General features: G+C 42.3%; 2 protein-coding genes, 1 long non-coding RNA gene and 2 pseudogenes across 5 annotated transcripts in view; 3 read left to right on the forward strand and 2 right to left on the reverse strand.

The window, feature by feature from the left end:
* Positions 1-6310, forward strand: part of LOC124024475 — a 17945-nt pseudogene extending 11635 nt beyond the window's left edge.
* A 13667-nt stretch (positions 6311-19977) lies between these two features.
* LOC124024474 (excitatory amino acid transporter 2-like) lies at positions 19978-42376 on the forward strand. 2 transcript variants are annotated; one of them, XM_046338373.1, is made up of 10 exons: positions 19978-20337; positions 23155-23294; positions 25503-25655; positions 35246-35605; positions 35707-35833; positions 36067-36300; positions 38342-38536; positions 39455-39589; positions 39786-39996; positions 41188-42376. In XM_046338373.1, the coding sequence occupies exons 2-10, from the start codon at positions 23165-23167 to the stop codon at positions 41188-41190; spliced, it is 1548 nt and encodes a 515-aa protein (XP_046194329.1). In that variant the 5' UTR covers positions 19978-20337; positions 23155-23164; the 3' UTR covers positions 41191-42376. The 2 variants fall into 2 exon arrangements, with proteins under 2 accessions (XP_046194329.1, XP_046194328.1); XM_046338372.1 differs by having other exon boundaries at positions 41351-42376.
* Positions 42377-49791: 7415 nt separating this feature from the next.
* On the reverse strand, positions 49792-51736 carry LOC124024476. The gene is made up of 4 exons (XR_006836984.1): positions 50840-51736; positions 50617-50679; positions 50358-50436; positions 49792-50247 (listed from the first exon to the last, which is right to left on the reverse strand). It is a non-coding gene; the product is annotated as an uncharacterized LOC124024476 (long non-coding RNA).
* A 126-nt stretch (positions 51737-51862) lies between these two features.
* LOC124024472 (cell surface glycoprotein 1-like) lies at positions 51863-56680 on the reverse strand. The gene is made up of 2 exons (XM_046338371.1): positions 56497-56680; positions 51863-52572 (listed from the first exon to the last, which is right to left on the reverse strand). Exons 1-2 carry the CDS (start codon positions 56582-56584, stop codon positions 51863-51865), a joined length of 798 nt encoding a protein of 265 aa, XP_046194327.1. The 5' UTR covers positions 56585-56680.
* A 10213-nt stretch (positions 56681-66893) lies between these two features.
* LOC124024473 overlaps positions 66894-72089 on the forward strand; it is a 7992-nt pseudogene continuing 2796 nt past the window's right edge. The window contains exons 1-3 of the transcript XR_006836983.1: positions 66894-67586; positions 68013-68113; positions 68306-68354. The product of XR_006836983.1 is annotated as a methylthioribulose-1-phosphate dehydratase-like (transcript). The remainder of the gene's footprint in view (positions 67587-68012; positions 68114-68305; positions 68355-72089) is intronic.

A 72089-nucleotide genomic window follows, 5' to 3' on the forward strand; every position in this document is an offset into this window, starting at 1 on the left:
ATCCAGGTATGATCCGTACATCCGGGTATAACCCGAACATCCGGGTATGACCCATACATCCGGGTATGACTTGTACATCCAGGTTTGACCCGTACATTCAGGCATGACCCGTACACCCAGGTATGACCCGTACACCCAGCTATGACGCCGTACACCCATCTATGACGCCGTACATCCAGGTATGATCCGTACATCCGGGTATAACCCGAACATCCGGGTATGACCCGTACATCCGGGTATGACTCGTACATCCAGGTTTGACCCGTACATTCAGGCATGGTACACCCAGGTATGACCCGTACACCCAGCTATGACGCCGTACACCCAGGTATGACGCCGTACACCCAGGTATGACCCGTACACCCAGGTATGACGCCGTACACCCAGGTATGACCCGTACACCCAGGTATGACCCGTACACCCAGGTATGACCCGTACATCCAGGTATGACCCGTATATCCAGGTATGACCCGTACATCCAGGTATGACCCCTACACCCAGGTATGACCCGTACACCCATCTATGACGCTGTACATCCAGGTATGATCCGTACATCCGGGTATGACCCGTACATCCGGGTATGACCCGTACATCCGGGTATGACCCGTACACCCAGCTATGATGCCGTACACCCAGGTATGACGCCGTGCACCCAGGTATGACGCCGTGCACCCAGGTATGACCCGAACACCCAGGTATGACGCCGTACACCCAGGTATGACCCGTACACCCAGGTATGACCCGTACATCCAGGTATGACCCGTACATCCAGGTATGACCCGTATACCAGGTATGACCCGTACATCCAGGTATGACCCCTACACCCAGGTATGACCCGTACACCCATCTATGATGCTGTACATCCAGGTATGATCCGTACATCCGGGTATGACCCGTACATCCGGGTATGACCCGTACCTCCGGGTATGACCCGTACATCCGGGTATGACTCGTACATCCAGGTTTGACCCGTACATCCAGGTTTGACCCGTACATCCAGGTATGACCCGTACATCTAGGTATGACGCCGTACACCCAGGTATGACGCCGTACACCCAGGTATGACCCGTACACCCAGGTATGACGCCGTACACCCAGGTATGACCCGTACATCCAGGTATGACCCGTACACCCAGGTATGACCCGTACATCCAGGTATGACCCAGGTATGACCCCAGGTATGACCCGTACATCCAGGTATGACCCCTACACCCAGGTATGACCCGTACACCCATCTATGACGCTGTACATCCAGGTATGACGCCGTACATCCGGGTATGACCCGTACATCCGGGTATGACCCGTACATCCGGGAATGACTCGTACATCCAGGTTTGACCCGTACATCTAGGTATAACCCGTACACCCAGGTATGACCCGTACACCCAGCTATGATGCCGTACACCCAGGTATGACGCCGTGCACCCAGGTATGACCCGAACACCCAGGTATGACGCCGTACACCCAGGTATGACCCGTACACCCAGGTATGACCCGTACATCCAGGTATGACCCGTACATCCAGGTATGACCCGTATACCAGGTATGACCCGTACATCCAGGTATGACCCCTACACCCAGGTATGACCCGTATATCCAGGTATGACCCGTACATCCAGGTATGACCCGTACATCCAGGTATGACCCGTATATCCAGGTATGACCCGTACATCCAGGTATGACCCGTATATCCAGGTATGACCCGTACATCCAGGTATGACACCGTACATCCAGGTATGACCCATACATCCAGGTATGACCCCTACACCCAGGTATGACCCGTACACCCAGGTATGACGCCGTACACCCAGGTATGACCCGTACACCCAGGTATGACCCGTACATCCAAGTATGACCCGTACATCCAGGTATGACCCGTACATCCAGGTATGACCCGTACACCCAGGTATGACCCTTTATATCCAGGTATGATCCGTACATCTGGGTATGACCCGTACATCCGGGTATGACCCGTACATCCGGGTATGACCCGTACATCCAGGTTTGACCCGTACACCCAGGTATGACCCGTACACCCAGGTATGACGCCATACACCCAGGTATGACCCGTACACCCAGGTATGACACCATACACCCAGGTATGACCCGTACACCCAGGTATGACCCGTACATCCAGGTATGACCCGTACATCCAGGTATGACCCGTATATCCAGGTATGACCCGTACATCCAGGTATGACCCCTACACCCAGGTATGACCCGTACACCCATCTATGACGCCGTACATCCAGGTATGATCCGTACATCCGGGTATGACCTGTACATCCGGGTATGACCCGTACATCCGTGTATGACTCGTACATCCAGGTTTGACCCGTACATCTAGGTATGACCCGTACACCCAGCTATGACCCGTACACCCAGGTATGACGCCGTACACCCAGGTATGACGCCGTACACCCAGGTATGACGCCTTACACCCAGGTATGACCCGTACACCCAGGTATGACGCCGTTCACCCAGGTATGACCCGTACACCCAGGTATGACACCGTACACCCAGGTATGACGCCGTTCACCCAGGTATGACCCGTACACCCAGGTATGACACCATACACCCAGGTATGACCCGTATATCCAGGTATGACCCGTACACCCAGGTATGACCCGTACACCCAGGTATGACCCGTACACCCAGGTATGACCCGTATATCCAGGTATGACCCGTACACCCAGGTATGACCCGTACATCCAGGTATGATCCGTACATCCAGGTATGACCCGTACTAACACTACTATACGTGTCATTCTGACTGTCAATCTGTACAAAGCCGGCACCTTGATTGAATTTATACACTGCTTCTAGTTTTTGAGTGGATTAGGTTTTATTTTACAGCAGTGGTGTAAAACTCAGTCCACAGAGGGCCAAATGTCTACAGGTTTTAGTTTTTTCCCTTTCAATTAAGCTGTAGACAACCTGGTGAGGGGATATCCTTATTAATTAGTGACCTTAATTTATCAATCAAGTACAAGGGTGGAGCGAAAACCCACAGGCACTTTGCCCTCCTTGGAATGAGTTTGACACGTGTTTTACAGACAATAACTTCCCAGTAAACATTTATTCTACATCTCTTTTAAACATGCCCATTGTTAAGCTTTTCTCCTTGAACACAGACACCTTCTTTGTCCCCTACTACAGGAATAGTCCAGTCCACAGGCTTCACACCTCATCCACCCATACGGTCTATGACAGTCACCCCCCTGGCATGGACCCACCCTCCTCAGGGAACCTCCCCAACACCCAAGACCCTGTCCTGAGGGAATTACCCCGTGGTTTCCACCAGCTGTCCACTAGCATAGAGTATGAGTGTGCCTCCTCTCTCTACCAACACTACGGTAGCCCCGGCGCTCCTGTCTGAAGACTGGCAGGTGGAGCGGGCATCATGTCTCCTGCTCGCCAGGTGAGGGCAGCGCTGACTTAAAGAACAGATGCAGAGAAAGGGAGATGTACTCAAACTTTATCTTGAGGGAATGAACACGTTTGGTTTTACAAATATGGTGCCACTTTATTTGATCCATTTATTTTACCTTTATTTAACTAGGCAAGTCAGTTAAGAACAAATTCTTATTTTCAATGACGGCCTAGGAACAGTGGGTTAACTGCCTGTTCAGGGGCAGAACGACAGATTTGTACTTTGTCAGCTCGGGGATATGAACTTGCAACCTTTCGGTTACTAGCCCAACGCTCTAACCACCCCAATACAATGCAGTACACATTAATGATACATTTTAAATCACTGTTCAAGTGTCCCTAATGCATTTACGTCACTTTGCAGATGCTCCAGTTAAGTGCTTTGCTCAAGGGCACATTTGACAGATTTCTTAGCTAGTTGGCTCGGGATTTGAACCAGCGACCTTTCGGTTACTGACCAAACACTCTTAACCGCTAGGTTACCTGCCTCCACAGGTGTACATGGTAGTTAGAAATATAGTCAGAAACAACCCATTTCCTCTCCCATCTCTGACACCTACTCCTCTCTCTTTCTGTAACAGTGTGTGGTCAACTCCCAGCAGGCTTCAGCCCTCAGAACCTCACTGAGATTGGATGGCCCTGGCATGCAGCCATCTACCTCCGCTCCCACATCATCCGCAGAGCTGGCTCTGGCCTACAGACGGCACCAGAGGAGGCCTCCTCTCCCTGGCAGCTGGCGTGCAGTGGAGCACTAGTCACCCAGCTCAGTGTGCTGGTGGCAGCTCACTGCCTGGTGGTGGCAGGAGTGGGCAAGCCGCAGTGGGTAGATCCAGCCAACATTAAAGTGGTGATGGGAATGCACAGCCCGGGCCAGATGAGGACACTGAAACAACTGCAGGTGGGTGTGAGTGATGCTAAGCTAAGGGGATGCTCTATCTACACAGGGGGTAAAATAGTCTCTTGAAGTCTGTGAATACAGTTGTGAAGCTGTTATAATACTGTCTTGACAACGTCTACAAGGTCCAATCTGCAGTTGAAACAATAACAAAGCTGACACACCACCAGTGTTTTTGGTAAAAAGCTGTGGAATGTGGCTGGAGAAATGTCACCACTCTCAAAGTCTTAGACACAGCTATGGATTGCAAGGACTGACCATGGATTGCAAGGACTGACCATGGATTGCAAGGACTGACCATGGATTGTAAGGACTGACCATGGATTGCAAGGACTGACCATCCATAATGATATAGAACATTATATTGTAACCGTATTTTGAGGCTATACAGTGTTTGTTTACATTTACGTTGTTTACAAACATTGGAGCAAAAGAAGCTTATATGTTGAGTTCAGATGGGGTACGACAATTGAACTAAGTTATATTCTAAAAGAATGTATATAAGAATGGGTACCAATGGGTATATATCATTCATTCATAAGTGGATGAAAGAAGTGTAGATTGCTCCTTTAATGCCTACCAAAACATGCCAAGGTGATTTATGATAGGTCCATTTTAAAGGTGCAGTCTAATTGTCTTGATTTCCATATCAGATTATTCCTCTAATACTTGTTGTGGTTTAACTGTAAAGAAAACATTAAAAGATCCTGTGTCCTCCACATAACAATTTCCAACAAATTATAATATTTGGATATCATCAGTAAATACATATGATATTACATATCATATGTAATATTTGGATATGATCAGATTTCACTGAAACACATTTCTGTCAGCATTGTAAAATCATTAGGTAAATGGAGCCTCAAGTAGGCCCATAAGGTGCTAAAATGTTGGGCAATATAGTCACTTCAAATCCTGAACTGAGAAACACCTACAGGTGTAGGATCTTAATTTGAGCCAGTTTGCTACAGCAGGAAAATAATCTTGCACCACCAGGAAATGTGAATTATTATATGGATTATAATTCATGGACATGTTTGTTGGGGTTGATACATTTTGCATAAGGCTAATCAAGTCTGGCATTTTAAAGTGTAAATTACAAACTTCAGAAGCCTTTCTAAACCTCAAATACACTACAGGTTTTACATTTCCATCACTGTTCTTATGCAACAGGGTGATCAAATTAAGATCCTACATCTGTATGACATATATTGTCATGTCAATGGGAGATGTAGGAAACTAAGGTTGGGGGTTTGTCCTAAACAATTAGACCTCCTTGCGTTATGCACAAACACTTCCCTCCGGAGAACAGATTGGAAGACTATTGTTGCCAACCTCACCGACCAAATCTCAATGCACATGGCAAGTCAGTAAGCTGTGCTTAGGTCCGGCCAAGTTGCATGCTGGGACACTTATGTGTTTAGACTGAGCCAAGCAAGCTGCCACTGCTCTAACTCTCCGCACGGCATTCATTTTGGTCCATCTGTCTCATGTCTCCTCTGATCCAACAGGTTTCCTCTGTCCTGGTCCATCCCAGCTTTGATCCTGTGACACTGGACTCGGACCTGGCCGTTCTGAAGCTACGGGACAAGGCCAAGATCAGTGAACGTGTGCTGCCCGTGTGTCTCCCAAAATGCAAGGTGGGGAGGTGACCGCCACACAGGGCTATGCCACAGGCTGGCTCCTTGCATCTGACTCAAGGTCCAGTTCCAAACCCAGCCTAGACGCCGAGACAGCCCAGACTGGAGTAGTCGAGCTGGGGGATGTCGTTCAGTGCGAGAGGCAGTTTGCTCAGAGCGGGGCCCTGTCACCATCACTGACAATATGCTGTGTGCAATGCGCCACCCTCTCAATCCCACCAAGCCTTGTCCCACTGTCAGTGCAGGCATTACAATCATACCATCTCCTGCCACTAAGCCATCATCGGGTCCTTCGGCGGGACAGGGGATGATAGTGTTGTCTGGGAGCTTCTGGCATTAGAAAGTTTTGGTTATGAGAAATGGAACTGTGGCCCAGGGCTTTACACAGTCCATACCCGGATAAACAACTTCAAAGACTGGATACAGAAAAACATGAAGTAGATCTCTGATTTGACTCCAGTCTCAGCCACTCTGTCACCATCATTGACAGCCTGTGTTATTTTTCTAACAACTCACTTACTCACTGTTGCCAGTTCCCTGAAACAGATAAGGTCTAAGTGCTTGGCAGTGTATTCGGCTGAGCCAATTGGAGACTTCCTAAGACGAGATGTGGGGAGGACAGTCATCCCTGGCATTATTTACTATGATGTATATTTACCACTAATTACTATTATGTACACTGAACAAAAATATAAACGCAACATGTAAAGTGTTGGTTCCATGTTTCATGAGCTGAAATAAAAGATCCCAGAAAATGCTTCATACGCACAAAAGCTTATTTCTCTCAAATGTTGTCCACAAATGTGTTTACATCTCTGTTAGTGAGCATTTCTCCTTTGCCAAGATAATCCATCCACCTGACAGGTGTGGAATATCAAGAAGCTGATTAAACAGCATGATCATTACACGGGTGCACCTTGTGTTGGGGACAATAAAAGGTCACTTTAAAATGTGCAGTTTGGTTACAGTGCCACAAATGTCTCAAGTTTTGAGGGAGAGTGCAATTGGTATGCTAACTGCAGGAATGTCCACAATAGCTGTTGCCGGATAATTTAATGTTAATTTCTCTACCATAAACTGCCTAGGACGTTGTTTTAGAGAATTTGGTAGTACATCCAACCGGCCTCCCAACCGCAGACCACATGTATGGTGCTGTGTAAACGGTTTGCTGATGTCAACATTGTGCACAAAGTGCCCCATGGTGGCAGTGGGGTTATGGTTATGGTCAGGCATAAACTACAGACAATGAAAACGATTGCATTGTATCGATGGCAATTTGAGTACACAGAGATATCGTATTTGAATGTATTATGGATCCCCATTAGATGCTAACAAAACAGCACCTACTCTTCCTGGGGTCCAGCAAAATTAAGGCAGTTATAAAAAATGTAAAACATTATAATACATTCACAACATATCATAATCATAACCACACCATAGTTATATCAGAAACATAAATTACCATATCATAACCATATCATAATTATATCAGAAACATAAAATAACCATATCATATCATAATCATATCATAATCATATCATAATCATATCATAACCATATCATAATCATATATCATAATCATATCATAATCATATCATAATCATATCATAATCATATCATAACCATATCATAACCATATCATAATCATATCATAATCATATCATATCATAATCGTACCATAATCATATCATAACCATATCATAATCATATCATAATCATATCATAATCATATCATAATCATATCATATCATAATCATATCATAATCATATCATGTCATAATCATATCATAATCATATCATATCATAATCGTATCATAATCATATCATAATCATATCATATCATAATCATATCATAATCATATCATAACCATATCATAATCGTATATCATAATCATATCATAACCATATCATAATCATATCATAATCATATCATATCATAATCGTATCATAATCATATCATAACCATATAATATCATAATCATATCATAATCGTATCATATCATAATCATATCATAATCATATCATAACCATATCATATCATAACCATATAATAATCATATATCATAATCGTATCATAACCATATCATATCATAACCATATCATATCATAACCATATCATAATCATATATCATAATCGTATCATAACCATATCATATCATAACCATATCATATCATAACCATATCATAATCATATCATATCATATCATAATCATATCATATCATATCATATCATAACCATATCATATCATAACCATATCATATCATAACCATATCATAACCATATCATATCATAACCATATCATATCATAACCATATCATAGCCATATCATATCATAACCATATCATAGTCATATCATATCATAATCATATTATAATCATATCATATCATAATCGTATCATAATCATATCATATCATATCATAATCGTATCATACTCATATCATAATCATATCATAACACATATCATAATCATATCATAATCATATCATAATCATATCATGTCATATTCATATCATAATCATATCATAACCATATCATATCATAACCATATCATATCATAACCATATCATAATCATATATCATAATCATATCATAACCATATTATATCATAACCATATCATAATCATATATCATAATCATATCATAACCATATCATATCATAACCATATCATAATCATATATCATAATCATATCATAACCATATCATAACCATATCATATCATAACCATATCATATCATAACCATATCATAACCATATCATATCATAACCATATCATATCATAACCACATCATAACCATATCATAATCATATCATATCATAATCATATCATATCATATCATAATCGTATCATAATCATATCATATCATATCATATCATAATCGTATCATACTCATATCATAATCATATCATAACTCATATCATAATCATATCATAATCATATCATAATTATATCAGAAACATAAAATAACCATATCATAATCATATCATGTCATATTCATATCATAATCATATCATAACCATATCATATCATAACCATATCATATCATAACCATATCATAATCATATATCATAATCATATCATAACCATATCATATCATAACCATATCATAATCATATATCATAATCATATCATAACCATATCATATCATAACCATATCATAATCATATATCATAATCATATCATAACCATATCATATCATAACCATATCATAATCATATATCATAATCATATCATAACCAGATCATATCATAACCATATCATAATCATATATCATAATCATATCATAACCATATCATATCATAACCATATCATAATCATATATCATAATCATATCATAACCATATCATATCATAACCATATCATAATCATATAATTATATCAGAAACATAAAATAACCATATCATAACCATATCATATCATAATTGGGACGGCAGGGTAGCCTAGTGGTTAGAACATTGGACTAGTAACCGAAAGGTTGCAAGTTCAAATCCCTGAGCTGACAAGGTACAAAATCTGTCGTTCTGCCCCTGAACAGGCAGTTAACCCACTGTTCCTAGGCCGTCATTGAAAATAAGAATTTGTTCTTAACTGACTTGCCTAGTTAAATAAAGGTAAAAAAAAAAAAACTCATATCATAATCATATCATAATCATATCATAATCATATCATAATTATATCAGAAACATAAAATAACCATATCATATCATAATCATATCATAATCATATCATAATCATATCATAATCATATCATAATTATATCAGAAACATAAAATAACCATATCATATCATAAGCATATCATAATCATATCATAACCATATCATAATCATATCATAATTATATCAGAAACATAAAATAACCATATCATATCATAATCATATCATAATCATATAATAACCATATCATAACCATATAATATCATACCCATATCATAATCATATCATAATCATATCATATTATACCCATATCATAATCATATCATAATCATATCATAACCATATCATAATCATATCATAATCATATCATAACAATATCATAATCATATCATAATCATATTATAACCATATCATAATATATATCATATCATAACCATATCATAATCGTATCATGTCATAATCATATCATAATCATATCATAATCATATCATATCATAACCATATCATAATCATATCATAATCATAACCATATCATAATCATATCATAATCATATCATAATCATATCATAATCATATCATATCATAATCATATCATATCATAACCATATCATAATCATATCATAATCATATCATAATCATATCATATCATAACCATATCATAATCATATCATAACCATATCATAATCATATCATGTCATAATCGTATCATATCATAATCATATCATAATCATATCATATCATAACCATATCATAATCATATCATAATCATATCATATCATAATCGTATCATATCATAATCATATCATAATCATATCATAATCATATCATATCATAACCATATCATAATCATATCATAATCGTATCATAACCATATCATAATCATATCATAATCATATCATAACCATATCATAATCATATCATATCATAACCATATCATAATCATATCATAATCATATCATAAGCATATCATAACCGTATCATAATCATATCATATCATAACCATATCGTAATCATATCATATCATAACCATATCATAATCATATCATGTCATAACCATATCATAATCATATATCATAACCGTATCATAATCATATCATATCATAACCATATCATAATCATATCATATCATAACCATATCATAATCATATCATATCATAACCATATCATAATCATATCATATCATAACCATATCATAACCATATCATAATCATATCATATCATAACCATATCATAATCATATCATATCATAACCATATCATAATCATATCATATCATAACCGTATCATAATCATATCATGTCATAACCATATCATAATCATATCATATCATAACCATATCATAATCATATCATGTCATAATCATATCATAACCATATCATGGCCATGTTTCATCCGGGGTTAATAAATACAAGTTTTTTGTAAATTTTGGATAATTAAAATTTTTTGTTGAACGTATGTGTGTATGTATAGTTGTATGCATGTACTGTACTGTACCGTTGTGTCTGTCCGTATGTCACTTCCTATGTACAGTACAGTGGTCTACGCACTATACTGTACTGTACTGTACTGTACTGTACTGTACTGTACTGTACTGTACTGTACTGTATTGTATTGTACTATACTATATTATGCTGTATGTACAGTGTACATTAAAATGACTGTGAAGGTGATTGTGTGTTGTGTGTACCTGCGTGTCTGTGTTGGCGTGTGTGAGCCTCACTGTAGACAGTCAAACATGTGCTGTCAGTCATTGAGAATCACTTAGAGGATTTGTCGTCCTTATCCTCTGTTTGTCAGACAGACAGACACCTCAGCTTTCCCCCAGCTCCTCAGAACAAGACGACACCCTTAGAGCCAATAGAATTACACAATGGGAGATTCTCAGTTGGATTTCCTTGACTCCTCGCGTCCTCTCTCCCTGCCTCCTTCCCAAGAACCTTCGGAGGAGAAGGTCAGAGGCGTTTTGAGAAGGAGGCGAAGAGAGAGGACGCGAGGAGTCAAGGAATAGCAATTGAGATTCTTCCCATGCATGCTACCATAGCAACAGTCACTACCACGGTTAGTGTGGATATCAATGCGTAACCCTAATGCTGGTTGGCCATAAAATGGAATATATTTGAGAAGTGGTTGGAATGGCATCCTGAAGCTTCTGTTACTGTTCTTTAAATCAATGACTCGCATCGTAACTGTACAACATCATGTTCAAGTGGAGAAGGCAGTTACACTAATGAACAAAAAGAGTCATTGTGATTGAATTGTGATACTAAAGAAGACACCATACCAGTTTAGTGGCCTTGCGGTTAAGTAACGCTCACGTTATAACGACAACTAAGTATATCTTTAACAAAGAATAATGGGATGTCAGTTGATCGAATCTAGACTTTCACTTGGAGGATCCAGGTTGTCATGACACTGTAAATGTGATGGGGACGGAAGCCTGGTAATCCATTGCTTCTTAGCTTGGAGTACAACCTCCCTCCCCCCATTCTATCACACATACACACCTGCACACTAACACCTGAAGGGTTTGTCTATGTGTTTGTCTGAGCAGGATAGAGGGAGGTGCAAGGCTTTCCTGTACTGACAGAATAGTAAGAGTAGAAACTGTCGGGAAAGACCTGATGCTGCACTTGAATGAAACTACTCGCTTGCATCATTGAACACAGATTTGAGAGGATTTTCAATTTCAGAGAATTCATGGCCAATGTCTGAGTGAAAGTTCCAATACCTGGAACAGTATCTACAAAGCATCTCACAAAAGGTCCTTGGAATCCTGTTAAACCCTTTTTAAGACTATAAAACTCCCAACTCAGAGTAGGTTTTAGGATTATGTTAAAATAGATGCTGTTACATGTAGGTTTAGATTATTTATAGATACTGTTACATGTAGGTCTAGATTATTTATAGATGCTGTTACATGTAGGTCTAGATTATTTATAGATAGTGTTACATGTAGGTTTAGATTATTTATAGATAGTGTTACATGTAGGTTTAGATTATTTATAGATGCTGTTACATGTAGGTTTAGATTATTTATAGATGCTGTTACATGTAGGTTTAGATTATTTATAGATGCTGTTACATGTAGGTCTAGATTATTTATAGATGCTGTTACATAGGTTTAGATTATTTATAGATGCTGTTTTAGATTATTATTTATAGATGCTGTTAGATATATTACATGTAGGTTTAGATTATTTATAGATGCTGTTACATGTAGGTTTAGATTATTTATAGATACTGTTACATGTCTAGATTATTTATAGATGCTGTTACATGTAGGTCTAGATTATTTATAGATACTGTTACATGTAGGTTTAGATTATTTATAGATACTGTTACATGTAGGTTTAGATTATTTATAGATACTGTTACATTAGGTTTAGATTATTTATAGATGCTGTTACATGTAGGTTTAGATTATTTATAGATGCTGTTACATAGGTCTAGATTATTTATAGATAGTGTTACATGTAGGTTTAGATTATTTATAGATAGTGTTACATGTAGGTTTAGATTATTTATAGATGCTGTTACATGTAGGTTTAGATTATTTATAGATGCTGTTACATGTAGGTCTAGATTATTTATAGATACTGTTACATGTAGTTTAGATTATTTATAGATGTTTAGGTCTAGATTATTTATACTTTGTTAGATGATTATTTATAGACATGTTACATAGGTCTAGAATATTTATAGATAGTGTTACATGTATTATTTATAGATGCTGTTACATGTAGGTCTAGATTAGGTCTAGATTATTTATAGATGCTGTTACATGTAGGTCTAGATTATTTATAGATGCTGTTACATGTAGGTCTAGATTATTTATAGATAGCTGTTACATGTAGGTTTAGATTATTTATAGATAGCTGTTACATGTAGGTTTAGATTATTTATAGATGCTGTTACATGTAGGTTTAGATTATTTATAGATGCTGTTACATGTAGGTCTAGATTATTTATAGATACTGTTACATGTATGTTTAGATTATTTATAGATGCTGTTACATGTAGGTCTAGATTATTTATAGATGCTGTTACATGTAGGTCTAGAATATTTATAGATGCTGTTACATGTAGGTCTAGATTATTTATAGATGCTGTTACATGTAGGTCTAGAATATTTATAGATGCTGTTACATGTAGGTCTAGATTATTTATAGATGATGTTACATGAAGGTCTAGAATATTTATAGATAGTGTTACATGTAGGTCTAGGTCTAGATTATTTATAGATGCTGTTACATAGATAGGTTTAGATTATTTATAGATACTGTTACATGTAGGTCTAGATTATTTATAGATACTGTTACATGTATGTTTAGATTATTTATAGATGCTGTTACATGTAGGTCTAGATTATTTATAGATGCTGTTACATGTAGGTCTAGAATATTTATAGATGCTGTTACATGTAGGTCTAGATTATTTATAGATGATGTTACATGAAGGTCTAGAATATTTATAGATGCTGTTACTTGTAGGTTTAGATTATTTATAGATACTGTTACATGTAGGTCTAGATTATATATAGATGCTGTTACATGTAGGTCTAGATTATTTATAGATGCTGTTACATGTAGGTTTAGATTATTTATAGATGCTGTTACATGTAGGTTTAGATTATTTATAGATACTGTTACATGTAGGTCTAGATTATTTATAGATGCTGTTACATGAAGGTCTAGAATATTTATAGATGCTGTTACATGTAGATTTAGATTATTTATAGATACTGTTACATGTAGGTCTAGATTATTTATAGATGCTGTTACATGTAGGTCTAGATTATTTATAGATGCTGTTACATGTAGGTTTAGATTATTTATAGATGCTGTTACATGTAGGTTTAGATTATTTATAGATACTGTTACATGTAGGTCTAGATTATTTATAGATGCTGTTACATGAAGGTCTAGAATATTTATAGATGCTGTTACATGTAGATTTAGATTATTTATACTGTTACATACTAGATTATGTATAGATGCTGTTACATGTAGGTCTAGATTATTTATAGATGCTGTTACATGCAGGTTTAGATTATTTATAGATGCTGTTGCATGTAGGTCTAGATTATTTATAGATGCTGTTACATGTAGGTCTAGATTATTTATAGATGCTGTTAAATGAAGGTCTAGATTATTTATAGATGCTGTTACATGAAGGTCTAGATTATTTATAGATGCTGTTGCATGTATGAAGGTCTAGATTATTTATAGATGCTGTTACATGTAGGTTTAGATTATTTATAGATGCTGTTACATGTAGGTTTAGATTATTTATAGATGCTGTTACATGTAGGTTTAGATTATTTATAGATGCTGTTACATGAAGGTCTAGATTATTTATAGATACTGTTACATGAAGGTCTAGATTATTTATAGATACTGTTACATGTAGCTCTAGATTATTTATAGATGCTGTTACATGAAGGTCTAGATTATTTATAGATACTGTTACATGTAGGTCTAGATTATTTATAGATGCTGTTACATGAAGGTCTAGATTATTTATAGATACTGTTACATGTAGGTCTATATTATTTATAGATGCTGTTACATGAAGGTCTAGATTATTTATAGATACTGTTTCATGTAGGTCTAGATTATGTATAGATACTGTTACATGTCGGTCTAGATTATTGATTGATACTGTTACATGTAGGTCTAGATTCATGCTCATCTTTGAGCATAAATTAGCAATGATACAGGAAAACGGCTTCCCCTTTGTTATAACACTATTGATATGGTAGGGAATTCTTGATTGTCAGTACAGTCTGCCATTTTTAAGGTAGTCGGTTTCAATTAACCAGATGTTCAAAGATGATGAAACAATAATTCAGTAGGCCATTTGCCGTATTCAGCTGGTGTCCAAATTATTCAGGAAGTCTCACATGAGTTGTAAATGAGTCCAGTTGGGAAGGAGACCCAGTAGCGACAGACATAAACATACATGTTTACATGATGCCAGCACACCTTGCTGAAGCAGAGATATGGGAACATTTATGTGATTATAATTATTTTTTGTTATTTTGATTCATCATAATTGTGTGGATGAATGTCTAGTCTCTCTAGACAGATGGGTGGTTTGTAGTGAAGAGAGGCTGAATCTGCTGTTTATCCACTTGCGCCCCTAGAAGTAACAAATAAAGTAAACTAGCTAGCTAGCGCACATGAGATTTGGTTCAGGGTTCCAAGATTACATTGACATGAATTAATATTTTATTACGTTGGAACAGTAAAGACACTTGTTGTGTAAAGTTTGCTGAACTGATATGTCCAACTAATTGCTATGTAATTTTCAACTCTACTAAGTAATCAATGGTAGGGAAGATAAAATGCAGGGAATTACCATAACACCTGGATGCAGGAACCCGGCACAGATTAACATTCAGGAAAAGGAGTTGAAAAGACTGTGGTTTCAATATGAGCCAATTCACCACCATAAGGTGTCCAGGACACCGTGTGTATGTAATGATCAATGAACATTATATTAGAGAAACAGATGCATGCTGGGAATTGTATTTCTACTAGCATGGTATTGACATGATTTAATGATTGGATTGTAAGATTATCTATTCTTAGTGAGTTTTAAGAAAAGAGAAGACTAGATAGATATATTATTAGGAAGTGGTAAGTGAACTCATATCATGGTATATCTGTTGTGTCATGAGTGTGTACATTTGCACATGTGTGTATGTCCCTGTGTGTGTATGTGTGGTAGATTAGGAGAGCTCAGGACAGATGAGTTATTTATAGACACCATGTCCTCTCATCATGGTTCGTGTGGTCAGATGGAGTAGCGTGAGGAATGTGTACCTAAGGGGGTGGAGTCCCACGTTGGGATGCATGAGCTAGAAACAGACGCGTTGCCATCTTCTCGCTCCCTTCATGTGGACTAACCTACTGAACACAAACTGGTTGAATCAATGTCATTCCAACAATAACCATTGAGGTGATGATGTTGAATCAATGTGGAAAACTGATCAGATTTGATTCATCAATGTAAAGGGATGTTGGAATGTTAGCCTTTTTTTTCAACACAACTTTTAAGCAAAATCCAAATGACATGGTAAAGTGTTTTGGGGAATTCACGTTGAATTCACGTAATGGGACAATTCTATCAAATGTAGATCAAAACTAGACGTCTGTGCCCAGTAGGAACACGGTTAACATGGTTAACTCCATACCAATGAAGATCAGAGATCACTTATTGCAACAAACCAGACCACCACCAAGGAAAATGTAACACACACAGGAAGTTGTCATACCTAGCTGAATTCTAGAGACGATTTGTAATAATATGCACTAAAGTACAGCTGTAGGATTTTAATTGGATCACCCTGTTGCATGAGAACTTTCCTGTAATGCAGCTAAAGTTAAACTTCTAGTGTATTTGAGGCTTAAAACGTTTGTAATTTGCAATTAAAAATCTCTGACTTGATTCTCTCTTGTGAATCAAGTGAGAATATAAAAATATTTAAAAAATATAAAAATGTCCATTAATTACAATCCACATAATAATTCACATTTCCCTTTGCTGCAGGACTATTTTCAAATTCAAATTAAGATCCCACATCTGTATGATGCTGAACTCTCTGGCATGAGTGTTGCTCACGTCTCAAGTCATGAACTACCACGATGATATGTTTCCTTTGGAAATCTTTTATCCCCTCATTGGACAACCCAAAGATCGATATCAGTGAGACTTCTTTTCGTGATGTGTGTTCCAATCCAATATGGCTAATGTAGATAGCGAATGGAAAGAGGCCTGTAAAATGTGATACATTTGATGTTGGTGACAGAGAAGAGCTGACCCCTGATATAATTTGGGGTGCCTTTCAAGGCGTACATTAGGGGAATGATAATCTCATACTCTGCACTATTTTAGGAAAAAAACAAACATAAATCTTTACAAGGTAAAGAAGTTAATACAATTTCAAAACTTAAGCACAAATACAATCTTTTACTTTTGAAGAGAGCCCAAAACTACAGGTACAATTTAAATCAAGTAAACTACTAAATGGCAAATAAATCTGGTAAACATCTCACAGCTCTCACAAAACAAATACATGCTAAACTAGTTATACTTTTAAAAGATACAGATACAAAAGTGGTCATTAGAAATAAACAATGCGATTAATTACCATTTTAAAAGCTTCTGTGAACATGTTTATAAATAAGAATCAAACAACAATTGGATGGATCGCATATCCTTCTTAGACTCATCAACTCTGAAGCAATTACCAAAACACAAAAAAAATGATCACTAAAAACAGAGATTACACAATAATAAATATTAGATACTGTTAAAACATTCAAAAGGAGAAAGGCACCAGGAATGGATGGCTTTCCAATGGAATTCTATTCTACATTTTGGGACAAAGTATCCCCACTATTTACACAAATGACAACACACATGTCACTCAATTCAGAACTTCCTAGTTCCATGTATCAAACAGTTATTTCAGTTATATTAAAACCAGGAAAATCTGGAGAGTCCCCTGCTGATTACAGACCCATACATGTAATAAATTGTGACAATAAAATGACAACAAAACTTAATAAGCAATAGAATGGCAAAACGTATTATCAGACGTGCTACATGTCCATCAAACAGGGCTTATTAAAAATAGACACTTAGATTCATCAATAATGGCTGTTGATGCCGAAACGCTTTTAACCATCTTGAATGGCTTTTTCTATTGAAAACTTTGGAAGCCCTCAACTTTTGAGCTGAAATAATACATTTAATAAAACCATTGTATAAATGTCCTAAAGCAAAAGTATACACAAATAATACATTATCTGATTGTTTTAGAAAGGGGCACAAAACAGGGATGTCCCATCTCACCCTCCTGTTAGCACAGGCAATTGAACCACTTGTAGAAAGAATTAGACAGGAACCAAATGTAACAGGTATCAATCAGTGTTGGTAAACATGAATATAAACTAAACTTATTTGTAGATTATCTACTTATATACCTGACCAATATTGAACACTCAATGCCCCCTTAGCTAAAATCAATATTTTCAGAATACTCTAAAATCTCAGGATATCAAATTAAAGTGGGGAAAATGAAATAATACGAAAAAGAATAGCTCACAATCTACAGCAATCATTTTAAGTGGACTACCAAAAATAATACATATTTAGGATGCTTAACTCATAAGAGCCCTGTCTAAGCGGGGGAGGGAGGGGGTTCAACTAATCTACATTAAATTGTTGATGAAGGTCATACCAAGGATCATTTTGCTATTTGATAATGAATTTTAAGACGCTTTGAAGCATAAAAAACAAAAAACAATTAGCCCATACAAACACATTGAATAACAGATTCACTACACGGAAAAACAGATAGTCCCAAACAATCTAAAGGAAGTTTGTTCTAAAGTGTCTGTCCTCTATCTGAGAGATATAAGAATGATCAGGAAACATATACATATTTTTTTATTGGTACTTAACGCATTATTTTTGGCACTAAACTTTCTCCGTATGTATATACCTCCATTCATTTTTCAACTGGTACCGGGGGACCTTCAGACAAGTCTGGTGAGGCCTGTGGGTGTCCTAGAGCAAGATAACCAATGTTTTTCTACCTGTTGTTACATCACAGACTTATTCTAAAATGCATTCATTTAAAAATAAAATCTACACAATACCTCATTATGACAAAGCATAAACAGGTTTTTTGAAAATGTTGCAAATGTATTTAAAAGAAAAAAACAGAAATACCTTATTTACATAAGTATTAGACCCTTTGCTATAAGACTCGAAATTGAGCTCAGGTTTATCCTGTTTCCATTGATCATCCTTGAGATGTTTCTGCAACTTGATTGGGGACCACCTTTGGTAAATTCAATTGATTGGACATATATAGACACCTGTCTATGAAAAGGTTCTAAAAGGCTTCTTTTTATGGAGAAAATGTTCTACCTGGAATGAGGGTTCTTCTAAACTGCAAGGACAAGCTGAGGAATCCTTTATTGTTCTAGATCCTTTTTTCTAAAAGTGTGAGTTGAAAGAGCCCATCTTGTCTGATTCATTACTACTCCAACTTCCCTGTCCTCATTGTTTACATCTGGGTTGGCTATACAACCCACACGTCTCTTCAATGCAACGGCCAAGTGTTGCTTTTCTTCAGCACTTGGCTTGCAGGCCTGCTTTGATTGTTTCAGAATGTCGTGCGTCTTTATCCCGCCTCACATCCGAGGGAAAAGCATTACAGCGCATGCTTTAAGGACGGATTAGACAGGTAGAGAAGGAGAAAGAGGAGGGCACCAAGGATTTCACTCGCTGCTTACAATTAAGCTGAACGTGGAGCCCACAGTCCAGCCTGCAGGTTGGTCACTTCAGGTCTACACACATGCTTGGATGAGTTGTCTTCAGTGACTGTGGATACCATTCTTAGTCTTCCATGGGCATTGCTGATTAATTAATTGTATTTCGATTGGATGCTGAGAAGGTGCTGCTGGCTTTCTTCTTGAGATCTACTCCCGCAGAGCCTCCAGATTTCTACATTCCCTTATTTAAGGGGCAAAGGGGGGACCTTCATACGTTTGTGGATCTTCACTGAATCTCCAAGATGGATAGACCGTGAATTTCCCTTCCTTTCTTTGACTCTATCCTTGCAGCCCATGGCTGACTGAGTAGTGACTCTTTAGTACGCCACCTTCCATTCCACATTACAGACAACAACTACAGGTAAGCTAAATGTAAAGGTTTTTAATTGAATATGAAAGGTTTGAAACATTTTCTTGAAGCGCTCCAGAATGTTTCTCTTCAAACCTTCTACATTCTACTTTTTCCGTGCTGTATTTATTATAGAGGCAGTTGCTGTCATGGATTTTTGAAGGTATGATTGAAAGTTTGCATCTCACAGTATTATGCTACAGTATTGTTGAGTAGAATTTCCTCTTCACAGTATTATGCAACAGTATTGTTGAGTAGAATTTCCTCATCACAGTATTATGCAACATTATTGTTGAGTAGAATTTCCTCATCACAGTATTATGCAACAGTATTGTTGAGTAGAATTTCCTCATCACAGCATTATGCTACAGTATTGTTGAGTAGAATTTCCTCATCACAGTATTATGCAACAGTATTGTTGAGTAGAATTTCCTCATCACAGTATTATGCAACAGTATTGTTATGCTCATCACAGTATTATGCTAACAGTATTGTTGAGTGAATTTCCTCATCACAGCATTAACAGTATTGTTGAAAATGCATCACAGTATTATGCAACGTCAGTGAACTTGTCAGTATTGTTGAGTCATTTCCTCATCACATGTATTGTCATGCTTATTGTTGTTGTCCCCTGACGCAAAAAGGGAAAATGCTCCCGTCTGTGACTTGTCTATCATTCTTCATGTATTGTCATTTGACCTTTGGTAATCAGAGGTCATTCCTTTCTGGTGAGAGAGCTGAGACACTCTCCCCTTTGACCTCATCTGCACCAACCCAGCCAGGTGGCCTTGAGAACCATCCAGCTCAATGAGATGTACCCTATCTAATGAGACACATAATGACATTAGCAAATCGTATGTGCCCTGGATCCTGATTCAAGTGCTTCACAATTGCTACAGTCAGGCTTCAGTTGACTGTAGCGATATATTGTTTAGGCTTTGAAAAGCTTTTGGTACTGATGCACCATAGAGCAGATAGGCAGTATGGATGACTCTTGGTGAGGGGGCCATTTCTTGCCAAAGAGCTGTGTGAATAATTGTGTTTTTTAAATATGTGATTTCATTTGTATGTATTGTGAGTCTGTATTTCTGAATCTGTGAATCAAACAGTAATCCCTTGCTCAAGACGGTCTAATCGCAGCTTGGCACACCTTGACAGTTCCTGGGTCACCCCTGAGAGGTTATGTAACTAAACCACTGGTGTGCTTGACAGGCTAATTTTGTCAGCCTTAACAGGCTTATGTCCGGGCACTGTGTGTCAGACAGCCTCTGATTGATTTGCCAGTCACAACCTATTAACTGCCTCGCCGTCACGTCTTTGGTTCTGTGGATGTAAACAGTAATACAGCAATACAAGCAGTTACTCCAGTTACAGATTCACTCAAGGTGGTTTTAGAAACAGGGAGTTTCGCCAAAACTCCATTTTCCTCTCAATCCGAGAGATATTTTGCCAGTGGGTACAGAGCTGTTCATTTTTAGGACAGTGTAAGAGTGTAGCAGGGGGACCCAGCAGAAAGCTCCATCTCAGGAAATGGACGGTATTGACAGTGTGTGTTAGTGTAAATATGAAACAATACGGGACACGGTGACAACACACGGATGTACCAGAATGGCGGGGGGAACAAAGTTACGCAACAGCACACAAGGTTATACACACCAAGAGATGTGATTTAAATGATGCTAGGAGTAGGGACGGTCGGGGACTTTTAAGTTGAAGAGCTTTTAATAAGCCAGACCACAACAAAGCTGGGAGACTTGTTGCTGTGGTGACGTGATGAGGCGATTAGGTAGAGAGATGGAGGGAGGAGTGTGAGGAGTGTGAGATGGGGGCATGACCTGAAAAGGAAGACTTCCATCTCAGAGGAATAAGATTACGAAGAAGCTCCATTCACTGGAAAATCACTGCATCCTCAGACTGACCCAGATCAGAGGGCAGAGATAACAGAGGTTAAGTTTAAGTCCGTTGCTGTCGACAGACACTGGACACACACACATACTGTACTAACACACAAGTCATGGTGGGCTCCTGAGGGGCGCAACAGTCTAAGGCACTGCGTCTCAGTGCAAGAGGCGTCACTACAGTCCCTAGTTTGAATCCAGGCTGCATCATATCCGGCCGTGAACCCTTTCACTAATAAGAGGTGGAGTCCCATAGGGCGGTGCCCAATTGGCCCTGCATTGTCCGAGTTTGGCCGGGGTAGGCCGTCATTGTAAATAAGAAATTCTTCTTAACTGACTTGCCTAGTTAAGTAAAAAATAAAATAATAATAACTGGTGTACGTTGAAGCCTAAATATCAGGTATCAAGCCCCAAGGTACACTCTTAGAAAAGAAGGTGGCACACTTTGAATTGTCCCAATAGGTGAATCCTCTAAAAATAACTCTTTGTTTCAAGTGGAGCCTTTTCACTAATACGAGGGGCTACGTCAGTAGTATTCAAAGTCGGGGAAATGGGGTCACCCTCACAAATTAATACAACAAATAAGAGTACAGATCATTGTTTTGACAATATACAAATTATTTGGAAAAATATAATTAGAATGATTTACATACTCACATCTCCCATGTCTCTCTGTCTACCCACTCGTTCAGTCTCCTCTCCCTCATACATCTTTGTGATAGTATGAATACAGTATCATTCTGTTTGCCATCAGTTCCCGAGACATTATTTTAGATGGACAAGAAGCCACATCAAACTCTTATGGTGTGCTGCATCAGTGACCTTTACACTGGAGCAAATATGGTAATACCTGTCGACACAGCTAGGCATTATGGGTCAAGGAGGAGTAAATGAATAAACCTCCCATCTATCTCTCTCTCTCTCTCTCTAGTGCCAACACAATGCAGAGGCAAGTGGAGGTCAGAATGCATGAAAGCCATTTGGAGCCCATCGTGGAGCCTCCTCAGCCTATGTGTTGGGGAATATGCAGCAAAATCATGAATAACTTGGTCCTTTTCCTCACCATCCTTGGTAAGTTAGTCTGTCCTATAGATGTGTCTGCTTGTTACTGTCTTGGTAAGTTAGCCTGTCGTATAGATGTTACTGTCTTGGTAAGTTAGCCAGTCGTTTAGAGGTGACTGATTGTTACTGTCTTGGTAAGTTATTCTGTCATATAGATGTTACTGTCTTGGTAAGTTAGCCTGTTGTTTAGAGGTGACTGGTTGTTACTGTCTTGGTAAGTTAGCCTGTTGTTTAGAGGTGGCTGGTTGTTACTGTCTTGGTAAGTTAGCCTGTTGTATAGATGTTACTGTCTTGGTAAGTTAGCCTGTTGTATAGATGTTACTGTTTTGGTAAGTTAGCCTGTTGTATAGATGTAACTGTCTAAGTTAGCCTGTTTGGTATGTTACTGTCTTGGTAAGTTAGCCAGTTGTTTAGAGGTGACGATTGTTACTGTCTTGTAAGTTAAGTTAGATGTTCTGTCTTGGTAAGTTATGTTGTATAGATGTTACTGTCTTGTAAGTTAGCCTGTTGTATAGATGTTACTGTCTTGGTAAGTTAGCCTGTTGTTTAGTCTTGGTGACTGGTTGTTACTGTCTGTCTCTGTTGTTACTGTCTTGGTAAGTTAGCCTGTTGTTTAGATGGGTCTGGTTGTTACTGTCTTGGTAAGTTAGCCTGTTGTTTAGATGTGTCTTGTTACTGTCTTAAGTTAGCCTGTTGTTTAGATGTGTCTGGTTGTTACTGTCTTGGTGTTAGCCTGTTGTTTAGATGTGTCTGGTTGTTACTGTCTTGGTAAGTTAGCCTGTTGTTTAGATGTTACTGTCTTTAAGTTAGCCTGTTGTTTAGATGTGCCTGGTTGTTATAAGTTAGCCTGTTGTTTAGATGTGTCTGTTGTTACTGTCTTGGTAAGTTAGCCTGTTGTTTAGATGTGTTGGTTGTTACTGTCTTGGTAAGTTAACCTGTTGTTTAGATGTGTCCTGTCTTGGTAAGTTAGCCTGTTGTTTAGATGTGTCTGGTTGTTACTGTCTTGGTAAGTTAGCCTGTTGTTTAGAGGTGTCTGGTTGTTACTGTCTTGGTAAGTTAGCCTGTTGTTTAGATGTGTCTGGTTGTTACTGTCTTGGTAAGTTAGCCTGTTGTTTAGATGTGTCTGGTTGTTACTGTCTTGGTAAGTTAGCCTGTTGTTTAGATGTTACTGTCTGTTGTTTAGATGTGGTAAGTTAGCCTGTTGTTTAGATGTGTCTGGTTGTTACTGTCTTGGTAAGTTAGCCTGTTGTTTAGATGTGTCTATAGTTAGCCTGTTGTTACTGTCTTGGTAAGTTAGCCTGTTGTTTAGATGTGTCTGGTTGTTACTGTCTTGTAAGTAAGTTAACCTGTTGTTTAGATGTGTCTGGTTGTTACTGTCTTGGTAAGTTAGCCTGTTGTTTAGATGTGTCTGGTTGTTACTGTCTTGTTAACTTAGCCTGTTGTTTAGATGGGTCTGGTTGTTACTGTCTTGGTAAGTTAGCCTGTTGTTTAGATGTGTCTGGTTGTTACTGTCTTGTTAAGTTAACCTGTTGTTTAGATGTGTCTGGTTGTTACTGTCTTGTTAAGTTAACCTGTTGTTTAGATGTGTCTGGTTGTTACTGTCTTGGTAAGTTAGCCTGTTGTTTAGATGTGTCTGGTTGTTACTGTCTTGGTAAGTTAGCCTGTTGTTTAGATGTGTCTGGTTGTTACTGTCTTGGTAAGTTAGCCTGTTGTTTAGATGTCTGTGTTACTTTCAGTCAGTAGTTTTTGAAACTAATACTAATGAGCCGAAATGGGTTCCTGAAAATTGTGCGCAATTGTGTTCTATGTCATCTATTTTGTATGTTGAATTACCAAAAGCAAGTTTTATTTGTATTTTTGTTTTTGCAACTCACATTTTATGTTACAAATTCAAATTCGTACAATATGTTACAAATTAGTAAGATCCCGGATTGAATCTTTAACAATGAAAAGTGTTGGATTTGATATAATTTAGTTTTGATATAATTTAGTTTTTCTGCACTTAGTCACCTCCCATCCCTCACAGTGCATAAGGTTGCCTAAAACTTGTGGGTGAAAGTGTAGTGAGAGCCGAGGTAGAGCTTGTTGTGTTCAGGGTATAAACACTAGCTGATGTGTATGAATACAAATAGCCCGGTGTGTGGTTCTAAATCATGCAACAGAAAACCAATGAGAGGTCCAGTTGATATGACTGTGGGTTCTCTCTCTGTGTTCTAGGTGTGATCACAGGCTCTGTTTCTGGAATACTACTGCGTCCCCATGTCGCCGCTCCCCCTGATGTGGTCATGGTCATCTCGTTCCCAGGAGACATCCTGATGAGGATGCTGAAGATGCTCATCCTGCCTCTGATCATCTCCAGTCTCATCACAGGTGGGAGACCAGAACCCTGCCATCATATGTATTTATCATGGATCCCAATTAGTTCCTGCCATTAGGCAACAGCTACTCTTCCTGGGATTTATTATAGATCCCCATTAGTTCTTCCTGGGTTTATTATGGATCCCCATTAGTTCCTGCCATGGCAACAGCTACTCTTCCTGGGATCCCCATTAGTTCCTGCCAAGGCAACAGCTACTCTTTGGATCCCCATTAGTTCCTGCCAAGGCAGCAGCTACTCTTCCTGGGTGTTTATTATGGATCCCCATTAGTTCCTGCCAAGGCAGCAGCTACTCTTCCTGGGATTTATTATGGATCCCCATTGTTCCTGCCAAGGCAGCAGCTACTCTTCCTGGGATTTATTATGGATCCCCATTAGTTCAAGGCAGCAGCTACTCTTCCTGGGGTTTATTATAGATCCCCATTAGTTCCTGCCAAGGCAGCAGCTACTCTTCCTGGGATTTATTATGGATCCCCATTAGTTCCTGCCAAGGCAGCAGCTACTCTTCCTGGGTTTATTATGGATCCCCATTAGTTCCTGCCAAGGCAGCAGCTACTCTTCCTGGTGTTTATTATGGATCCCCATTAGTTCCTGCCAAGGCAGCAGCTACTCTTCCTGGTGTTTATTATAGATCCCCATTAGTTCCTGCCAAGGCAGCAGCTACTCTTCCTGGGTCTATTTGGATCCCCATTAGTTCCTGCCAAGGCAACAGCTCTCTTCCTGGGTTTATTATGGATCCCCATTATTCCTGCCAAGGTTCCTGTTTATTATGGATCCCCATTAAGGCAGCAGCTACTCTTCCTGGGGTTTATTATGGATCCCCTTGCCAAGGCAGCAGCTACTCTTCCTGGTGTTTATTATGGATCCCCATTAGTTCCTGCCAAGGCAGCAGCTACTCTTCCTGGGTTTATTATGGATCCCCAGTTCCTGCCAAGGCAGCAGCTACTCTTCCTGGGGTTTATTATGATCCCCATTAGGCAAGGCACAGCTACTCTTCCTTCTTCCTGCCAAGGCAGCAGGTTTATTATGGATCCCCATTAGTTTGCCAATGGCATCTTCCTGGGGTTTATTATGGATCCCCAGTTCCTGCCAAGGCAGCAGCTACAGCAGCAAGGCAGCAGCTCTTCCTGGGTTTATTATGGATCCCCATTAGTTATATGGATCCCCATTAGTTCCTGCCAAGGCAGCAGCTACTCTTCCTGGGGTTTTATTATTAGTTCCTGCCAAGGCCCATTAGTTCCTGCCAAGGCAGCAGCTACTCTTCCTGGGGTTTATTATGGATCCCCATTAGTTCCTGCCAAGGCAGCAGCTACTCTTCCTGGGGTTTATTATGGATCCCCATTAGTTGGCAGCTACTCTTCCTGGGGTTTATTATGGATCCCCATTAGTTCCTGCCAAGGCAACAGCTACTCTTCCTGGGGTTTATTATAGATCATTAGTTCCTGCCAAGGGCAGCTACTCTTCCTTTATTATGGATCCCCATTAGTTCCTGCCAAGGCAGCAGCTACTCTTCCTGCCAAGGCAGCAGGGGTTTATTATGGATCCCCATTAGTTCCTGCCAAGGCAGCAGCTACTCTTCCTGGGGTTTATTATGGATCCCCATTAGTTCCTGCCAAGGCAGCAGCTACTCTTCCTGGGGTTTATTATGGATCCCCATTAGTTCCTGCCAAGGCAGCAGCTACTCTTCCTGGGTTTATTATAGATCCCCATTAGTTCCTGCCAAGGCAGCAGCTACTCTTCCTGGGTTTATTATGGATCCCCATTAGTTCCTTACTCTTCCTGGTGTTTATTATGGATCCCCATTAGTTCCTGCCAAGGCAGCAGCTACTCTTCCTGGGTTTATTATGGATCCCCATTAGTTCCTGCCAAGGCAGCAGCTACTCTTCCTGGTGTTTATTATAGATCCCCATTAGTTCCTGCCAAGGCAGCAGCTACTCTTTTCTGGGTGTTTATGGATCCCCATTAGTTCCTGCCAAGTTCTTCCTGGGGTTTATTATGGATCCCCATTAGTTCCTGCCAAGGCAGCAGCTACTCTTCCTGGGTTTATTATGGATCCCCATTAGTTCCTGCCAAGGCAGCAGCTACTCTTCCTGGGGTTTATTATGGATCCCCAACTGCCAAGGCAGCAGCTATTCTTCCTGGGGTTTATTATGGATCCCCATTAGTTCCTGCCAAGGCAGCAGCTACTCTTCCTGGGGTTTATTATAGATCCCCATTAGTTCCTGCCAAGGCAGCAGCTACTCTTCCAGGGTTTCAGCCATTCTTCTGGCAGCTATTCTTCCTTTATTATGGATCCCCATTAGTTCCTGCCAAGGCAGCAGCTACTCTTCCTGGGGTTATTATAGATCCCCATTATTCCAAGGCAGCAGCTACTCTTCCTGGTGTTTATTATGGATCCCCATTAGTTCCTGCCAAAAATTCTTCCTGGTGTTTATTATGGATCCCCAGTTCCTGCCAAGGCAGCAACTCTTCCTGGGGTTATTATGGATCCCCACAGGCAACAGCTACTCTTCCTGGGTTTATTATAGATCCCCATTAGTTCCTATACTCTTTCTGGTGTTTATTATGGATCCCCATTAGTTCCTGTCCAAACAACAGGACAAAATAGTCCAGGAGAATAAATACACGAATAACCCACACCATCAAACATAGAATAACAAAAACAAGCCCGCACATATACCCAGCAGGCCTAGTGCCCTTAAATAACCTACAAACAAACCCTAATACAAAACAGGTGTACCCAATTACCCAATAACCAAAAACAAACAGAAAGGGAATCGATGGCAGCCCATAGGCCGGCGACGACGACCGCCGAGCACCGCCCGAACAGGAAGAGGCACCATCCTCGGCGAGGTTCGTGACAGTACCCCCTGACGCGCGGCTCCCGCAGCGCGCCGACCCCAGCCTCGAGGACGACCTGGAGGACGAGGAGGCAACAGCTACTCTTCACTGGGGATTATTATAGTTTAGTTTTCATTAGTTCCTGCATTACTGCCAAGGCAACAGTCTATTCTTCCTGGGGTTTATTATGGCGCTGCCAAGGGCGATCCGGGTGGAGGCGGTGGAAAGCCCTCAAGAGGAAAGGATCTAAAATGTCCCTCCCCGGTACCCAGCACCTCTCCTCCGGACCGTACCCCTCCCAGTCCACGAGGTACTGCAGGCCCCTCACCCGGCGTCTCGAGTCCAGAATAGCTCGTACTGTGTACGCCGGGGACCCCTCGATGTCCAGAGGGGGTGGAGGGACCTCCGGTACCTCATTGTCTTGTAGGGGACCAGCTACCACCGGCCTGAGGAGAGACACATGAAACGAGGGGTTAATGCGATAATAAGAGGGAAGTTGCAATCTATAACACAACTCGTTTATCCTCCTCAGGACTTTAAATGGCCCCACACACTGCGGCCCCAGCTTCCGGCAGGGCAGGCGGAGGGGCAGGTTTCGGGTCGAGAGCCAGACCCTGTCCCCCGGTGCGAACACCGGGGCCTCACTGCGGTGGCGGTCAGCGTCTCTCTTCTGCCGTTCACTGGCATGCCTGAGAGAATCCTGGACTGCCCACCAGGTCTCTCTAGAGCGCTGTACCCACTCCTCCACCGCAGGAGCCTCGGTCTGACTCTGATGCCACGGAGCCAGGACGGGCTGGTAACCCAGTACGCATTCGAATGGCGACATCTTCGTGGACGAATGCCGAAGAGAGTTCTGGGCCAACTCTGCCCACGGGACGTACCTCGCCCATTCTCCTGGCCGGTCCTGGCAATACGACCTCAGAAACCTACCCACTTCCTGGTTTACTCTCTCCATCTGCCCATTACTTTCGGGGTGATAACCAGAGGTAAGGCTGACCGAGATCCCCAGACGCTCCATAAACACCTTCCAAACCCGGGACGTGAACTGGGGACCCCGATCGGAGACGATATCCTCTGGAACCCCATAGTGCCGGAAGACGTGGGTAAATAGAGCCTCTGCAGTCTATAGGGCCGTAGGGAGACCAGGCAATGGGAGGAGACGGCAGGACTTAGAGAACCAATCCACAACGACCAGAACGGTAGTGTTCCCCTGGGATGGGGGAAGATCAGTAAGGAAATCTACCGAGAGATGGGACCATGGCCGTTGTGGAACCGGGAGGGGCTGTAACTTCCCTCTAGGAAGGTGCCTAGGAGCCTTACTCTGGGCGCATACCGAACAGGAAGAGACATAGAGCCTCACATCCTTAGCTAAGGTGGGCCACCAGTATTTCCCCCTAAGACCCCGCACTGTCCTATCAATCCCCGGATGACCCGCAGACGGTAGTGTGTGGGCCCACCGAATCAATTTATTACGGACACCAAGCGGTACGTAACTTCGACCAGTCGGACACTGTGTAGGCGCAGGTTCAACCCTCAACGCCCGCTCGATGTCCACGTCCACCTCCCACACCACTGGGGCCACCAGCCGAGAGGCCGGAAGGATGGGAGTGGGTTCGATGGACCGGTCCTCGGTATCAGACGAAGCAGACGACACCATTCTGTATACTTCCGGCCCTTCTTTGGACACTGTGTTAACAACCCTCCAGGCAAGCTTCAATGCCATACAACTCTCCTTCCGTGGCCTCCAATTGCTCTTAAATACAAGTAAAACTAAATGCATTCTCTTCAACCGATCGCTACCTGCACCTACCCGCCTGTCCAACATCACTACTCTGGACGGCTCTGACTTAGAATATGCGGACAGCTACAAATACTTAGGTGTCTGGTTGGACTGTAAACTCTCCTTCCAGATCCATATCAAACATCTCCAATCCAAAGTTAAATCTAGAATTGGCTTCCTATTTCGCAACAAAGCATCCTTCACTCATGCTGCCAAACATACCCTTGTATAACTGACCATCTTACCAATCCTCGACTTTGGCGATGTAATTTACAAAATAGCCTCCAATACCCTACTCAACAAATTGGATGCAGTCTATCACAGTGCAATCCGTTTTGTCACCAAAGCCCCATATACTACCCACCATTGCGACCTGTACGCTCTCGTTGGCTGGCCCTCGCTTCATACTCGTCGCCAAACCCACTGGCTCCATGTCATCTACAAGACCCTGCTAGGTAAAGTCCCCCCTTATCTCAGCTCGCTGGTCACCATAGCATCTCCCACCTGTAGCACACGCTCCAGCAGGTATATCTCTCTAGTCACCCCCAAAACCAATTCTTTCTTTGGCCGCCTCTCCTTCCAGTTCTCTGCTGCCAATGACTGGAACGAACTACAAAAATCTCTGAAACTGGAAACACTTATCTCCCTCACTAGCTTTAAGCACCAACTGTCAGAGCATCTTACAGATTACTGCACCTGTACATAGCCCACCTATAATTTAGCCCAAACAACTACCTCTTTCCCAACTGTATTTCATTTATTTATTTATTTTGCTCCTTTGCACCCCATTATTTTTATTTCTACTTTACACATTCTTACATTGCAAAACTACCATTCCAGTGTTTTACTTGCTATATTGTATTTACTTTGCCACCATGGCCTTTTTTGCCTTTACCTCCCTTCTCACCTAATTTGCTCACATTGTATATAGACTTGTTTATACTGTATTATTGACTGTATGTTTGTTTTACTCCATGTGTAACTCTGTGTCGTTGTATCTGTCGAACTGCTTTGCTTTATCTTGGCCAGGTCGCAATTGTAAATGAGAACTTGTTCTCAACTTGCCTACCTGGTTAAATAAAGGTGAAATAAAAATAAATACAAATCATAGAGACGGGACAGCGCGTCGGCCTTAGTGTTGAGGGAGCCTGGTCTGTAAGAGATCGTAAATCTAAAACGTGTAAAAAAACATGGCCCAACTAGCCTGACACGGTGGTCAGTCCAGATGAGAAAAGGATGTTTAGCCCCCTCTAGCCAGTGTCTCCACACCTTCAGGGCTTTTACCATAGCTAATAACTCCCGGTCCCCCACATCATAGTTCCGCTCTGCCGGACCCAGCTTCTTAGAAAAGAAATCGCAGGTGGCGTGCCCGAGGGCTGAGACAGCACGGCTCCAACCCCAGCCTCGGACGCATCCACCTCCACTATGAATGCTAACGAAGGGTCCGGATGCGCTGACACGGGAGCCCCAGTGAACAGTGCCTTCAACTGGTTGAAGGCTCCATCAGCCTCTGCTGACCACCGCAGACGCACCGGCAGTGAGGTAATGGGCGCCGCTACTTAGCCAAAACCCCGGATAAACCTCCGGTAGTAATTGGCAAACCCTAAAAACCGCTGTACCTCCTTTACCGTGGTCGGAGTTGGCCAAATACGCACGGCGTTAACGCGGTCACACTCCATCATCATCCCGAGCTGGAAATGCGATAACCCAGGAAGGAAACGGCTGGTTTGGAGAACACACATTTCTCAGCCTTGACATATAGGTCATGCTCCAGCAGTCGCCCAAGAACCTTGCGCACCAAGGAAACATGCGCGGCGCGTGTGGTAGAATAAATCAAAATGTCATCAATATAGACTACCACACCCTGCCCGTGCAAGTCGCTGAGAATCTCATCTACAAAGGATTGGAAGACGGCTGGAGCATTCTTCAACCCATACGGCATGACGAGGTACTCACAGTGGCCTGATGTGGCACTAAACGCTGTTTTCCACTCGTCTCCTCCCCGAATACGCACCAGATTATACGCGCTCCTGAGGTCCAGTTTGTGAAGAAACGCGCTCCATGGAATGATTCCACTGCCGTAGCGATGAGAGGTAGCGGATAACTAAAACCCACTGTGATCGAATTGAGACCTCGATAATCAATACATGGACGCAGACCTCCCTCCTTTTTCCTCACAAAAAAGAAACTCGAGGAGACGGGTGACATGGAGGGCCGAATGTACCCCTGTCTCAGAGCTTCCGTGACATATGTCTCCATAGCCAGTGTCTCCTCCTGTGACAGTGGGTACACGTGACTCCGGGGAAGTGCAGCGTTCTCCTGGAGGTTTATCACGCAATCCCACCGTCGATGGGGTGGTAATTTGGTCGCTTTCTTCTTACTAAAAGCGATAGCCAAATCGGCATATTCTGGGGAATGCGCACGGTGGAAACCTGGTCTGGACTCTCCACCGTCGTGGCACCGATGGAAACTCCTATACACCTACCTGAACACTCGTCTGACCACCCCTGAAGAGCCGCCTGTTTCCAGGAAATTAGGGGATTGTGAATAGCCAGCCAGGGAACACCCAACACCACCGGAAACCCAGGTGAATCAACAAGGTAGAAACTGATCCTCTCCCTATGATTCCCCTGCGTTACCATGTCCAGCGGAATCGTGGCCTCCCTGACCAGCCCTGACCCTAATGGTCGGCTATCTAAGGAGTGCACGGGGACAGGTGGGTCTATCTGCACTAACGGAATACCCAATTTACAGGCGAGTCCGCGATCTATAAAACTCCCAGCTGCGCCTGAATCGACTAGCGCCTTATGCTGAAGAGAGGGGAAAACGCAGGGGAAAAATTGACAAAAACATGTGACCAACAGGGAGCTCTGGGTGAGTTTGGTGCTTACTCACCTGGGGTGGCCGAGGAGTGTTCCGCCGACCATCTCGACTCCCAGAGGATCTCCTCCAGCACCGGTCCGAAGTGTGTCTATTAGTTCATCCAGGGAGAGAGTTGTGTCCCTGCAAGCTAGCTCCCGGCGGACGTCCTCCCGGAGACTACACCGGTAATGGTCCTTCAGGGCCCTGTCATTCCACCCAGCACCAGCAGCTAGGGTCCTAAACTCCAACGCGAAGTCCTGTGCGCTCCTTGTCTCCTGTCTGAGGTGGAACAGTCGCTCACCCGCCGCTTTACTCTCTGGTGGATGATCGAACACAGCTCGGAAACGGCGGGTGAACTCCAGATAGTTGTCCCGAGCCGAGTCTGGACTGTTCCAGACCGCGTTAGCCCAGTCCAGGGCCCTGCCCGTTAAACAGGAGACGAGGAGGCTCACACTCTCCTCACCCGAGGGAGCCGGACGCACGGTAGCCAGGTAGAGCTCTAGCTGGAGCAAAAATCCCTGGCACCCAGCCGCCGCTCCATCGTACTCCCTCAGGGGGGAGAGACGCAGTGCGCCGGACCCAGAGGACGACGTAGGTGGAGTAGGTGGTGTCGGCAGTGGGGGAGCTGGGGTAGACGTCGGTAAACCACTCCTCTCCCATCGTTCCATCCTCTCCATCATCTGGTCCATCGCGGTGCCAATCCGATGGAGGACTGCTGTGTGATGTTGAAATCGCTCCTCCATAGTGGGGAGAGGGGTGGTCGCTGCTCCTGCTGATTCCATTTGTAAAGGTGCGGGCTTCTGTTACGATCAAATAGGAGTGGTGGGTGAAATCAGGCGCAGAGAGCAGGGTTCAGTCTTTCTTTCAAATTTATTCCCCAGCGCAACAAAACAGTCACGCCAACACACAGGGCGTATATAAGTTGCCAGTCCAAACAACAGGACAAAATAGTCCGGAGAATAAATACACGAATACCTCACACCATCAAACACAGAGTAACAAAAACAAGCCCTTGCACAAATACCCAGCAGGCCTAGTGCCCTTAAATAATCTACAAACAAACCCTAATACAAAACAGGTGTACCCAATTACCCAATAACCAAAAACAAACGGAAAGGGAATCGATGGCAGCTAATAGGCCGGCGACGACGACCGCCGAGCACCGCCCGAACAGGAAGAGGCACCATCCTCGGCGAGGTTCGTGACACAACAGCTATTCTTCCTGGGGTTTATTATAGATCCCCATTAGTTCCTGCCAAAGCAGCAGCTACTCTTCCAGGTGTTTATTATGGATCCCCATTAGTTCCTGCCAAGGCAGCAGCTACTCTTCCTGGGGTTTATTATAGATCCCCCATTAGTTCCTGCCAAGGCAGCAGCTACTCTTCCTGGGGTTTATTATGGATCCCCATTAGTTCCTGCCAAGGCAGCAGCTACTTTTCCAGGTGTTTATTATGGATCCCCATTAGTTCCTGCCAAGGCAGCAGCTACTCTTCCTGGGGTTTATTATAGATCCCCATTAGTTCCTGCCAAGTCAGCAGCTACTCTTCCTGGGGTTTATTATGGATCCCCATTAGTTCCTGCCAAGGCAGCAGCTACTATTCCTGTGGTTTATTATAGATCACCATTAGTTCCTGTCAAGGCAGCAGCTACTCTTCCTGGGGTTTATTATGGATCCCCATTAGTTCCTGCCAAGGCAGCAGCTACTCTTCCTGGGGGTTATTATAGATCCCCATTAGTTCCTGCCAAGGCAGCAGCTACTCTTCCAGGTGTTTATTATGGATCCCCATTAGTTCCTGCCAAGGCAGCAGCTACTCTTCCTGGGGTTATTATGGATCCCCATTAGTTCCTGCCAAGGCAACAGCTACTCTTCCTGGGGTTTATTATAGATCCCCATTAGTTCCTGCCAAGGCAGCAGCTACTCTTCCTGGTGTTTATTATGGATCCCCATTAGTTCTTTATTATGGATCCCCATTTATGAGCTTTCCTCCCCTCAGCAGCCGCCACTGCATTTATCACTAGAGTAACTGGAATGCATATCTTCTGTAGTTTACGTAACCGGTTGTTGAACTGTGGGCCTCTCTCACCTCTCTCCTACTCCAGGACTGGCAGGGTTGGATGCCAAGTCCAGTGGCCGCCTGGGCACCCGAGCCATGGTGTATTACATGTCCACCACAGTCATCGCTGCCGCTCTGGGTGTCATTCTGGTGCTGCTCATCCACCCAGGTAACCCCAAGCTGAAGTCCAACCTCGGGCCTGGCAAGAAGAACGACGACGTCTCCAGTCTGGACGCCTTCTTCGATCTAATTCGAAACCTTTTCCCAGAAAACCTGGTTCAGGCCTGCTTCCAGCAGATCCAGACAGTCACCACAAAAGTCCCCGTACCTACCAACAGGACCAGGGGTCCACCACAGTTTACCATCAAAAGGGCTCTTCAGTACAAGAGTGGGATGAATGTGCTAGGTTGGTACACTTATAGAAAACATGCTCTTAACTGGAATGAATGATTGTCTTAGCAGTCCAGATAATTGATTTGACACTTTTGCCTCCTTTTGAAACTGTAGGTTTGATCGGTTTCTTTGTGGCTTTCGGGATAATCATGGGGAAGATGGGAGAAAAGGCCAAGCTCATGCTGGAGTTTTTTAACGTTCTCAACGAGATCGTCATGAGGATTGTTGGCATGATTATGTGGTAAGTCTTATCCTCTCTAGAGTTATATACCTCTACCCCCCTCTCCTCTAAAATAACAGGCATTCTAGGCAGTCCACTCTAGTCACTGTGGCCAAAGGAGAAAAGTGTTATTTATTACAGGAAATTAGCCCCCAATGTACATGTTTGCCCCAATATTCCCAATTACATACCACTATTGACCTTTCATTAGTTTTACCAAACTGCAAAACTAATCTCACCAAGGTCTCTCCCAGGTATTCCCCTTTCGGTATCGCCTGTCTCATCTGTGGGAAGATCATCTCAATCGATGATCTGGAAATGGTTGCCAGGCAACTGGGAATGTACATGGTGACCGTGATCGTGGGCCTTGTCATCCACGGTGCCATATTTCTACCGCTAATATACTTAGTCATCGTGAAGAAAAATCCCTATGTCTTCTTCATGGGAATCTTTCAGGCCTGGGTCACCGCTATTGGGACAGCATCTAGGTACAAGACCCAAACCTATTCTCTAACCTATTCTCTAACCTATTCTCTAACCTATTCTCTAACCTATTCTCTAACCAACTCTCTAACCCATTCTCTAACCTATTCTCTAACCCATTCTCTAACCTATTCTCTAACCCATTCTCTAACCTATTCTCTAACCTATTCTCTAACCTATTCTCTAACCCATTCTCTAACCTATTCTCTAACCTATTCTCTAACCTATTCTCTAACCTATTCTCTAACCTTTTCTCTAACCTGTTCTCTAACCTATTCTCTAACCTATTCTCTAACCTATTCTCTAACCCATTCTCTAACCCATTCTCTAACCTATTCTCTAACCTATTCTCTAACCTGTTCTCTAACCTATTCTCTAACCTATTCTCTAACCCATTCTCTAACCTATTCTCTAACCTATTCTCTAACCTATTCTCTAACCTATTCTCTAACCTATTCTCTAACCTATTCTCTAACCTATTCTCTAACCTATTCTCTAACCTTTTCTCTAACCTGTTCTCTAACCTATTCTCTAACCTATTCTCTAACCTATTCTCTAACCTGTTCTCTAACCCGTTCTCTAACCCGTTCTCTAACCCGTTCTCTAACCTATTCTCTAACCTATTCTCTAACCCATTCTCTAACCTATTCTCTAACCTATTCTCTAACCTATTCTCTAACCTATTCTCTAACCTATTCTCTAACCTATTCTCTAACCTATTCTCTAACCTATTCTCTAACCTTTCTCTAACCTGTTCTCTAACCTATTCTCTAACCTATTCTCTAACCTATTCTCTAACCTATTCTCTAACCTATTCTCTAACCTATTCTCTAACCTATTCTCTAACCCATTCTCTAACCTATTCTCTAACCTATTCTCTAACCTATTCTCTAACCCATTCTCTAACCTATTCTCTAACCTATTCTCTAACCTATTCTCTAACCTATTCTCTAACCTTTTCTCTAACCTGTTCTCTAACCTATTCTCTAACCTATTCTCTAACCTATTCTCTAACCCATTCTCTAACCCATTCTCTAACCTATTCTCTAACCTATTCTCTAACCTGTTCTCTAACCTATTCTCTAACCTATTCTCTAACCCATTCTCTAACCTATTCTCTAACCTATTCTCTAACCTATTCTCTAACCTATTCTCTAACCTATTCTCTAACCTATTCTCTAACCTATTCTCTAACCTATTCGCTTCTTCTCTGTCACCCTCCCTTTTCCCTCTGTCATACTTATTATTGCCTTTCCCAGAACCCATTCTAGAACCCATTCTAGAACCCATTCTAGAACCCATTCTGAACCCATTCTGCTTGTTTACGATAAGACAGACAAAACAAGATGCCTTGACCTTGCTTGTTTTGTCTCCACTCTACAGATAAACTAAAAACAAGAGTAATGTTATTCGTGGTGCACACAGTGCAAAGTTGCTTTCAAAGATTAAAAACCTCAGCTTAGGTTAGGATAAATAGTTCATTTATATTAAGGACTCTGCATTGCCCAACCTATTTTATAGATTGTATGACAGAGTAGGTTGTGAGCCACAGCCGAAGCTCACACTGAGATGATAACAGCAACAGAGATGCCCTAGAGGGGTGTCCACATTTCACGGATCGTCTGATACCTTCATGCATGACACCAGATTTGTAGAGCTTAGCTACCACAATGTAGTTAGACTCTTGTTGACTAATCTTACTGCTTAAAGTAGGACCCTTTAAAAGTCCCCCTTTGAGGGAACATAATGCTCAATGCATAATATAGATATTATGTCAATTCAGTGTTTAATACCATTCCAAGTCTTGTGGGCGGCAGCGTAGCCTAGTGGTTAGAGCGTTGGACTAGTAACCGGAAGGTTGCAAGTTCAAACCCCCGAGCTGACAAGGTACAAATCTGTCGTTCTGCCCCTGAACAGGCAGTTAACCCACTGGTCCTAGGCCATCATTGAAAATAAGATTTTGTTCTTAACTGACTTGCCTGGTTAAATAAAGGTAAAATATTTAAAAAAGATGTATTAAGTACGAGTTCTGTACCCGTCTCTCAGTGCTGGTACCCTGCCAGTCACATTCCGCTGTCTGGAGGAGAACTTGGGCATCGATAAGCGAGTGACGAGATTCGTGCTCCCCGTGGGCGCCACTATCAACATGGACGGCACTGCGCTTTACGAGGCCGTGGCAGCCATCTTCATCGCCCAGATGAATAACATCGACCTCGACTACGGCCAGATCGTCACTGTCAGGTAGGACACTTCTAATCCTACATGACTAGGGCCCTGTGTTTTGGACTATCATGTCACATGACCTAGGATTTAATCTTTATTTTAAGCCTTTTCCAGACATTAGATTTACACCAAAAATAAAAGCAATTAACTGAGCATGGTGCTGGAAGATGGTGCTGGAGGACGGTGCTGGAGAATGGTGCTGGAGGATGCTGCTGGCCCATCTGACATAATAAGAAAAGGGACCGTTTGTTGAAAACCCTTTAAATAAAGGTTCAAATTCAGGTCATGTGACATGATTGTTCAAAACAAGGTGCCCTATACATGACGTATTGATCTTGACTAAAAAATGTATTCATGTACCTACACTATAAGGTTGAAATTAATGTATGTGTAATTGACTGAGATCTCTCATCCTAACTGTAGCCTGACAGCAACCTTGGCCAGTGTGTAATTGACTGAGATCTCTCATCCTGATTGTAGCCTGACAGCAACCTTGGCCAGTGTGTAATTGACTGAGATCTCTCATCCTGATTGTAGCCTGACAGCAACCTTGGCCAGTGTGTAATTGACTGAGATCTCTCATCCTGACTGTAGCCTGACAGCAACCTTGGCCAGTGTGTAATTGACTGAGATCTCTCATCCTGATTGTAGCCTGACAGCAACCTTGGCCAGTGTGTAATTGACTGAGATCAATCATCCTGATTGTAGCCTGACAGCAACCTTGGCCAGTGTGTAATTGACTGAGATCAATCATCCTGATTGTAGCCTGACAGCAACCTTGGCCAGTGTGTAATTGACTGAGATCAATCATCCTGATTGTAGCCTGACAGCAACCTTGGCCAGTGTGTAATTGACTGAGATCAATCATCCTGATTGTAGCCTGACAGCAACCTTGGCCAGTGTGTAATTGACTGAGATCTCTCATCCTGACTGTAGCCTGACAGCAACCTTGGCCAGTGTGGGAGCGGCCAGTATCCCCAGTGCTGGATTGGTGACCATGCTACTGATCCTAACAGCCGTTGGGTTACCCACCCAAGACATCAGTCTGTTGGTGGCTGTTGACTGGCTGCTGTGAGTACTCAATCTTGCACTTGTACCTGCATTCACACATACAGAGAATGTTTCCACACACACACAATATCTTCTTGTTACCTCAGGATAAAACTCTGGTCTTCCTCAAAATATTGTCCTCAGCTTTGTTCCCCGAGAGATTACCTTCTGCACTTGTCTGTCTCTGTGTCTGCCTCCCCACCCTAAAAAAATACAGGGATCGGTTCCGAACCTCCGTCAACGTGGTTGGGGACTCCTATGGGGCCGGTATCGTTTACCACCTGTCCAAAGACGAGCTCGATGCGTTTGACGCCGCGCAAAAAGTTGATGAATTTGAGTTGACAAAATCCCAATCCTTCTTGGAGAACAACACCAACCAGTGTGTTTACGCTGCAGCCCACAGCACAGTCATGATAGATGATTGCAAGGTACATTTCATCTTTAAGGATATAGAGACGTGCATGTAGACTCCCCCGTAACGGCTGCCTTTCCTTCTCTTGTCATTTGGTATGTCGACAGACATTGATGTCACCTTATACAGTTATTTTGGAGAAAACAATATTTCAAGGTGGAGAAACTAAATAAATATGCTCTTATATTTATTTACTCACTCACTCACTATATGGAAAAGCAGTTTTTGTGATACCTGTGTACTTTTGCTCGACAGTTTACTATCATTCGGATGTTATGTTTTTGACATAATTTTTCTTTTGAAAACATTTTTCCTCACTTTCCTTTTCTTCCTATGTCTTGTAATAACCTGTGACATGAGTGGGATTCTTTTTCTTCATTGGACATGTATTTGTGGCAGCCCTGCTTACATGATTCGATTCACTTTTAGGGCGCATTTTTAAATCAACATTGTCTGGCTAGTGGTACACATGAAGACTGCTATTTCATCATGTTTATCTAAACAGTGGCAGACATATTATGGACCTGTCAAAAATCCTTCTTTCTACTGTAGCTAGCTATGTTTTAGACCAAAAACTCAATGAAAAGTCCATGCTCTTATTTTCAGAGCATTTTACTGATCCATTTGTCATGGATCATTGTTCTATTGCTTTGCTTGCATGGGACAATTACTAATCCCTGTTTTATACTGTAATTTAGTTGTTTTCTTATTCAACATTATTGTCCCGGTAATTCTGTTGGGCAGAGAATCCATAAAATACATGGCCAAGATAGAAAACAAAACTGACTCATCAATGTTTTACAGTCTCCTGTCAGTGAGAAAACACATTTCAATCCATCTTCAGTATCTACTGTCGCTTCAGTATTCAGAGAGGATTCAATCTATCTTCTGTATCTGCTGTCGCTTCAGTATTCAGAGAGGATTCAATCTATCTTCTGTATCTGCTGTCGCTTCAGTATTCAGAGAGGATTCAATCTATCTTCTGTATCTGCTGTCGCTTCAGTATTCAGAGAGGATTCAATCTATCTTCTGTATCTGCTGTCGCTTCAGTACTCAGAGAGGATTCAATCTATCTTCTGTATCTGCTGTCGCTTCAGTATTCAAAGAGGATTCAATCTATCTTCTGTATCTGCTGTCGCTTCAGTACTCAGAGAATATTCTTTCTTTTCTTTTCTTTCTATTGGGACCAAATTTGCGGGAATCCCAGTAAATTCAACCAATTCAACCAAAATTCAACCGACCAACCAAATTCAACCAAAAGGATGGCCTGCAAGTATTACCCCCTTGGTTTCTCTGCTCAAACCCTTTGACAGCTTCAATATGACTGTGCCTTGGTCTTACAGTTAGATGTCCCTGGTAATTGCTTGCAGGTATCCATGGGCAATGGAAACGGCCACCCCAACGGCCACCCCAACACTGCAGATTTCTCTCTTGTTGAGGAGGAACCGTGGAAACGAGAGTAAAGCAGCACCCTGCTCCGACCTCATCCTGACTTCCACAAGCTTCCCTTCCTGACCAAAATAAAGAACGTAACCACACTTAGCCCTGTAATCACAAGCTTTGGTGCATCAGTCTTACTTCCTGTGGTCTGACTATGGTCAGTTCATTGACTATGGGATGAAGCTCCCCTCCCACAAAGACAACGTAGGTACGCATCCACTTGTACCTATCTTAAACCATTAGATTAGGACTTCCAAATGACATTGCTTAAGCTGTGCTGGTGATTTTTAAGGCATTGTTTAGTATAATGGACCCATTCAGGTGGTTGTATTCTGAACCTTACTCGACAGTGCATGTTCTCTGATATACGCAATGCCGCACTTTTGTTGCTGCTCAACCTTTTGGGGAAAAAGCAATCCTTCTGTCTGTTTTATGTATAAAAAATGTAGGGGTTTTGTTAGCGCCAGAGGCAGTTCAGAGAATGTGTGCTTATGAGATGTGGCCTTGCCAGTTGTATACAAGGACCAGTTGAGGAGTGTTATGATGAGAAGCCCCTCCATGGAGAACCCTCCTGTCAGTCACTACTATTCCTATTCCTGACCCTGCACAACCTTATAACAATATGTTCCAGAAACACTTGATGTTCCAGGGGTTGCTAGATATTCAGTGGTGGTCGATTCACTTTTCTTTGGTTTCCAGAGTGGCTTTGACGCTTTCTAAAACCTGCTGCCTTCTAATAGCACTAAGAATAAAATAACTTAAAGAGCCTTGGTAATGCACATTTTCTTAAAAATAAAAAAATTACAAAAATGTCAAGGCAAACACTGAACTATCTCAAAAAGCCCTTGACTTTACTACTGCCTCTTGTTGCAGTCAACCAATAGCAGCAAACAGGTTCTGAAACCGTTAACGTAACAACATCCCGCAGCAAAGGGAAGGAGAATGTTGACCATGTGGCTCCCCTAGTGGCAGAATAAAAACAAGTGTTGGGTGTGTTGAAGGAGCTACAATACCTTTGACTTAGAGGATTAAACTCTGGCATCGGCACACATGATCAGCCTCTAAGCACTGGAGCTTACCTCTGGACTTAACATCACTAAATGCCTCCAAATGTGGCTGTTGCGTATTTATAGACAGCCAACGACGCCAAGGTGCATATGGACAGCATTAACAAGACATGTGCAGAGGCAGGAAGAGAATGTAATATGTTCCCTCCCCTGGCTGTAAGAGGACAAACACACCGACAATCTATATATTCTATATGTTTTTGTGTGTCTGTATATAACGTATACGTGCATTCCAGTGTGTGAATGTGTGTGTCAAAGAAAGAGTGAAAAAGAGAGAGAGAACAAAAGACAGAATAATAGATGGTAGGGAGAGAGTAACATATGTCAGGTAGAGAGAGAGTAAGATATATGTCAGGTAGAGAGAGAGTAAGATATGGTAGAGAGTGAGTAGGAGATGATAGAGAGAGAGTAAGAGATGGTAGAGAGAGAGTAAGAGATGGTAGGGAGAGAGTAAGAGATGGTAGAGAGAGAGTAAGATATGTCAGGTAGAGAGAGAGTAAGAGATGTCAGGTAGAGAGAGAGTAAGATATGGTAGAGAGTGAGTAGGAGATGATAGAGAGAGAGTAAGAGATGGTAGAGAGAGAGTAAGAGATGTCAGGTAGAGAGAGAGTAAGAGATGTCAGGTAGAGAGAGAGTAAGATATGGTAGAGAGTGAGTAGGAGATGATAGAGATATAGAGTAAGAGAGAGTAAGAGATGGTAGAGAGAGTAAGAGATGGTAGAGAGAGAGTAAGAGATGGTAGAGAGAGAGAGTAAGAGATGGTAGAGAGAGAGTAGATGGTAGAGAGAGAGAAGGAGATGGTAGAGAGAGAGTAAGAGATGGTAGAGAGAGAGTAAGAGCTGGTAGAGAGAGAGAAAGAGAGTAAGAGATGGTAGAGAGAGAGTAAGAGATGATAGAGAGTAAGAGATGGTAGAGAGAGAGTAAGAGATGATAGAGAGTAAGAGATGGTAGAGAGAGAGTAAGAGATGGTAGAGAGAGAGTAAGAGATGGTAGAGAGAGAGAAGGAGATGGTAGAGAGAGAGTAAGAGATGGTAGAGAGAGAGTAAGAGCTGGTAGAGAGAGAGAAAGAGAGTAAGAGATGGTAGAGAGAGAGTAAGAGATGATAGAGAGTAAGAGATGGTAGAGAGAGAGTAAGAGATGATAGAGAGTAAGAGATGGTAGAGAGAGAGTAAGAGATGGTAGAGAGAGAGTAAGAGATGGTAGAGAGAGAGAGTAAGAGATGGTAGAGAGAGGGAGTAAGAGAGGGTAGAGAGATGGTAGAGAGAGAGAGTAAGAGATGGTAGAGAGATGGTAGAGGGAGAGTAGGAGATGGTAGAGAGAGGGAGTAAGAGATGGTAGAGAGAGAGTAAGAGTTGGTAGAGAGAGAGTAAGAGATGGTAGAGAGAGGGAGTAAGAGATGGTAGAGAGATGGTAGAGGGAGAGTAGGAGATGGTAGAGAGAGGGAGTAAGAGATGGTAGAGAGAGAGTAAGAGTTGGTAGAGAGAGAGTAAGAGATGGTAGAGAGAGGGAGTAAGAGATGGTAGAGAGATGGTAGAGGGAGAGTAGGAGATGGTAGAGAGAGGGAGTAAGAGATGGTAGAGAGATGGTAGAGGGAGAGTAGGAGATGGTAGAGAGAGGGAGTAAGAGATGGTAGAGAGAGAGTAAGAGTTGGTAGAGAGAGAGTAAGAGATGGTAGAGAGAGGGAGTAAGAGATGGTAGAGAGATGGTAGAGGGAGAGTAGGAGATGGTAGAGAGAGGGAGTAAGAGATGGTAGAGAGATGGTAGAGGGAGAGTAGGAGATGGTAGAGAGATGGTAGAGAGATGGTAGAGAGATGGTAGAGAGAGGGAGTAGGAGATGGTAGAGAGAGGGAGTAGGAGATGGTAGAGAGATGGTAGAGGGAGAGTATGAGATGGTAGAGAGAGGGAGTAAGAGATGGTAGAGAGATGGTAGAGAGAGGGAGTAGGAGATGGTAGAGAGAGAGTAAGAGATGATAGAGAGTAAGAGATGGTAGAGAGAGAGTAAGAGATGATAGAGAGTAAGAGATGGTAGAGAGAGAGTAAGAGATGGTAGAGAGAGAGTAAGAGATGGTAGAGAGAGAGTAAGAGATGGTAGAGAGAGGGAGTAAGAGAGGGTAGAGAGATGGTAGAGAGAGAGAGTAAGAGATGGTAGAGAGAGTAAGAGATGGTAGAGAGAGTAAGATATGGTAGAGAGATGGTAGAGGGAGAGTAAGAGATGGTAGAGAGAGGGAGTAAGAGATGGTAGAGAGAGAGTAAGAGTTGGTAGAGAGAGAGTAAGAGATGGTAGAGAGAGGGAGTAAGAGATGGTAGAGAGATGGTAGAGGGAGAGTAGGAGATGGTAGAGAGAGGGAGTAAGAGATGGTAGAGAGAGAGTAAGAGTTGGTAGAGAGAGAGTAAGAGATGGTAGAGAGAGGGAGTAAGAGATGGTAGAGAGATGGTAGAGGGAGAGTAGGAGATGGTAGAGAGAGGGAGTAAGAGATGGTAGAGAGATGGTAGAGGGAGAGTAGGAGATGGTAGAGAGAGGGAGTAAGAGATGGTAGAGAGAGAGTAAGAGTTGGTAGAGAGAGAGTAAGAGATGGTAGAGAGAGGGAGTAAGAGATGGTAGAGAGATGGTAGAGGGAGAGTAGGAGATGGTAGAGAGAGGGAGTAAGAGATGGTAGAGAGATGGTAGAGGGAGAGTAGGAGATGGTAGAGAGATGGTAGAGAGATGGTAGAGAGATGGTAGAGAGAGGGAGTAGGAGATGGTAGAGAGAGGGAGTAGGAGATGGTAGAGAGATGGTAGAGGGAGAGTATGAGATGGTAGAGAGAGGGAGTAAGAGATGGTAGAGAGATGGTAGAGAGAGGGAGTAGGAGATGGTAGAGAGATGGTAGAGGGAGAGTAGGCGATGGTAGAGGGAATATAGGCTTGTAAGCCGGTCGGCCCTGAAAGTCAGTGCTTTGTGTGTTTGTATTTCTATGCTAAACGACAACCTTGCCTTGTCAACCACAATCTGTTCAGTCAGTCAGCGTGATGATTACGACAATGTTTATTACAGTCAAATAATCCATATCAACAGAAAATTTGCCCTTCAATTTGGATTTGAAAAGTTCAGCTCCATCTCCAACATGCTCATTTGTGACTCTGAAAAAAAGGAAGGCCGGTCCTCCCTTTATAAAGTTCTGTTTCAGACACTTCCTCTAATGTATGTCGTATCAACATGATAAATACAAAGACCGAAAAAGTAGCTTGCAATTACAGATAGGACTATTTGGAGCTCGGTGTGTGTGTGTCCAGCACTGCACTGTACAAACCTCTGTACCTGGACCAGTAAGGTTATATAACAACAAGACCATTACCTTGCAGTGGATGCTGGGTAGAATCTCAATAGGGAACTGATCTTTACAGCAGTACTGGGTCTCAGAAACACTCTGGACGGAACCTGTTGAAGAGCAGCATTATCTTACATCTCCATGTTCAAAGTGCCTCCTTGCACTTTGTGGATATAACATATACTAGATCCAGGTAGATATTTAGGTGAAACGTTTTGTAGTGAATCCTAAACAAATATGATCTCACAGAGGGTTCTGCTCAGGGTTTCTGTAACGATAGGAAAACCATATGCAAAAGTAGAACTACGTTGTTTGTCCTTTTACTTTGGGTAGTAGTCTACTAGTCTCACAGAGATATTAACTTTCCAATGTTAGGTTCTTATTTTTCAGAGTAAATAACCCACCGACACTAGAGAAGCTTTAACCAAGTTGAATTCTTCCCAAAGGTTCTGTACAGCTGTAATCAGACAACCCAACATTTGTCCCATCCAGATATTTATATCCCACTTAAGACACTCCCTCTCTCCAATCCTTACAGTATATGCCCAACAGGAAGAAGGTAACCAGATAAGAAACCCTGATTACTGACCTCACCTCCCATTTGCTGACCTCAACCCCTCCTTCACCTAATCCACAGATGTCCATCTGTCTTCCCTATATCAACACTTCACTCTCCTCTCCTCCATCAAACACATTCCACAGAGAACCCTTAACTTTCTCCTTTGATTCTATGCTTCTTCTCTATCATTTATTTAATGTCTCAATGTTCAAAATGTTGAATCCAACACCAATATACATATGGAATTGTTTGGTCTTTTTCAGGGAGACAGATGTAGTTAATACTCTTAATGCATACACAGAATGATCCAGAAAATGGTCTGGAAAGAGAGGAAAAAGAAGAGAAAAAAAGTGCTGTATTTTCCACCACTATGGACTGGGTGGTGTTATTTTACTGTTTGTTTTACAGTATCCTTGTTACTTTTGTTGTTAGGTTGACAAGATAAGAGGGAAAAGTCCAATTAAAGGTGTAGCTTTCTCAGAGTGGAATCCAGACGACAGGGGCAGGCATCAACAGAGCGTTGGTGCTGGCAGCTACTGTATGTATGTACGTTAGCTGAATATCAGGTTCAGGCAACATTTTTTTTCAGGCACCTATGCACCTATGCACCTATGCACCTATGCACCTATGCACCTATGCACCTATGCACCTATGCACCTATGCACCTATGCAAAATGCTCTTGAGTCTTGTCCAGACATAGAGACAAAGCTGAACACTGTTAAACATCAGTGATTCATAAATTCACTTTAAATGTTTTCTTTCTCCGTTTGGCTTTTTCCTCTTTTTATTTTTCTATGAATCTCTGTTGAAATGTACATGTAGACCATTCTTCTGCTGTCTATTTTCTATCCTGGATTTTGATTCAATGCACATATGTGTCCAAGAACATGTTGGAACATTCTTCCTCATTGTTGTGTAACTGATGTTCTGTGTGATTGTGTGGTTCCTCTGATGTTGATTGAATTGTGTAATCTGTTCTGATGTTCTAGAATCTGTCTGATTGACTGTGTGAATGTGTGGTTCTAGAATCTGTCTGATGTTGACTGTGTGAATGTGTGGTTCTAGAATCTGTCTGATGTTGACTGTGTGAATGTGTGGTTCTAGAATCTGTCTGATGTTGACTGTGTGAATGTGTGGTTCTAGAATCTGTCTGATGTTGACTGTGTGAATGTGGGATGAATCTGTCTGATGTTCTATTCTTGAATCTGTCTCATGTGAATGTGTGGTTCTAGAATCTGTCTGATGTTGACTGTGTGAATGTGTGGTTCTAGAATCTGTCTGATGTTGACTGTGTGATGATTGACTGTGTGAATGTGTGGTTTGAATCTGTCTGATGTTGACTGTGTGAATGTGGGATTCTTGAATCTGTCTGATGTTCTGTGTGAATGTGTTGAATCTGTCTGATGTTGACTGTGTGGGATTCTTGAATCTGTCTGATGTTGACTGTGTAAATGTGTGGTTCTAGAATCTGTCTGATGTTGACTGTGTGAATGTGTGGTTCTGAATCTGTCTGATGTTGACTGTGTGAATGTGTGGTTCTAGAATCTGTCTGATGTTGACTGTGTGAATGTGTGGTTCTAGAATCTGTCTGATGTTGACTGTGTGAATGTGTGAATCTGTCTGATGTTGACTGTGTGAATGTGTTCTAGAATCTGATGTTCTGAATGTTTGAATCTGTCTGATGTTGACTGTGTGAATGTGTGGGTCTAGAATCTGTCTGGGACTGAATCTGTGAATGTGTGGTTCTAGAATCTGTCTGATGTTGACTGTGTGAATGTGTGGTTCTAGAATCTGTCTAGAATGTCTGAATGTTGACTGTGTGAATGTGTGGTTCTAGAATCTGTCTGATGTTGACTGTGTGAATGTGTGGTTCTAGAATCTGTCTAATGTTGAATGTGTGTGAGTGAACTAAAGAAAGTATGAATTTAATTTGTCTAAAATGTAAAAAATATAATTTTCTCTGTCAGACAAATGGACTAAAAGTGTGGTAAAGTGTTTTACTACTTCTTGTGTACATATAATTATGGAAACCAATAAATGTTGAAATGAAAAATGAAAACCGGATTGTTTCTTTCTTGACATATGGTCCCAGAGTACCAAAGCATGGTAGTAGTTGTATTTAAACCCCACTAGTTGTAGTTAGTTCATAGTTTAAAATGATCTGCAGTACACTTTATATGAACAGACGTGGAAATGGAAGGGAGAAACTACATTTGGTAAACATTTAGTGTAGCTGACTAATGAAGTGTTGTAATGGTTTAAAATGCATCCATTATACTTCAGCAGTAGCTATGCACTGTGCATCATACAACTGTCTAACACTAGAAGAACCCTGAGTGTTTAAAACAAATACATATGAAGTATAAAGTATATTATACTTACTATGATTCACATACCGGCATTCATCTGAACAATACGTAATGCCAGAGTCAGCAGGATTTTACACCCAGTGGAAATGTAGTGAAAAGCAGGGCTCTAAGTAGGTTGCTATTCAGTCTTTCTGCTATGCTTGACTTATTGTGGCTGTGTAGCACTTATGTGAGTCCCTGAGTGTATGTGTCACTATGAAACAACACATTCATTTATATTCTGTATGGATTCTGTATTTTATTTTACAGGTTGATCAAAAACATGTACACAAATAAGATTTGTTGATAAAAAAATAGTGCAATATCAAAACAAAAATAACAACAACAATAACAACAACAACAATAATTACAACAACAACAACAACAACACTGGTCGGTGAGTGAGAATTAGAAATTCAGTATGACCTTGTTTTCTTTTTTTTCTATCAATGGTTCTGACAGTGTTTGTAACTTTGATAATATACATAATGTCAACAGAGATATAGCGACGTGTTCATCCATAGCCCATCGGAACAGATGTTTATCAATCTGACTTATCTGGGCTACCAAAGGTCAAAGGGACAGTTCAAACTCACACGCCACAGACGTGTCCCACATACATTCTAGAATGTCTCCATTCATAGTCATAGAATCAGGAATCACTAGCTACAGATGTAGGGTCTTAATTTGATCACCCGGTTGTTGCAGCAAATTTCCTGCAAGGTAGGAAATGTAAACTTGTAGTTATTCAAAGTTTAAAAAGAGTTCTAAAGTTTGTAATTTACGCTTAAAAATGTCAGACTTGATTTGCCATAAGTACAAAAATGCATTATCAACCCCTACAAAAATGAATTATAAACCACATAATCATTCACATTTCCAGTTGCTGCAGGATTCTTTCCCTGCTGTGAGAAATCTTTCCATGACATAGACTGACCAGGTGAATCCAGGTGAAAGCCATGATCCCTTATTGATGTCACTTGTTAAATTCACTTCAATCAGTGTAGAAGAAGGGGAGGAGACTGGATTGTGCTTTGAGACAATTGAGACATGGATTGTGTCTGTGAGCCATTCAGAGGGTGAATGGGCAAGACAAAATATTTAAGTGCCTTTGAACAGGGTAGGTGCCAGGTGCACCCGTTTGTGTCAAGAACTACAATGCTGCTGGGTTTTTCACACTCAACAGTTTCCTGTGTGTGTCAAGAATGGGGGATCCACCCATTATGCCACCCATTATGCCACCCATTATGCCACCCATTATGCCACCCATTATGCCACCATTGACTAGAATGGGGAGACCCGTTCCATTCTATTTCTCAGGTGTCCGTTGTTCTTATTTTCCGTTCTGCATCTCCTTGGCCCGTCTCAGTCCAGCGGCTCTTTCTCAGGGAGGTCCTCCAGAAGTATAACAGTGTACTCTCCAGCGTGGATGTTTTCCCTTGGCCTCTCTTTAGACAGAAACCTCTCCATTTCCCGCTCCACCTTCTCATCTCCTGAGCTCGCGTTGGCGACCTTCTTCTCAGAAGCCTGGGCCGGTGCATTCCACCTGCAAGATGATTTGACATGGTTTAATTCCATGGTTTGTAACTAAGTGACAACATGTTTCAATCTCATGAACATATTTTCCGGGATGGGTTTGAAAGTGGTGGATTTTACCTGTCTCTGGTACCTATGGCGACACAGATTACGACCAACACCGCCACGCCCGCGACGAAGGCAACGATGATCAACCAACCTGGAGGAGGAGGAGAAGAAGACGAAGCAGACAGTGAGGGGAAGTGACCGTGTCTACTGGGTCCTCTAGTACGTTCACAAAACATTGTCTTCACATTTAAACTGCACCAAGGAGCAGAACGTTCCCTGGTGTATCAGTAGCATATCTTGTTAGCTGGGCGTGTATGATTCAGGAACTGACCCGATGTATATGAATCATGTTGTCTGGATGGGGTTGGTTTTACAGCAGCTGCATCACGAAGAACTGTGGAAATAGAGATTAACTACAATTTACACTCAAAGAGATGTGTTCAATACTAACAAAAAAAGTTCTGTTCTCATTACAGCAGGTATATAGACCTGAACACAAGAACTTTGAAGGGACAGAATATTAGTACACTTCTCCTGGATAAACAGTACTGTACCTGTAGAGGTATCCACTGCCGGTTCCTCCTTGGTAGAGCAAGCCTATTGCTGCCTTGAATTATTGTCTTTGTTTCAATGAGTGGCTTATCGACTCGGGAGTTGTACGTTTGGTCCTCCTCACCAGCAGGGGCTGCTACTGTGGTGCTACTCTGAGGCATGAATCCCAACCCTGACCCTTCGATGTCTGAATTCATCCTGACTGTTGTAGGTGCGGCAGAACTGGTGGTTGAGGTGAAGGCCAGCTCTGTGTTCATCTTTGCAGCCCCGCCTTCCTCCAAGTCTGTCATACTGGTTAGGTTAGAACTAGGTGTATGGCTGCTCCCCAAACTTTGGCTAGGTCTGGAGGTGGTACTAAAGCTTGGATCAAGGCTAAGAGGTAACAGGTCTTCTTCTTCAAACTCTGAGATGGGACTATGGCTGGGACTGGGATCCGGTACACGACTAGGGCTGGCGACAAAGTTTGGTCTGAATATATCGTCCTCCATCTCCTCTAGCTCTGTTGTGGTGCTAGCATCATGAGTTGGATAAGGACTGGGGCTGGGGTTAGCATCATGAGTTGGATAAGGACTGGGGCTGGGGTTAGCATCATGAGTTGGATAAGGACTGGGGCTGGGGTTAGCATCATGAGTTGGATAAGGACTGGGGCTGGGGTTAGCATCATGAGTTGGATAAGGACTGGGGCTGGGGTTAGCATCATGAGTTGGATAAGGACTGGGCTGGGGTTAGCATCATGAGTTGGATAAGGACTGGGGCTGGGGTTAGCATCATGAGTTGGATAAGGACTGGGGCTGGGGTTAGCATCATGAGTTGGATAAGGACTGGGGCTGGGGTTAGCATCATGAGTTGGATAAGGACTGGGGCTGGGGTTAGCATCATGAGTTGGATAAGGACTGGGGCTGGGGGGAGTTGGATAAGGATCTGGGGCTGGGGGCATCAGTTGGATAAACTGGGGCTGGGTGGGGACAAACTCTGCTGTGGGGACAAACTCTGCTGTGGGTTACAAATCATGAGTTGGACAAACTCTAGCTGTGGGGACAAACTGGGGCTGGGGCTGTGGGGTTAAACTCTGCTGTGGGGACAAACTCTGCTGTGGGGACAAACTCTGCTGTGGGGACAAACTCTGCAGTGGGGACAAACTCTGCAGTGGGGACAAACTCTGCTGTGGGGACAAACTCTACTGTGGGGACAAACTCTGCAGTGGGGACAATCTTTGCTGTGGGGACAAACTCTGCTGTGGGGACAAACTCTGCTGTGGGGACAAACTCTACTGTGGGGACAAACTCTGCTGTGGGGACAAACTCTGCTGTGGGGCTTTCGGTATCCAGGATCATTTCATCTTCCTCTGGTGAATCAGGTCTATCACTTGGACTGGGGCGAGGAGTTGGACTGGGGCGAGGAGTTGGACTGGGGCGGAGGTTAAAGCTAGGTTTAAGGTTGGCATCAAACAGCTCCCCTTCATCATCTTGTCCTGAAGTGGGGTGTTTCATACTGCCCTCTGTAGTGCTGCCCTCTGTCTCATCTGTGCTGCCCTCCTCTGGGTCAAAGGTGGGCAGTTGGTCTTCCGGGTCAGATGTCACAGGGTCAGGGGTCACCAAATGATCTAGGTCCACTGTTTCGTCACTGCTGGATGTTCCATTGGTGGCATCCGGGGGACCCACTACAAGCTTCTTGAAGACCTTGAAAGTTTCCCCAAGAAAATCCCCAGCAGCCAGAGCGGGAGGTTCTGTCGAGACTGTGACAAAGAGAAGAAAAGACCTCAGCTCAATGATTACCTACTAACATCATGTCCTGACCTTTACAGTAGAGGAAAATTACTGAGCTTTGATGTCTTTGCATGACAAAGGAAGGCCTGGGAGTATTGTGGCCTTTCAGGCTCCTCCCTGGAGTACCTGTGTGAACCTGTCGTGTTCTGACTCACCATACAGGAAACATGATTACTAACTGGGATGACTAATCGTCTGCCTTTGTGTTTGACAGAGGTAGTTTCATCAAATCATTTGGTTTTATTCAACCGCAAAATCAATACACCCAAACCTTTAAATAAACAATGTCTTGGCTTGTCTCTTTTCCCTGTTCTGTTGCCATAATTAGTCAACAGTGCTACTTCCAAAGAGTTTAGGATAGGCTTTGAAGAGGTGCCAAAATGTTACGCCCCAACAGAGGTTTTCACGTGAATACGGTGTGCATATATCTTATTCCTGCAAGAGGGCGTGCTAGGGAGCTAACCAGGGATACACTCTTAGCAGTGAAGATGCCCGGAAGAACCTTTTGGGTTGCCGCACCGGCAGGACCTTTCCAGTTCAAAAAGGTTATTGGAACCCCACCGGAACCTTTTTGTGATGGGAGGGGTTGCATTTTTAACCTTTTTAATAATATATTGTAGAGGTGGCAGCCTATGAGGAGACTGGAGGCGTGGATTATTGGACGTGTGGCTTTCAGATCATTTTTGGGGGGAACCCATTAGAGTAAATGTCATTCCTATTCACCATGTTCATCTTGTACACTGCAAATTTCAATGTTCCTTCAATATTTATGCATATTGCATATTCTAATATAATATGAATAATATAAACATTGCTGATTAAATATAGTAATAAAGTAGTAACTATTCCAACTTTGCAATTTTCATAGGCTCTTGACTGAGGAAGTCATTCACCTCAGTAAGCTTCCTTGAACAACAGAACAGATGAACAGGAAGGACATTTACTCAAACCGGTGACCCAACAAGATATATCTTAAAGCCACACCCCTAATAAGCCACGCTCCACTCCGGGGTTCCTCCTGGAACCTGTTGCTACATTGAAACGTTAAAGGTTCCACCAAGAACCCCTCAACTAAACAAAGGTGCAAATATGAGCCATTGACTAGCAATGGTTCCTTGAGAAACTCAGGGGATCCTTGAGGATCTCCTGGGTTCCTCAAGTCACCACTAATTCTAAGTGTGTACTGTGGCGAGAGGGGGTACTAGGGAGCTGACCAGGAATACTGTTGCCCAATCCCAAACGTATCTCTGACCCCTTTCCTTAGGTATTTGTTGAATCCTCCAAAGCAGCGTAACTGTTTCATGGAATGTTGAGTGTCATTAAATACTGTTTTCAAACAAAAGGAGAAGTAACTGCTCTTATCTTTGACATTGTTCTTAATATTTGACAACACATGATCCTTTACGTCAAGCAATCTCAGGCCTCCATTTCTAACACACTTGTGAACAGTTTTACCTGAATGAGGTTTCTCCCTGTCCAATAACAGTTTTACCTGAATGAGGTTTCTCCCTGTTCAATAACAGTTTTACCTGAATGAGGTTTCTCCCTGTCCAATAACAGTTTTACCTGAATGAGGTTTCTCCCTGTTCAATAACAACCTAACAGTTTTAACAGTTTTACCTGAATGAGGTTTCTCCCTGTTCAATAACAGTTTTACCTGAATGAGGTTTCTCCCTGTTCAATAACAGTTTTACCTGAATGAGGTTTCTCCCTGTTCAATAACAGTTTTAGGTTTCTCCGTGTTCAATAACAGTTTTACCTGAATGATATAACAGATGAGGTTTCTCCCTGTCCAATAACAGTTTTACCTGAATGAGGTTTCTCCCTGTCCAATAACAGTTTTACCTGTATGAGGTTTCTCCCTGTCCAATAACAGTTTTACCTGAATGAGGTTTCTCCCTGTTCAATAACAGTTTTACCTGAATGAGGTTTCTCCCTGTCCAATAACAGTTTTACCTTTACCTGAATAACAGTTTTACCTGTATGAGGTTTCTCCCTGTTCAATAACAGTTTTACCTGTATGAGGTTTCTCCCTGTTCAATAACAGTTTTACCTATATGAGGTTTCTCCCTGTCCAATAACAGTTTTACCTGAATGACGTTTCTCCCTGTCCAATAACAGTTTTACCTATATGAGGTTTCTCCCTGTTCAATAACAGTTTTACCTGTATGAGGTTTCTCCCTGTTCAATAACAGTTTTACCTGTATGAGGTTTCTCCCTGTTCAATAACAGTTTTACCTGTATGAGGTTTCTCCCTTCTCACCCAAGCTTGAATGAAACTCACCAAAGCACTTTGGTTTCACAGAAATTCAGGATATACACATTAATGCACCTGTTGGAACAGCTCAGCAATTGCTACAAAGACTGCTGTGTGTTTGTCTACGTGGGGAGGGGGAAGGGGGAGGGAAGGGGGAGGGAAGGGGGACTTAGGCACTAAACATGTAAACAATAGGTCCCCAGATTTCACTGAGCTGGAGTACAGGTAGGTTTGAAACACAATGAGGCTCTCCGGTGAAGTAGAAAAGTGCAGACTCATCAGACGAGGATAGGATTACTTGAATTCCATAAGCCTGTGTTCAGATACAACAGGAGGTCTTAGACAGTGACCCATTTTATTTGGCTGCACAATCAATGGCCAGCTGGGGATGTTTTAATAACCCAGATTAATACACAACCAATGGCCAGCTGGGGATGCCTTAATAACCCTGATTAATACACAACCAATGGCCAGCTGGGGATGCCTTAATAACCCTGATTAATACACAACCAATGGCCAGCTGGGGATGTTTTAATAACCCTGATTAATACACAACCAATGGCCAGCTGGGGATGCCTTAATAACCCTGATTAATACACAACCAATGGCCAGCTGGGGATGCCTTAATAACCCTGATTAATACTCAATACACAACCAATGGCCAGCTGGGGATGCCTTAATAACCCTGATTAATACACAACCAATGGCCAGCTGGGGATGCATAAATAACCCTGATTAATACACAACCAATGGCCAGCTGGGGATGTTTTAATAACCCTGATTAATACACAACCAATGGCCAGCTGGGGATGTTTTGCTCCCAAACATTTTTTTTATTATTTTGTTTTATGCTAACACAATGACTCAGAGAAATATACAGTACTGTACTGTACTGAATTAAACTCCATTGAACTGTACTGTACTGTACTGTACTGTACTGAATTAAACTCCATTGGACTGTACTGTACTGTGGTGAATTAAACTCCATTGTACTGTACTGTGCTGAATTAAACTCCATTGTACTGTACTATACTGAATTAAACTCCATTGAACTGTACTGTACTGTGCTGAATTAAACTCCATTGAACTGTACTGTACTGTGCTGAATTAAACTCCATTGTACTGTACTGTACTGTACTGAATTAAACTCCATTGAACTGTACTGTACTGTACTGAATTAAACTCCATTGGACTGTACTGAATTAAACTCCATTGTACTGTACTGTGCTGAATTAAACTCCATTGTACTGTACTATACTGAATTAAACTGAATTGAACTGTACTGTACTGTGCTGAATTAAACTCCATTGTACTGTACCATGCTGTCCAAACTTGTGAAACATAGACATCTTTTCAATGTCTGGAAAATAAGGCTTCTAGGTGTCTTTTCAACATAATTTAGCTTACTGGGTATGTTGTTACAACGGGGATGGTTGTCAGACTGTGACAAGCAACCCCAACAATAATATCTGATCTTGTTTAATGTGAACACAATTTCTCATGCATTTTTACTTTTGGATGGCCCTGGGAATTGAACCCACAACCCTGGCTTTGCAAGCACCACACACTACCAACTGAGCCAAAGAGCAGGGTTTCACTCATTTGTTTCCTGGGACAGTAATAAATTGTTACTCACCAGGAACAGGGTCGGACTGAACAGGTGCCAGAAGTCCGAAAATAACCCCAAGCAGTAGAGTCCACATCCTGAGATCAGAGATAGGCATCGAGGGAGAGATGAGAGAAGGTGTACTGCTGTGCTCTGGGGTTCTGTTCCCAAGAAGGCTTGTTTTCCTAGGAGTGTCTGTGGGATGTTTGAAGGGTGTAGCTCAACTTTTTTATACTGAGACCCGAGTCACATCAGTGCATCATCGATAGCTAGTGACAGTCGATTGGTTGGCGGAGGTGGGCTAGAACACAGAACACACCCTCTCTTTCAAAAACTCTCCCTCTCTGGCTTTCTCCCTCTATCTCTTTCACACACACACACACACACACACACACACACACACACACACACACACACACACACACACACACACACACACACACACACACACACACACACACACACACACACACACACACACACACACACACACACACACACACACACACACACACACACACACACTCTCTCTCTCTCTCTAACTCTTTTTCACATTACCAATAGGTCACTTTTTTTCTTTTTTTATCCAACCATATTAATCATGACCAGATATTTAGGAACAGATTGTCATTGCATGGAGTCTGTGAAGGATGAAACCACATGGAAAAAGTGGTAAGCAAGTTAGATTTAAAAATATATATATATTTTCACCAAGTCAAATGAATGTATTAATATGTTTCATGATGCTCGTATCAAAACCAAAGTAGATCGTTTTACAGATCTTCATTTGATCACTCTGTTTCAGGAGAACTTTCCTGCAATGAAAGGACATTTTAAAAATCAAAGTGTATTTGAGTTTTAAAAAGGCTTCTGAAGTTTGTCATTTAAATTTTTAAACTTGATTTCCTCTTATAAAAAATGTATCAACATCTGCAAAAATGTCCATGAATTATAATCACTTTTTCTGTTGCTGCAAGATTATTTTCCTGCTGTAGAAAACTGGCTCAAATATGAGGTCCTAAATCTAGCAGGAAAGTGCATCCTTGTAGCTGTGTGGATTAACATAGTCTATATGTTTGCCTCGGGGTAAGTTGAGCCGATAGCCACCACAACCCATACAAATAATGATTCTATTTTGTTGATTACATTTGGTCAGGTTTATGCATAGTGTTTTTGTGATATGTCATGCATATGAACTCACGATAGTGCATTTGTATTATAACAGAGCAGACATCATCGTGTCCCGTGTGTACAAATGTAAAACAAGCAGTGGTCTGGTTCCCCTTGACGTTGTTGAGAGAGGAAGTGAGAGAATGGTAGAAGTCCTTTGGAACAGCTGCAAAGCCAGAGTAGCAGAGGAACACAAGTTCATATCTGATGACATGGAGTCTCACAGATCAGTCTCATGGGCTTAGTAGCCTCAAACACAGAGAACTTGTCTACGAATTGGCGCATCAAAACAACATCCCTGTCCCAGACAACTGGTCAACAAATGGAAGGGTAAGTGATATTGAACAGAGAGAATCTATATCTGAATGTATGCATAAATTTAAGATATACAATATACCGCAACTCCATTCCATGAATGAAACTTTGACCTACCAGCACCATCAACCCCAATGTCACAGGACACCATTACTCTTACACCAAGGCAGCTCAACTTACTCTGTCCCTATACCCCATACCTGCTGTCATGCCAATAGACCAAGCTATGTTTTCAAAACTGTTATGTTAACATAAATGATGATTATTTCCAGGGATACACAACATCCTAGAATATATATACTGTAGATATCTTTGTTAGAAAGAATGTAATATTTCACTTGACATAGTGATGCTGAATGTACAATATGGCTCAACATGCCCCATTCTTCTCTATAGTCATTGAGCTGCGGTACCTGATGGGAATAGAGGGTCTTTGGTGGCCAACAGGAAGTCAGGATAACTCAGTAGAGCAGGCCTGGACAACTCCAGTCCTCAGGGCCTGATTGGTGTCACACTTTTCCCCCAGTCCCAGCTAACACACCTGTCAGTCCCAGCTAACACACCTGTCAGTCCCAGCTAACACACCTGTCAGTCCCAGCTAATACTTCTGTCAGTCCCAGCTAACACACCTGTCAGTCCCAGCTAACACACCTGTCAGTCCCAGCTAACACACCTGTCAGTCCCAGCTAACACACCTGTCAGTCCCAGCTAACACACCTGTCAGTCCCAGCTAACACACCTGACTCCAATAACCAACTAAACTTGATCTTCAGTTAAAAATGCAATTTGTTTAAATCATGTGTGTTTCTAGGGATGGGCGAAAAGTGACACCAATCAGGCCCCTGAGGACTGGAATTGCCCAGGCCTACTGTAGAGGGTCTTTGGTGGCCCAGTCAGGACCAACAGGAAGTCAAGATGACTCAGTAGCAGCACCTACGTAGAGAGGTGTGTTTCTCAGATGACTAAACATGTGTGGGATGGGTAGTAGACACCTGTCCCGTCTCGTCCACCACACACCCCTCTGGCTTAAAGTAGAATTGTCATCACTTCCTGGTCTGGGTACTAAGGCCTTTGAAGCTTTAGACAGCCTGAGAGAAAATAAAAGGTACGGGCCTGCTCCTGCACGCACACACACCTCCCATGTATAATGTGTTGCTTCCGTCTCTCTCCTTCCCCCAACCTGGGCTTCAACCAGGCACTCTCTGAACACATTGACAAAAGCATTGTTACCTATCTCTCTCCACAAAAGCCATGGGAAAACAACTATTTCAATGTCTCAGAGCAAGTGACGTCAATGATTGCACCGCTAACTAGCTAGCCATTTCACACCGGTTACACATGCATGCATACTGAAGACACACACACACACACACACACACACACACACACACACACACACACACACACACACACACACACACACACACACACACACACACACACACACACACACACACACACACACACACACACACACACACACACACACACACACACACTGACATACCTTCATGTAAGCATGCACACACACACATGCATGCCTGTGAGTACACACAGACACTGGATGGTGGGATGCTTGACATTTACATATGTACACAGACAGACACAATTGACCTAGTTTTCCAGTAGAACAAACCATGTTTGACTACAATACATGTTTTTATTGCTTTTTCAGCAAAAGAAATGTCTGTAACATGGAAGGATGATGGGGAAAGATATGTCTGTACCATGGAAGGATGATGGTGAAAGAGATGTCTGTACCATGGAAGGATGATGGTGAAAGATATGTCTGTAACATGGAAGGATGATGGGGAAAGATATGTCTGTACCATGGAAGGATGATGGTGAAAGATATGTCTGTACCATGGAAGGATGATGGTGAAAGAGATGTCTGTAACATGGAAGGATGATGGGGAAAGATATGTCTGTAACATGGAAGGATGATGGGGAAAGAGATGTCTGTACCATGGAAGGATGATGGTGAAAGATATGTCTGTACCATGGAAGGATGATGGTGAAAGATATGTCCGTACCATGGAAGGATGATGGTGAAAGAGATGTCCATAAAATGGAAGGATGATGGGGAAAGAGATGTCTGTAACATGGAAGGATGATGGGGAAAGATATGTCTGTACCATGGAAGGATGATGGGGAAAGAGATGTCTGTAACATGGAAGGATGATGGGGAAAGAGATGTCTGTACCATGGAAGGGTGATGGGGAAAGAGATGTCTGTAACATGGAAGGATAATGGGGAAAGAGATGTCTGTACCATGGAAGGATGATGGTGAAAGAGATGTCTGTAACATGGAAGGATGATGGTGAAAGAGATGTCTGTAACATGGAAGAATGATGGGGAAAGAGATGTCTGTACCATGGAAGGATGATGGTGAAAGAGATGTCTGTAACATGGAAGGATGATGGTGAAAGAGATGTCTGTAACATGGAAGGATGATGGTGAAAGAGATGTCTGTAACATGGAAGGATGATGGGGAAAGAGATGTCTGTACCATGGAAGGATGATGGTGAAAGAGATGTCTGTAACATGGAAGGATGATGGTGAAAGAGATGTCTGTACCATGGAAGGAGGATGTGGAAATGATCGTTAATCCTGTGGGGAATTTCCAAACATGCTTCATATTGACTGAAGTTTCCTGTATGTGGTTACTTGTGGCTACACTGTGCGTCTGTGTGTGTCCGTGCCAGATGACAAGTGAAACACTTCCACCCCAGTGAGCAATACTAAAGGCTGCTGGGTCGGGACCATGTAGAGCAGCACTAATAGAGAGATACAAGTGGTAGTGGATAAGGTTCAGCCACCACAGGTCTGTCTGGCAAGAACTAATCAGATGTCTTCAGAACAGGTTTATTGCAGATATTGGGTTCAACACGCCACACTCCTAAAAGTTGCTCAATGGAAAGATACAAGAAAAGAATAAGCATAAGCAGGGGCTTCCAGACAACGTGCGGGGCAAAGCCAAATACACACAGCTAGTAGAACACACTGACAGGACAAAGGCCCAGTGACTGGTGAGCATATATACAACATGACTGCCATGTAACTAAGGTCTGCACATGTGCACAAGACCACGACCAACGTGGAATAGCAACTGCACCACAAGCGAAGGCACAGGCAAATGTAGGCTACATACATACATCATACGGCTACACACAGTACATGGTAGCATGAGGCTACATAAAGACTGTAAAGGTACATAAACACAGCTATACGCATCAACAGACAACATAAACAGAATATATTTTCCTTGAAACAGTACATGTGAGCTTCATCACCAAGCCGAACAAGCTAGCGTTAATGGCTCATATTCTGGCTTAGCTGGCTAGTAGTAACATGACACACATGACAGGAAAACACCTGATAAATATGGTGAATATGAACTTAGCAACATCTTGATAACAAACATGGTCATCTCCCGTATTTTTCGGATGTCCATCCAGTTTGATTTCCATTTGCCATATATATTTTAACTGTGCTGTTTCACAGAGGTTCTGAAGCTATATACATTTTACAGACACAGTGTATTTAAAATCAGTTATCTTGTTGTTATTAGTCCCACCCTTCAGCTCCATTCAACCCCTCCCATCTAACTTTAACACCATCCAGTATTGATTTATATTTGCCATATATATTGTTCAACTGTGCTGTGATGTTTCACAAAAGTGCTGAACTTTTCTATTCTCATAGTTTATACAGATTGTACATTAAAGATAAACATTGTTGCTGACCGCGATCTCACTCTGAAGACAGGAGCGAGGTTCAGTGAGGTGCACAGGGAATGGTGGACTGTGATTGGCTGATACAAGTGGGATCTTGTAGGTACCAATAATGAGAACAAGTACTAACTAACTACTAGATTAGGGTTGATGTAACTACTACATTAGAGCTGGCCATTTTAACACCTAGTATCACCATAGTATCACCGTAGTATCCCCATACTATCACCATAGTATCCCCATAGTATCACCATAGTATCACCGTAGTATCACCATAGTATCACAATAGTGTCACCATAGTATCACCATAGTATCACCGTAGTATCACCATAGTATCACCGTAGTATCACCATAGTATCACCGTAGTGTCACCATACTATCACCATAGTATCACCGTAGTATCACCATAGTATCACCAGAGTATCACCATAGTATCACCATACTATCACCGTAGTATCACCGTAGTATCCCCATACTATCACCATAGTATCACCGTAGTATCACCATACTATCCCCGTAGTAACACCATAGTATCACCGTAGTGTCACCGTAGTATCACCATAGTATCACCATACTATCCCCGTAGTAACACCATAGTATCACCGTAGTGTCACCGTAGTATCAACGTAGTATCAAATCAAATCAAATCAAATTTATTTATATAGCCCTTCGTACATCAGCTGATATCTCAAAGTGCTGTACAGAAACCCAGCCTAAAACCCCAAACAGCAAACAATGCAGGTGTAAAAGCACGGTGGCTAGGAAAAACTCCCTAGAAAGGCCAAAACCTAGGAAGAAACCTAGAGAGGAACCGGGCTATGTGGGGTGGCCAGTCCTCTTCTGGCTGTGCCGGGTAGAGATTATAACAGAACATGACCAAGATGTTCAAATGTTCATAAATGACCAGCATGGTCAAATAATAATAAGGCAGAACAGTTGAAACTGGAGCAGCAGCACAGTCAGGTGGACTGGGGACAGCAAGGAGCCATCATGTCAGGTAGTCCTGGGGCACGGTCCTAGGGCTCAGGTCCTCCGAGAGAGAGAAAGAAAAAGAAAGAGCATATGTGGGGTGGCCAGTCCTCTTCTGGCTGTGCCGGGTAGAGATTATAACAGAACATGACCAAGATGTTCAAATGTTCATAAATGACCAGCATGGTCAAATAATAATAAGGCAGAACAGTTGAAACTGGAGCAGCAGCACAGTCAGGTGGACTGGGGACAGCAAGGAGCCATCATGTCAGGTAGTCCTGGGGCACGGTCCTAGGGCTCAGGTCCTCCGAGAGAGAGAAAGAAAGAGCATATGTGGGGTGGCCAGTCCTCTTCTGGCTGTGCCGTCCTGATTATAACAGAACGTGGCCAAGATGTTCAAATGTTCATAAATGACCAGCATGGTTGAATAATAGTAAGGCAGAACAGTTGAAACTGGAGCAGGAGCATGGCCAGGTGGACTGGGGACAGCAAGGAGTCCTCATGTCAGGTAGTCCTGGGACATGGTCCTAGGGCCCAGGCCAGTTGAAACTGGAGCAGCAGCATGGCCAGGTGGACTGGGGACAGCAAGGAGTCATCATGTCAGGTAGTCCTGGGGCATGGTCCTAGGGCTCAGGTCCTCCGAGAGAGAGAAAGAAAGAGAGAAGGAGAGAATTAGAGAACGCACACTTAGATTCACACAGGACACCTGAATAGGACAGGAGAAGTACTCCAGATAAACAAACTGACCCTAGCCCCCCGACACATAAACTACTGCAGCATAAATACTGGAGGCTGAGACAAGAGGGGTCAGGAGACACTGTGGCCCCATCCGAGGACACCCCCGGACAGGGCCAAACAGGAAGGATATAACCCCACCCACTTTGCCAAAGCACAGCCCCCACACCACTAGAGGGAAATCTTCAACCACCAACTTACCATCCTGAGACAAGGCCGAGTATAGCCCACAAAGATCTCCGACACGGTACAACCCAAGGGGGGACCCAGACAGGCCGACCACAACAGTGAATCAACCCACCCAGGTGACGCAGCCCCCCCAGGGACGGCACGAGAGAGCCCCAGCAAGCCAGTGACTCAGCCCCCGTAACAGGGTTAGAGGCAGAGAATCCCAGTGGAAAGAGGGGAACCGGCCAGGCAGAGACAGCAAGTGCGGTTCGTTGCTCCAGAGCCTTTCCGTTCACCTTCCCACTCCTGGGCCAGACTACACTCAATCATATGACCCACTGAAGAGATGAGTCTTCAGTAAAGACTTAAAGGTTGAGACCGAGTTTGCGTCTCTGACATGGGTAGGCAGACCGTTCCATAAAAATGGAGCTCTATAGGAGAAAGCCCTGCCTCCAGCTGTTTGCTTAGAAATTCTAGGGACAATTAGGAGGCCTGCGTCTTGTGACCGTAGCGTACGTGTAGGTATGTACGGCAGGACCAAATCAGAGAGGTAGGTAGGAGCAAGCCCATGTAATGCTTTGTAGGTTAGCAGTAAAACCTTGAAATCAGCCCTTGCTTTGACAGGAAGCCAGTGTAGAGAGGCTAGCACTGGAGTAATATGATCAAATTTTTTGGTTCTAGTCAGGATTCTAGCAGCCGTATTTAGCACTAACTGAAGTTTATTTAGTGCTTTATCCGGGTAGCCGGAAAATAGAGCATTGCAGTAGTCTAACCTAGAAGTGACAAAAGCATGGATTAATTTTTCTGCATCATTTTTGGACAGAAAGTTTCTGATTTTTGCAATGTTACGTAGATGGAAAAAGCTGTCCTCGAAATGGTCTTGATATGTTCTTCAAAAGAGAGATCAGGGTCCAGAGTAACGCCGAGGTCCTTCACAGTTTTATTTGAGACGACTGTACAACCATTAAGATTAATTGTCAGATTCAACAGAAGATCTCTTTGTTTCTTGGGACCTAGAACAATCATCTCTGTTTTGTCCGAGTTTAATAGTAGAAAGTTTGCAGCCATCCACTTCCTTATGTCTGAAACACATGCTTCTAGCGAGGGCAATTTTGGGGCTTCACCATGTTTCATTGAAATGTACAGCTGTGTGTCATCTGCATAGCAGTGAAAGTTTACATTATGTTTTCGAATAACATCCCCAAGAGGTAAAATATATAGTGAAAACAATAGTGGTCCTAAAACAGAACCTTGAGGAACACCGAAATGTACAGTTGATTTGTCAGAGGATAAACCATTCACAGAGACAAACTGATATCTTTCCGACAGATAAGACCTAAACCAGGCCAGAACATGTCCGTGTAGACCAATTTGGGTTTCCAATCTCTCCAAAAGAATGTATCACCATACTATCCCCGTAGTAACACCATAGTATCACCATAGTATCACCGTAGTATCACCATAGTATCACCATAGTATCACAGTAGTATCACCATAGTATCACCATAGTATCACCATAGTATCACCGTAGTATCACCATAGTATCACCATAGTATCACCATAGTATCACCATAGTATCACCGTAGTATCACCATAGTATCACCATAGTATCACCATAGTATCACCGTAGTATCACCATAGTATCACCGTAGTATCACCATAGTATCACCATAGTATCACCATAGTATCACCATAGTATCACCATAGTATCACAGTAGTATCACAGTAGTATCACCATAGTATCACCATAGTATCACCATAGTATCACCATAGTATCACAGTAGTATCACCATAGTATCACCATAGTATCACCATAGTATCACAGTAGTATCACCATAGTGTCACCATAGTATCACCATAGTATCACCATAGTATCACCATAGTATCACAGTAGTATCACCATAGTATCACCATAGTATCACCGTAGTATCACCATAGTATCACAGTAGTATCACCATAGTATCACCATAGTATCACCATAGTATCACCGTAGTATCACCATAGTATCACCATAGTATACATTAAGACTGTGTCTAAATCAGTCATATCTGTTGTTGTCAGTAAACTCAGCTTTGGTGAATGTGCCTGTTACCATGCCTTTAAATATCCACTCCCTAAGTGAAGGCCTAAGCCTTCAGCATGCAACGATCCAATGCCTGTCACATGTCCCCGGCACTTCTGTCAACACAAGGCATTTGATCCTGTCTGACGAGAACCTAGAAATCCCTATTGGCCTGGACTTACCCCTCCACTTTTCACCCCAGCCATCTATAGGCTACCTCCCTATGATATCCTACACACTGTCAGTCCAAAAAACACTAAGTAAAAGGCAAGCTTGTGGAAAATGTTTCTTGATAACGAACATGGTCATCTGTCAATTATAAAACAATGTATCTAATAAGGACTTTGGTGAAGTAAAGCTGTCCCAAGGAAACATCCCTCCCCTGGGATGGATAGACCTACAACAAGGTTGTAAACCAACATTATATTAAAGGCCTAATGGTCACGTTTCAGGTTGCAGGACTAAATGTTTGTTATGAAGAGTTCATGTCACAGCCACACTATCCTTTCAAATGCTGATAGATACAGTAACATAACACTGCAGCCCGCCTGGTTTTCAACCATCCAAAGTTCCCTCATGTCACTCTGCTCCTCCACACACTCCACTGGCTTCCAGTCGGAGCTCACATCCACTACAAGACCATGGTACTTATCTACGGAACAGCACTAAGGAACTGCCACTTCAGGCTATGCTCAAACCCTACACCTTAACCCAAGCACTCTGTTCTGCCAGCTCGGGTCTCTTGAATGCACTAACTGTAAGTCGCTCTGGATAAGAGCATTTGCTAAATGACTCAAATATAATATAATAATATAATGTACTAGTAGGCATCTACACTGTAATTAGACTGCAGCCTGCAAGCACCATGATGTAAATTGGTGACTCTAGTTGGGAAGAGAGGGACCACTTTTCATGACTAGACAAGAAAAAAGTACCTGTCGTTACCATAAATTTGGTTTAATTTATTTGGGCTCTGCTACCACCTGGTGCTTGTTAGGCATACTTGTGCAACACCCTCTCCAGGTTGAAGTTACCCTGATATAGGATATACATCTTCAAACAAAAATATGAACAAATAATAAAACACGTTTGATTTTGAATTGCTACGAATTGTTTCATCTTATTTTTGCCGATTATCAAAGACCTCTGCGATTATTCGATAATTGTCTTCAGGCACAATACAAGGCCACGTACAAGAGATCTGGAGGTCCTTACTATATCCTGTCGCACTAATGACGACACCTCTGCTTTCAAACAAACACACAAAGGTATTTAAAATGCGATAAAACTGAATTGTTCCATTTAAACATGTGGCGAAATATTGTATTTAAACGATATGTTGTTTTAGATTTCGTTTAGGAGGAATAACGTCGCATGTTAAAGTTATCTAGTTTGCTTTTTGGCCAGCCTGTTACAGTTGCGCTCTAGTGTATTGGCACCCTTGTACGTCTATTTTAAATAATTCAATACGTCTTCAAATATACATTTAAAATCAAAAACGTGTTCACACGTGTACTGTGGTAAGTTGCAGGTCTTTTTACAAGGTAAAAACAGCCATTCAAATCGTGTTGAAAAGAGAACAGGATATTCTGCTTCATTATAACGTTACCACTGTGAACATGGCGAAGGGGAAAGAACTGTCTGAGGATGTAAGGAATTTGATTATAACCAAACATGGCCTTAAGCAAGGTTACAAGTCCATCTCCCGAGACCTTGGCATTGCTGTTTCCACAGTTCGTAATGTTATCAGGAAGCATGCTGTCCATGGAGTTGTAGTCAACCTCCCAGGACGTGGGCGCAAGAAGACTCTGGTTCCACCGGGTGAAAAAGAGAGAACTTGCAAGAAGAATCTGGTTCCACCAGTTGAAAAAGCAGTTCGTTCTGCATCTATCCAAAATAAAATGACATCTGTTTGTGATGCCACCAATGATGACAAGGAAAATGGTTCCGAGTCGACAGAGTCTCAGGTATGTGCTTTAGAACGACTGCTAAACGTTGTAGGTTATCTAGCTAGGCTGGCTAACACATTTAAAACAAGTCTTGCAATCTGAAATGGCAAACAAGTAACGAGCTAGATTCACACCTTAACTTGTAGGCTGGACAGTGAGTAGAGCAAGAATCTAAGGACAATAGAAGCGATGAGGGAAGTCGGAGGAAGATATTTTGAGGAGTCCAAAGCCAGAGAGCTAGAGAGAAACGACAGGGGGACTTCAACAGGGAGAGGGTGAGAGAGAGAACACACAGCTCCAGTTTAAGACCCAGAAAGAGTGAGAAGAGGTAAATGGATGTGGCCACATCTCACAACATTCATAATTTGCACAAGCACCTGAAGGTAAATGATGAGCCATTATGGTGTCTGGGTAATGTAGTGTTTCCCCATCACCTTGTTTCAGGACAAGGAACATCCACGGCTTCTCATCCCAGAGTTATGTCGTCTTTTCTACCAACTCGGCTGGGTTACTGGGACAGGGGGAGGGCTAAGTTTGAGACGTGGGTAAGTGCTCTGACTTTAATATTGTTGAATCATTTTAAAAATTCAAAACCTCATACGTGAGTGAGTGAGTGAGTGAGTGAGTGAGTGAGTGAGTGAGTGAGTGAGTGAGTGAGTGAGTGAGTGAGTGAGTGAGTGATGAATAAATAAATAAATATATTTTCTCTCTCTATCTCCCCATTTTGTTGTACCAAGAGATCAGATCTACATTGCCCCGTCTGGAGTGCAGAAGGAGAGACTACAGGTGAGCAGGGCTGGTGTTTTGCCTTCATATCATCATAGAGACTACAGGTGAGCAGGGCTGGTGTTTTGCCTTCATATCATCATAGAGACTACAGGTGAGCAGGGCTGGTGTTTTGCCTTCATATCATCATAGAGACTACAGGTGAGCAGGGCTGGTGTTTTGCCTTCATATCATCATAGAGACTACAGGTGAGCAGGGCTGATGTTTTGCCTTCATATCATCATAGAGACTACAGGTGAGCAGGGCTGGTGTTTTGCCTTCATATCATCATAGAGACTACAGGTGAGCAGGGCTGGTGTTTTACCTTCATATCATCATAGAGACTACAGGTGAGCAGGGCTGGTGTTTTACCTTCATATCATCATAGAGACTACAGGTGAGCAGGGCTGGTGTTTTGCCTTCATATCATCATAGAGACTACAGGTGAGCAGGGCTGGTGTTTTGCCTTCATATCATCATAGACTACAGGTGAGCAGGGCTGGTGTTTTGCCTTCATATCATCATAGACTACAGGTGAGCAGGGCTGGTGTTTTGCCTTCATATCATCATAGAGACTACAGGTGAGCAGGGCTGGTGTTTTGCCTTCATATCATCATAGAGACTACAGGTGAGCAGGGCTGGTGTTTTACCTTCATATCATCATAGAGACTACAGGTGAGCAGGGCTGGTGTTTTGCCTTCATATCATCATAGAGACTACAGGTGAGCAGGGCTGGTGTTTTGCCTTCATATCATCATAGAGACTACAGGTGAGCAGGGCTGGTGTTTTACCTTCATATCATCATTTTTAGCCATTTAGCAGATGCTTTTATCCAAAGCGACTTACAGTCATGTGTGCATACATTCTACGTATGGGTGGTCCCGGGGATCGAACCCACTACCCTGGCGTTACAAGCGCCATGCTCTACCAACTGAGCTACAGAAGGACCACAGGTGAGCAGGGCTGGTGTTTAGCCTTCATATCATCATAGAGACTACAGGTGAGCAGGGCTGGTGTTTTGCCTTCATATCATCATAGAGACTACAGGTGAGCAGGGCTGGTGTTTTGCCTTCATATCATCATAGAGACTACAGGTGAGCAGGGCTGGTGTTTTGCCTTCATATCATCATAGAGACTACAGGTGAGCAGGGCTGGTGTTTTGCCTTCATATCATCATAGAGACTACAGGTGAGCAGGGCTGGTGTTTTGCCTTCATATCATCATAGAGACTACAGGTGAGCAGGGCTGGTGTTTTGCCTTCATATCATCATAGAGATTTACAGGTGAGCAGGGCTGGTGTTTTTTCATATCATCATAGAGACTACAGGTCAGGGCTGTGTTTTGCATATCATCATAGAGGGTACAGGGACCAGGTGAGCAGGGCTGGTGTTCATCATAGAGCAGGTGAGCCTTCATATCACTCATAGAGACTACAGGTGAGCAGGGCTGGTGTTTTACCTTCATATCATCATAGAGACTACAGGTGAGCAGGGCTGGTGTTTTGCCTTCATATCATCATAGAGACTACAGGTGAGCAGGGCTGGTGTTTTGCCTTCATATCATCATAGAGACTACAGGTGAGCAGGGCTGGTGTTTTGCCTTCATATCATCATAGAGACTACAGGTGAGCAGGGCTGGTGTTTTGCCTTCATATCATCAGAGACTACAGGTGAGCAGGGCTGGTGTTTTAGCCTTCATATCATCAGAGCCAACTTGGACTACTTAGTTTGACAGTTTCTGGAGATGTGTTTTTATGTGTGTGTTCATCCTAGAGACCAGGTGAGCATGTTTGTCTGTGATGTGGAGGAGAGTTTTGCCTTCATATCATCCTGGAAGAACTACAGGTGAGCAGGGCTGGTGTTTTGCCTTCACTATGATCAGGTAGAGCTCTCTGTCCATGATTGATACACATGAGGGTGAGCTCTCTGTTAATGAATGATACATTCATGAGATGAGCTCTCTGTTAATGAATACAGGTGAGCAGGGGTGAGTCTCTTTAATGAATGATCATTATGAGAGGTGAGCTCTCTGTTAATGGTGATAGTCTATGAGAGGGCTGGTGAGTTTTGCCATGGTGTTTTGATACATCTAAGAGACAGGTACAGGTGAGCTCTCTGTTAATGAATGATACATTTGAGACTACAGGTAGCTCTCTCATATGAATCATAGACTATGAGGTGAGCTCTCTGGTGTTTTGATACACTATGAGAGGTGAGCTCTCTGTTAATGAATGATATCATCATAGAGATATCAGAGAGGTGAGGGGTGAGCTCTCTGTTATATCATAATACACTAGTTTGACAGTTTCTGGAGATGTGTTTTTAATGATTGATACACTATGAGAGGATGACAGTTTGTCTGTGATGTGATTGATCAGCTCCCCACCCCTGGAAGAACCTGAAGAGTGTGCACCCCTCTGTTCATGAATGCCTTACACTATGAGGGGTGAGCTCTCCATGTTAATGAATGATACATTATGAGGGGTGAGCTCTGTTAATGAATGATAGACTATGAGGGGTGAGCTCTCTGTCCATGATTGATACACTGAGAGGTGAGCTCTGTTAATGAATGATACACTATGAGGGGTGAGCTCTCTGTCCATGATTGATACACTGAGAGGTGAGCTCTGTTAATGAATGATACATTATGAGGGTGAGCTCTCTGTTAATGAATGATGATACATGATACATGAGAGGTGAGCTCTGTTAATGAATGATACACTATGAGAGGTGAGCTCTCTGTTAATGAATGATACACTATGAGAGGTGAGCTCTCTGTTAATGAATGATACACTATGAGAGGTGAGCTCTCTGTTAATGATTGATACACTATGAGAGGTGAGCTCTCTGTTAATGAATGATACACTATGAGAGGTGAGCTCTCTGTTAATGAATGATACACTATGAGAGGTGAGCTCTCTGTTAATGAATGATACACTATGAGGGGTGAGCTCTCTGTTAATGAATGATACACTATGAGGGGTGAGCTCTCTGTTAATGAATGATACACTATGAGAGGTGAGCTCTCTGTTAATGAATGATACACAATGAGGGGTGAGCTCTCTGTTAATGAATGATACACTATGAGGGGTGAGCTCTCTGTTAATGAATGATACATTATGAGAGGTGAGCTCTGTTAATGAATGATACACTATGAGGGGTGAGCTCTCTGTTAATGAATGATACACTATGAGGGGTGAGCTCTCTGTTAATGATTGATACACTATGAGAGGTGAGCTCTCTGTTAATGATTGATACACTATGAGAGGTGAGCTCTGTTAATGAATGATACACTATGAGGGGTGAGCTCTCTGTTAATGAATGATACATTATGAGGGGTGCTCTCTCTCTGTTAATGAATGATAGTCTATGAGAGGTGAGCTCTCTGTTAATGATTGATACACTGAGAGGTGAGCTCTGTTAATGAATGATACACTATGAGGGGTGAGCTCTCTGTCCATGATTGATACACTGAGAGGTGAGCTCTGTTAATGAATGATACACTATGAGAGGTGAGCTCTCTGTTAATGAATGATACACTATGAGGGGTGAGCTCTCTGTTAATGAATGATACACTATGAGAGGTGAGCTCTCTGTTAATGAATGATACACTATGAGGGGTGAGCTCTCTGTTAATGAATGATACACTATGAGGGGTGAGCTCTCTGTTAATGAATGATACACTATGAGGGGTGAGCTCTCTGTTAATGAATGATACACTATGAGAGGTGAGCTCTCTGTTAATGAATGATACACT

This window comes from Oncorhynchus gorbuscha, unplaced genomic scaffold (assembly GCF_021184085.1).
Source record: "Oncorhynchus gorbuscha isolate QuinsamMale2020 ecotype Even-year unplaced genomic scaffold, OgorEven_v1.0 Un_scaffold_1869, whole genome shotgun sequence".
In the NCBI taxonomy this organism is placed as follows: domain Eukaryota; kingdom Metazoa; phylum Chordata; class Actinopteri; order Salmoniformes; family Salmonidae; genus Oncorhynchus; species Oncorhynchus gorbuscha.

Coding starts and splice junctions, on each gene's coding strand:
- LOC124024474 (XM_046338372.1), top strand. CDS start 23,165: ATGCAGAGGCAAGTGGAGGTCAGAATGCATGAAAGCCATTTGGAGCCC. Junction 38,537..39,454: donor GGCCAGATCGTCACTGTCAG/GTAGGACACTTC, acceptor TCCTGACTGTAG/CCTGACAGCAACCTTGGCCA. Junction 39,997..41,350: donor TCATGATAGATGATTGCAAG/GTACATTTCATC, acceptor AATTGCTTGCAG/GTATCCATGGGCAATGGAAA.
- LOC124024472 (XM_046338371.1), bottom strand. CDS start 56,584: ATGCCTATCTCTGATCTCAGGATGTGGACTCTACTGCTTGGGGTTATT. Junction 52,573..56,496: donor TCAGTCCGACCCTGTTCCTG/GTGAGTAACAAT, acceptor TCTTTGTCACAG/TCTCGACAGAACCTCCCGCT.